Source organism: Oncorhynchus nerka, linkage group LG7, assembly GCF_034236695.1.
Source record: "Oncorhynchus nerka isolate Pitt River linkage group LG7, Oner_Uvic_2.0, whole genome shotgun sequence".
Taxonomy (NCBI): Eukaryota; Metazoa; Chordata; class Actinopteri; order Salmoniformes; family Salmonidae; genus Oncorhynchus; species Oncorhynchus nerka.
In genome coordinates, this window is record NC_088402.1 from 9,634,097 (window position 1) to 9,706,185 (window position 72,089).

Consider the following 72,089-nt stretch of genomic DNA (forward strand, 5'->3'; position numbering starts at 1 on the left):
TTTAACACCTGTGTATCTAATGGAGAATCAGCACTATATATAGATATCAGTCAAAAAATATCCGTTTTTTTCGTCATCATTCCCACAATATGCATGTATCCATTCCACACGCTCATATTCCTTGTTTTCCAATGTCATTCTACAACATTTGATCCGATGGAATGTTTTTTTCATGCTGCCTTTCCTTGCTATCATGAGCCATGTATATGTTTAAGAAGATTCCATTAACCACTAAAACAGATATCGAAATGTACTGACCAAGGTTGGCTACCAATAATTAATGCCCGTGTGTGGGTGAGTGTACGTATCTTAGCAAGATTTGTTGAATCACAACTCGGATAGTTCGATTTGTTAATCAGGTGCAAGTAATAAAATATTTTAACTGATATATCTATGCAACCCCAGCCTCGCTATTTAGTTTTGTGGCAGTTTGATTTGACGAGAACTTAACTGGGAATGTGTTATCCCCTCCCGTCCTCAACACACTGTCCTGGGGTGTATTCACTAAGAACCAAACGTTAGGAAACAGGATGTAACCGGGAGGGAACTACCTGAATTCATCCAATAAGAAACGTGTTTTCGGTTGTAAAATGGTTTGCGAAGGTATACACTAATGAATACACACCACCAGACACTCAGTTGATCTTAACCACAGATCTAGGATCAGATTACTCTAGTCCATTCCTAACCCTGACCATTGGGAAGGTGAAACAACTGACCCTGTATCAGTGGTTAGTGGCAATGTCTACCTTCTACATAAACCGTGTAGTGTTCGAGTTGCCATGGTTATGACTCTGGTGCCGGGCGGTGTGTCACCCATACTGTTTTAAAAAAGGAAGACATTTTCTGTTCTGAACACTTGTTGAACGGGGAGTTTTTTTTTATTTTCACTATCAAGAGTTATGTCGGAGGAAGAATAGGTACGATTATTTCAATGAAAGTGTATGCATAAATTGTCTTTCTGTCGTGTACACTTGCTGTGTCTTCCATGTTTCAGATTGTAGCATTGGTCCGGGTCGGGTTCCGGGGGCTGCAGTTTGAGGAATGCAATATTTTTATTTTATCTTATTTCTTTCATAATCACACAGTTTATCGTAATCACAAGACAACCCGTATTTCTTTTGTCTCCTAAGACTGACTCACTGTATCTTGATCCTCACTGGTTTTAGAGATTCAACCATGTTGATCAATAACCAAATATTGTTTCTATTTTCCTATACTTTTGTCTTGTCCTGTCTACTTAATTACTTGCTTATTTAAAATATGTATCTGTTACGTGATTTTCGTTTTATTTTTGACCCCCAGTCGAAAGCTGCAATTTAGCTCTCCGGGATTTTGATTTAGGGTTGAGAATTATTTAACATATTTGCTGCAATTACTGAGACATTTCACCATTGACTTTGAATAACTTTACACTTCACTTGGCTAACACTGTACAACTTTTTCCAAAGACCTGTCCTGTGAATATTGTGAAGGTTTATCACATGCCATTATTCATTTATTCTAGGTTACTTTTACTCAGCGCAAAATGCGCCTTTTAGAACGTTCATGCGGTCACTGGTTTCACCGGAAGTACCAACATTAATTTCCCGCTTTCTCCCTGGTGCCTAGCAACACAAGTCCTTGTCTTTTCTTGTTTTTGGGAGAAATAACGATTACAACGGATAAAGCGACAAGGGTAAAGCTTTTGGCGATGGTGAGTATATCAGATTTTAACTTTTTTTTTAAAATATATTTTTATTTCATTAGCCACTCATCAAAGTGCTAAAGTTAGCTAGGATTTTCTGTACAATGTCAGTGTTTTATGCTAAACAGCTAGCCGCCGAGATAAGTAGTTCCTGCTACCATAACAGTGTGACGTAGTTAAGGTATGTAGCATAATGCTCAGCTGTCTCCCTGGAAAACACTTTAAATAACTACTGTGACACCTCTTAACTATTTGTCACAATGATGAAACTAGATATCCCTAATGCTGTTTATTGTTCTTCACATTTCTAGCTAAAACGGGCCCCTATGTTTGATAACCATGTATACTGAACACAAGATATAAACGGCAACAATTTCAATGATTTTTACTGAGCTATGCACACTAACAGGGATGTAAACACACTTGTGCACAACATTTTATAGAAATAACATGTTTGTGTGTGTATGGAATATTTCGGGGATCCTTTATTTCAGCTCATGTTACATGGGACCAACACTTTACATTTACGTTTATATTTTTCTTCAGTGTGGTTTGCCAGTGAATCCCATATGATGGCGCAGTTATTCCATTACCTTACAAGATGTTAAGTTTAGTTTTTTGACACTATGGGCACATAAAGGTATTGGAAATGAACTAATCATAAGCGATGGCCACCTTAAACACACTGTCATTTTGTTATTTCATAGTTTGGTAGTTACTTATCAGCTTATCAGAAGTAAATTAAATTGCTAAAATGTACTTTAAGTACAAATGTAATTTCAAGTTCCTTATATTAAGCAAACCAGACAACACAATTGTCTTTTTTATTTATTGACAGATATCCAGAGGCACACCAATGCTCAGACATAATTTACAAACGAAGCATTTGTGTTTAGTGAGTCCACCAGATCAGAGGCAGTAGGGATGACCAGGGATGTTCTGTTTAGTGAGTCCAGATCAGAGGCAGTAGGGATGACCATGGATGTTCTTTGTTTAGTGAGTCTACCAGATCAGAGGCAGTAGGGATGACCAGGGATGTTCTCTGTTTAGCGAGTCCTCCACATCAGAGGCAGTAGGGATGACCAGGGATGTTCTCTGTTTAGTGAGTCCTCCAGATCAGAGGCAGTAGAGATGACCAGGGATGTTCTCTTGATAAGTGTGTGAATTGCACCATTTTTCTGTCCAACTGTAACAAGTACTTTTCGGTGTCAGGAAAAATGTTTAATTTTCTTTGGGAATGTAGGGAAGTAAAAATAGCCAACAAATATAAATAGTAAATTAACCCCAAAAAACTACTAGAGTAAAAATACTTTGAAGTACTACTTAAGTACTTTACACCAGTGCTTGAGTACAGCTGCACTGGGGTCGGATAACAATTCTGTTTAGAGAAAGACACCGCGAAGCCGGCACGAGATATGGCTCAGAAAACGTACCTCATCCCAGGGATGATTCATGCGTTGTGCTCCGAGTTGTCCCATTATCCTAACTGTTACACTGAGAAGATTGAGCGACTGCTACAGCCAATAAGCCCTCAATCCTGACAAGTCTTCCAGTTCCTGCTGCTGAATAACATCCCCACAGCACATGCTGCCACCACCACCACGCTTCACTGTAGGGATGGTATTGGCCAGGTGATGAGCAGTGCCTGGTTTCCTCCAGATGTGACACTTGGCATACAGGCAAAATAATTAAATATTGGTTTCATCAGACCAGAGAATCTTGTATCTCATGGTCTGAGAGTCCTTTATGTGCCTTTTGGCAAACTCCAAGTGGGCTGTTATGTGCCTTTTACTGAAGAGTGGCTTCCATCTGACCACATTACCATAAAGGCCTGATTGGTGGAGTGCTGCAGAGATGGTTGTCCTTCTGGAAGGTTCTCCCATCTCCACAGAGGAACTCTGGAGTTCTGTCAGAGTGACCATAGGGTTCTTGGTCAACTCCCTGACCAAGGCCCGTTTTCTATTTGAGAATGATGGAAGTCACTGTGTTCTTATGGACCTTCATTGCTGCAGAAATGTTTTGGTACCCTTCCTCAGATCTGTGCCTCGACACAATCCTGTCTTGGAGGTCTATGGACAGTTCCTTCGTGGCTTGGTTTTGGCTTGGTTTTTGCTCTGACATCCACTGTCAACTGTGGGACCTTATGTAGACAGGTGTGTGCCTTTCCAATGTCCAATCAATTGAATTTACCACAGGTGGACTCCAAGTTGTAGAAACATCTCAAGGATGATCAATGGAAACAGGATGAACCTGAACTCAATTTTGAGTCTCATAGCAAAGGGTCTAAATACTTATATATATATATATTTTTTTTTTTACCTTATTTACATATCTAACACCCTGTTTACGCTTTGTCATTATGGGTTGTTGTCTAGAATCAGGGGGAAAATATTTGTTTAATCCGTTTTAGAATAAGGATGTACCGTAAAAACTGGAACAAGTAAAGGGGTCTTAATGCACTGTATGTGATGTTTATAGGGGTAGGTCATCTGGGGTTACAGGGGTAGGTCACCTGGGGTTAAGGTCCTATGTTGGGGTTATAGGGGGTAGGTCACCTGGGGTTACAGGGGGTAGGTCACCTGGGGTTACAGGGGGTAGGTCACCTGGGGTTAAGGTCCTATGTTGGGGTTACAGGGGGTAGGTCATCTGGGGTTACAGGGGTAGGTCACCTGGGGTTAAGGTCCTATGTTGGGGTTACAGGGGGTAGGTCATCTGGGGTTACAGGGGTAGGTCACCTGGGGTTAAGGTCCTATGTTGGGGTTACAGGGGGTAGGTCACCTGGGGTTAAGGTCCTATGTTGGGGTTACAGGGGGTAGGTCATCTGGGTTTACAGGGGGTAGGTCACCTGGGGTTAAGGTCCTATGTTGGGGTTATAGGGGGTAGGTCACCTGGGGTTACAGGGGGTAGGTCACCTGGGGTTACAGGGGGTAGGTCACCTGGGGTTACAGGGGGTAGGTCACCTGGGGTTACAGGGGGTAGGGGGACACCAAGAACGTGCTGACAGGGTCAGCAAACATCAGCTGTAGACTATGGGACATCAGGGTCAGCAGACATCAGCTGTAGGCTATGGGACATCAGGGTCAGCAGACATCAGCCGTAGACTATGGGACATTAGGGTCAGCAGACATCAGCCGTAGACTATGGGACATCAGGGTCAGCAGACATCAGCCGTAGACTATGGGACATCAGGGTCAGCAGACATCAGCCGTAGACTATGGGACATCAGGGTCAGCAGACATCAGCCGTAGACTGGGACATCAGGGTCAGCAGACATCAGCTGTAGACTATGGGACATCAGGGTCAGCAGACATCAGCCGTAGACTATGGGACATCAGGGTCAGCAGACATCAGCCGTAGACTATGGGACATCAGGGTCAGCAGACATCCGCCGTAGACTATGGGACATCAGGGTCAGCAGACATCAGCCGTAGACTATGGGACATCAGGGTCAGCAGACATCAGCCGTAGACTATGGGACATCAGGGTCAGCAGACATCAGCCGTAGACTATGGGACATCAGGGTCAGCAGACATCAGCCGTAGACTATGGGACATCAGGGTCAGCAGACGTCAGCCGTAGGCTATGGGACATCAGGGTCAGCAGACGTCAGCCGTAGGCTATGGGACATCAGGGTCAGCAGACGTCAGCCGTAGACTATGGGACATCAGGGTCAGCAGACATCAGCCGTAGACTATGGGACATCAGGGTCAGCAGACATCAGCCGTAGACTATGGGACATCAGGGTCAGCAGACATCAGCCGTAGACTATGGGACATCAGGGTCAGCAGACATCAGCCGTAGGCTATGGGACATCAGGGTCAGCAGACATCAGCCGTAGACTATGGGACATCAGGGTCAGCAGACATCCGCCGTAGACTATGGGACTGTGAGACGAGTGTGAGTGAGAAAACAAGATGGAGAAGATAGACTTTAGTTACGTTGATGTGTGTGTTTTGTGTTTACTCGTCTACGTGTGTTGAATGTGTGAGACTGAGGTTAGGTGAACAACTTCCTGGTGTGTGTGTGGTATAATGCCCACTCCCCTCTCGCTCTCTCCCCTCTCTCGCTCTCTCCCCTCTCGCTCTCTCAGGTAAACAGCCATGTTGAACACCAGCTCGGCTGTGAGGACCTGTGGCCTTGACTTCAGTGGCAACATCATCATGTTCTCTACAGACAAGCAGATGGGCTACCAGTGTTTCCTCAACTACTTTGACCTCCGCGACCCCCAACAGATCGGTAAGTACTGTACACTTCTGATTGGTCTAAAAATAAAAAAACGTTGGTCTGTTACTGTATCCAACCATGTGGATCTCTCTGACATGCTGACCACACCAGATACCATTCAGGACACGCAGGTTGAAATATCAAAACCAACTATATTAATTCGGGGACAGATCAAAAAGCATTAAACATTCATGGCAATTTAACTAGCTAGCTTGCTGTAGCTTGCTGGTTGCTAGCTAATTCATCCTGGGATATAAACATTGGGTTGTTATTTTACTTGAAATGCACAAGGTCCTCTACTCCGACCAATTAATCCACAGATAAAATGGTAAACAGAGTCTGTTTCTAGTAATCTCTCCTCCTTCAGGCTTCTTCTTCTGTGGACTTTATATGGCGGATGGAAACCAACTGTAATGTGCGTTACCACCACCAACTGGACTGGAGTGTTGACCTCAGTTAATCTTTCAATCACCCAGGTGCTCCTAAAAAAAACAATGAGATGAGAGAGGCGACCTTTCTCAATAGCAAGGCTATGCTCACATAGTCAAGGATTTCCTTAAGTTTGGTTCAGTCTGGTCAGGTATTCTGCCACTGTGTGCTCTCTGTTTTAGGGCAAAATAGCGTTCTAGTTTGCTGTGAAAACCCAGCAGGCCCTGGACCTCGTGGGGTATGAGTTGAGTACCCCTGCCCAAGGCCCTTCCCTTAACCGTATTGGTTTCACAACTGAAGGGACGGGATAGAAACTGCTGTTTGCAGATGAAGTTGAAAGCAACTGTTCCTTCTAATGGGCTTTCTGGAGCTTCGGCTGTACTGTTTATTCCTTCAGATCAGAATGTATCTGGTTTCACAGCCATCAGTTGTCTGAGGTTTCTCCCCTCACGCCCTCTCTCCCTCTACCTCACGCCCTCTCTCCCTCTACCTCACGCCCTCTCTCCCTCTACCTCACGCCCTCTCTCCCTCTACCTCACGCCCTCTCTCTCTCTACCTCACGCCCTCTCTCCCTCTACCTCACGCCCTCTCTCCCTCTACCTCACGCCCTCTCTCCCTCTACCTCACGCCCTCTCTCCCTCTACCCCACTCCCACGCCCTCTCTCCCTCTACCTCACGCCCTCTCTCCCTCTACCTCACGCCCTCTCTCCCTCTACCTCACGCCCTCCTCCCTCTCTACATTTACATTTACATTTAAGTCATTTAGCACCTCACGCCCTCTCTCCCTCTACCTCACGCCCTCTCTCCCTCTACCTCACGCCCTCTCTCCCTCTACCTCACGCCCTCTCTCCCTCTACCCCACTCCCACACCCTCTCTCCCTCTACCCCACTCCCACGCCCTCTCTCCCTCTACCCCACTCCCACGCCCTCTCTCCCTCTACCCCACTCCCACGCCCTCTCTCCCTCTACCCCACTCCCACGCCCTCTCTCCCTCTACCTCACGCCCTCTCTCCCTCTACCTCACGCCCTCTCTCCCTCTACCCCACTCCCACGCCCTCTCTCCCTCTCTACCTCACCCCCACACCCTCTCCCTCACGCCCCTCTCTCCTCTACCTCACGCCCCACACCCTCTACCTCACCCCCACACCCTCACGCCCTCTCTCCCTCTACCTCATGCCCTCTCTCCCCTACCTCATGCCCTCTCTCCCTCTACCTCACGCCATCTCTCCCGCTACCCCACTCCCTCTCTACCTCACCCCTCACGCCCTCTCTACCCCACTCCCACTCCGTCTCCCTCTACCCCACTCCCCTCTACCTCACCCCCTCTCCCTCACGCCCTCTCTACCCCACTCCCTGTCTCCCCTCTACCCCACTCCCACTCCGTCTCCCTCTACCCCACTCCCCTACCTCACCCCCTCACGCCCTCTCTACCCCACTCCCTGTCTCCCTCTACCCCACTCCCTCTCTCTACCTCACGCCCTCTCTACCCCACTCCCACTCCGTCTCCCTCTACCCCACTCCCCCTCTACCTCACGCCCTCTCTACCCCACTCCCTGTCTCCCTCTACCCCACTCCCAATCCGTCTCCCTCTACCCCACTCCCCCTCTACCTCACCCCCTCTCCCTCACGCCCTCTCTACCCCACTCCCTGTCTCCCTCTACCCCACTCCCTCTCTACCTCACCCTCTCTCTCTACCTGTCTCCCACGCCCAGAGAGCAGAGGTTCTGGGTTGGGGACTAGATATGCTCTGAATCAGGAAGTGATACTCCCTCTCTACCCCACTCCCTCTACCCCACGCCCTCTCTCCCTCTACCTCACGCCCTCTCTCCCTCTACCTCACGCCCTCTCTCCCTCTACCTCACGCCCTCTCTCCCTCTACCTCACGCCCTCCTCTCCCTCTACCTCACGCCCTCTCCCCTCTACCCCACTCCCACACCTCTCTCCCTCTACCCCACTCCCACGCCCTCTCTCTACCCCACTCCCTCTCTCTACCCCACTCCCTCTCTCCCTCTACCCCACCCCTCTCTCCCTCTACCCCACTCCCACGCCCTCTCTCCCTCTACCTCACGCCCTCTCTCCCTCTACCTCACGCCTCTCTCCCTCTACCTCAAGCCCTCTCTCCCTCTACCCCACTCCCTCTCTCCCTCTACCCCACTCCCTCTCTCCCTCTACCTCACCCCCACACCCTCTCCCTCACGCCCTCTCTCCCTCTACCCCACGCCCACACCCTCTACCTCACCCCCACACCTCTACCTCACCCCCCACACCCTCACGCCCTCTCTCCCTCTATCTCATGCCCTCTCTCCCTCTACCTCATGCCCTCTCTCCCTCTACCTCACGCCATCTCTCCCGCTACCCCACTCCCTCTCTACCTCACCCCCTCACGCCCTCTCTACCCCACTCCCACTCCGTCTCCCTCTACCCCACCCCCTCTACCTCACCCCCTCTCCTCACGCCTCTCTACCCCACTCCCTGTCTCCCTCTACCCCACTCCCACTCAGTCTCCCTCTACCCCACTCCCCTCTCACCTCACCCCCTCTCCCTCACGCCCTCTCTACCCCACTCCCTGTCTCCCTCTACCCCACTCCCTCTACCTCACGCCCTCTCTACCCCACTCCCACCCGTCTCCCTCTACCCCACTCCCTCTCTACCTCACGCCCTCTCTACCCCACCAAATCCGTCTCCCTCTACCCCACTCCCCTCTACCTCACCCCTCTCCCTCACACCCTCTCTACCCCACTCCTGTCTCCCTCTACCCCACTCCCACTCCGTCTCCCTCTACCCCACTCCCCCTCTACCTCACCCCCTCTCCCTCACGCCCTCTACCCCACTCCCTGTCTCCCTCTACCCCACTCCCTCTCTACCTCACCCTCTCTCTCTCCCTGTCTCCCACGCCCAGAGAGCAGAGGTTCTGGGTTGGGGACTAGATATGCTCTGAATCAGGAAGTGATACTCCCTCTCTACCCCACTCCCTCTCCCTCTACCCCACGCCCAGAGAGCAGAGGTTCTGGGTTGGGGACTAGATATGCTCTGAATCAGGAAGTGATACTCGCTCTCTACCCCACTCCCCCTCTCCCTGTCTCCCACGCCCAGAGAGCAGAGGTTCTGGGTTGGGGACTAGATATGCTCTGAATCAGGAAGTGATACTCGCTCTCTACCCCACTCCCCCTCTCCCTGTCTCCCTCTACCCCACTCCCTCTCTACCTCACCCTCTCTCTCTCCCTGTCTCCCACGCCCAGAGAGCAGAGGTTCTGGGTTGGGGACTAGATATGCTCTGAATCAGGAAGTGATTCTCCCTCTCTACCCCACTCCCTGTCTCCCTCTACCCCACTCCCTCTCTACCTCACCCTCTCTCTCTCCCTGTCTCCCACGCCCAGAGAGCAGAGGTTCTGGGTTGGGGACTAGATATGCTCTGAATCAGGAAGTGATACTCCCTCTCTACCCCACTCCCCCTCTCCCTCTACCCCTCTCCCTCTACCCCACGCCCAGAGAGCAGAGGTTCTGGGTTGGGGACTAGATATGCTCTGAATCAGGAAGTGATACTCCCCCACGCCCAGAGAGCAGAGGTTCTGGGTTGGGGACTAGATATGCTCTGAATCAGGAAGTGATACTCCCCCACGCCCAGAGAGCAGAGGTTCTGGGTTGGGGACTAGATATGCTCTGAATCAGGAAGTGATACTCCCTCTACCTCACTAGATATGCTCTGAATCAGGAAGTGATACTCCCTCTACCTCACTAGATATGCTCTGAATCAGGAAGTGATACTCCCTCTACCCCACTCCCAGAGAGCAGAGGTTCTGGGTTGGGGACTAGATATGCTCTGAATCAGGAAGTGATACTCCCTCTACCCCACTCCCAGAGAGCAGAGGTTCTGGGTTGGGGACTAGATATGCTCTGAATCAGGAAGTGATACTCCCTCTCTACCTCCCTCTCCCCCTCTCCCTGTCTCCCACGCCCAGAGAGCAGAGGTTCTGGGTTGGGGACTAGATATGCTCTGAATCAGGAAGTGATACTCCCTCTACCCCTCTCCCTGTCTCCCACGCCCAGAGAGCAGAGGTTCTGGGTTGGGGACTAGATATGCTCTGAATCAGGAAGTGATACTCCCGCTACCCCTCTCCCTCTACCCCACGCCCAGAGAGCAGAGGTTCTGGGTTGGGGACTAGATATGCTCTGAATCAGGAAGTGATACTCGCTCTCTACCCCACTCCCTCTCCCTCTACCCCACGCCCAGAGAGCAGAGGTTCTGGGTTGGGGACTAGATATGCTCTGAATCAGGAAGTGATACTCCCTCTCTACCCCTCTCCCTCTACCCCACGCCCAGAGAGCAGAGGTTCTGGGTTGGGGACTAGATATGCTCTGAATCAGGAAGTGATACTCCCTCTCTACCCCACTCCCTCTCCCTCTACCCCACGCCCAGAGAGCAGAGGTTCTGGGTTGGGGACTAGATATGCTCTGAATCAGGAAGTGATACTCCCTCTACCTCACTAGATATGCTCTGAATCAGGAAGTGATACTCCCTCTACCTCACTAGATATGCTCTGAATCAGGAAGTGATACTCCCTCTACCTCACTAGATATGCTCTGAATCAGGAAGTGATACTCCCTCTACCTCACTAGATATGCTCTGAATCAGGAAGTGATACTCCCTCTACCCCACTAGATATGCTCTGAATCAGGAAGTGATACTCCCTCTACCTCACTAGATATGCTCTGAATCAGGAAGTGATACTCCCTCTACCCCACGCCCAGAGAGCAGAGGTTCTGGGTTGGGGACTAGATATGCTCTGAATCAGGAAGTGATACTCCCTCTCTCCCTCTACCTCACTAGATATGCTCTGAATCAGGAAGTGATACTCCCTCTACCTCACTAGATATGCTCTGAATCAGGAAGTGATACTCCCTCTACCCCACTAGATATGCTCTGAATCAGGAAGTGATACTCCTCTACCTCACTAGATATGCTCTGAATCAGGAAGTGATACTCCCTCTACCTCACTAGATATGCTCTGAATCAGGAAGTGATACTCCTCTACCTCACTAGATATGCTCTGAATCAGGAAGTGATACTCCTCTACCTCACTAGATATGCTCTGAATCAGGAAGTGATACTCCCTCTACCTCACTAGATATGCTCTGAATCAGGAAGTGATACTCCCTCTACCTCACTAGATATGCTCTGAATCAGGAAGTGATACTCCCTCTACCTCACTAGATATGCTCTGAATCAGGAAGTGATACTCCTCTACCTCACTAGATATGCTCTGAATCAGGAAGTGATACTCCTCTACCTCACTAGATATGCTCTGAATCAGGAAGTGATACTCCCTCTACCTCACTAGATATGCTCTGAATCAGGAAGTGATACTCCCTCTACCTCACTAGATATGCTCTGAATCAGGAAGTGATACTCCCTCTACCCCACTAGATATGCTCTGAATCAGGAAGTGATACTCCCTCTACCTCACTAGATATGCTCTGAATCAGGAAGTGATACTCCCTCTACCCCACTAGATATGCTCTGAATCAGGAAGTGATACTCCCTCTACCTCACTAGATATGCTCTGAATCAGGAAGTGATACTCCCTCTACCTCACTAGATATGCTCTGAATCAGGAAGTGATACTCCCTCTACCTCACTAGATATGCTCTGAATCAGGAAGTGATACTCCCTCTACCTCACTAGATATGCTCTGAATCAGGAAGTGATACTCCCTCTACCTCACTAGATATGCTCTGAATCAGGAAGTGATACTCCCTCTACCTCACTAGATATGCTCTGAATCAGGAAGTGATACTCCTCTACCTCACTAGATATGCTCTGAATCAGGAAGTGATACTCCCTCTACCTCACTAGATATGCTCTGAATCAGGAAGTGATACTCCCTCTACCTCACTAGATATGCTCTGAATCAGGAAGTGATACTCCCTCTACCTCACTAGATATGCTCTGAATCAGGAAGTGATACTCCCTCTACCTCACTAGATATGCTCTGAATCAGGAAGTGATACTCCCTCTACCTCACTAGATATGCTCTGAATCAGGAAGTGATACTCCCTCTACCTCACTAGATATGCTCTGAATCAGGAAGTGATACTCCCCTCTACCTCACTAGATATGCTCTGAATCAGGAAGTGATACTCCCTCTACCTCACTAGATATGCTCTGAATCAGGAAGTGATACTCCCTCTACCCCACTAGATATGCTCTGAATCAGGAAGTGATACTCCCTCTACCTCACTAGATATGCTCTGAATCAGGAAGTGATACTCCCTCTACCTCACTAGATATGCTCTGAATCAGGAAGTGATACTCCCTCTACCTCACTAGATATGCTCTGAATCAGGAAGTGATACTCCCTCTACCTCACTAGATATGCTCTGAATCAGGAAGTGATACTCCCTCTACCTCACTAGATATGCTCTGAATCAGGAAGTGATACTCCCTCTACCCCACTAGATATGCTCTGAATCAGGAAGTGATACTCCCTCTACCTCACTAGATATGCTCTGAATCAGGAAGTGATACTCCCTCTACCTCACTAGATATGCTCTGAATCAGGAAGTGATACTCCCTCTACCTCACTAGATATGCTCTGAATCAGGAAGTGATACTCCCTCTACCTCACTAGATATGCTCTGAATCAGGAAGTGATACTCCCTCTACCTCACTAGATATGCTCTGAATCAGGAAGTGATACTCCCTCTACCTCACTAGATATGCTCTGAATCAGGAAGTGATACTCCCTCTACCTCACTAGATATGCTCTGAATCAGGAAGTGATACTCCTCTACCCCACTAGATATGCTCTGAATCAGGAAGTGATACTCCCTCTACCCCACTAGATATGCTCTGAATCAGGAAGTGATACTCCCTCTACCCCACTAGATATGCTCTGAATCAGGAAGTGATACTCCCTCTACCCCACTAGATATGCTCTGAATCAGGAAGTGATACTCCCTCTACCCCACTAGATATGCTCTGAATCAGGAAGTGATACTCCCTCTACCCCACTAGATATGCTCTGAATCAGGAAGTGATACTCCCTCTACCTCACTAGATATGCTCTGAATCAGGAAGTGATACTCCCTCAGCAGTGTGACGTCCATTAAACAACGACGTAGAAGAGTTGTCTTTTTAATACTTAATGGTGAGTTTGTATGTGATCCTTCTCACTGTAGACAACTAAAACACAGTGTTTCTGTTTTATTAACTCGACCTCTCTCGTCTTCAGCTGTTCCAGTGGAGGAGAAGACGGTTACACTTTGACCCCCAGCTGGAGGCGTAAACTTTGACCCCCAGCTGGAGGCGTAAACAGAAGACCAGCAGCAATACATCCCTGTATCAACATCAAGTCTAACTTATCAGCTATACTCAAGAAGACTTCTACAGATGGAGATGTTTACGGAATTGTTTAAAATAGTTGGGAGGAAAGGAAGCCACAGAATAATTTGGTCATCAACAAATAGCCCAGTTCCTTTGTTTCTCACCATTCCAGAGTATTTAAACTGATTCTCCTAAATAAATGGAAATTGAGCTGCTACATGATTTGTCTGTATTATGCACAATAATCTGGCACAAATCAGACCTTCTGATTTAGTTCATTTTTAATGACTACCAAACAGTGAAAATGGTCACTAACCAGATTTCCATACCAGTGAAGTACAGGCCTGATGGTCAACTTCCCAGAGGTCGACTAAAACAGACGGGATATTTTACGTTGTGGACCTCCCACTAGGACTCAGGCTACAGGTTACGTTCAAGAGGTTTGATATATGGCTAAGGGCTGTCCTTAACCATGGTATATTGGGGGTTGGCTAAGGGCTGTCCTTAACCATAGTATATTGGGGGTTTGATATGGCTAAGGGCTGTCCTTAACCATGGTATATTGGGGGTTTGATATGGCTAAGGGCTGTCCTTAACCATGGTATATTGGGGGTTTGATATGGCTAAGGGCTGTCCTTAACCATGGTATATTGGAGGTTTGATATGGCTAAGGGCTGTCCTTAACCATGGTATATTGGGGGTTTGATATGGCTAAGGGCTGTCCTTAACCTTGGTATCCAATTTGTAAGTCGCTCTGGATAAGAGCGTCTGCTAAATGACTTAAATGTAAATGTAAATATTGGGGGTTTGATATGGCTAAGGGCTGTCCTTAACCATAGTATATTGGGGGTTTGATATGGCTAAGGGCTGTCCTTAACCATAGTATATTGGGGGTTGGCTAAGGGCTGTCCTTAACCATGGTATATTGGGGGTTTGATATGGCTAAGGGCTGTCCTTAACCATAGTATATTGGGGGTTGGCTAAGGGCTGTCCTTAACCATGGTATATTGGGGGTTTGATATGGCTAAGGGCTGTCCTTAACCATGGTATATTGGGGGTTTGATATGGCTAAGGGCTGTCCTTAACCATGGTATATTGGGGGTTGGCTAAGGGCTGTCCTTAACCATGGTATATTGGGGGTTTGATATGGCTAAGGGCTGTCCTTAAACCATGGTATATTGGGGTTTGATATGGCTAAGGGCTGTCCTTAACCATGGTATATTGGGGTTTGATATGGCTAAGGGCTGTCCTTAACCATAGTATATTGGGGGTTTGATATGGCTAAGGGCTGTCCTTAACCATGGTATATTGGGGGTTTGATATGGCTAAGGGCTGTCCTTAACCATGGTATATTGGGGGTTTGATATGGCTAAGGGCTGTCCTTAACCATGGTATATTGGGGGTTTGATATGGCTAAGGGCTGTCCTTAACCATGGTATATTGGGGGGTTTGATATGGCTAAGGGCTGTCCTTAACCATGGTATATTGGGGGTTTGATATGGCTAAGGGCTGTCCTTAACCATGGTATATATATCAAACCCCCAGAGTTGCCTTATCGTTAATGTAAACTGGGTACCAACGTAATTAGAGCCGTACAAATAAAATGGTGGGCTGTTAGCCAATCAGGATTCAGGGCTCGAACCACCCAGTTTATAATAGGAATGTCATTGAGGTGGGAGGAGTCGCTATATATTGTGACAGAACGATCAGTAGTTAAATAATGGCATGCCACTCATCACAGCTTTTTATCTGTAACATCAGTTTTATACTTGCATGGAAATGAGCTGCCAAGTTGTCTAGATAAACCAAATGATTTTATCATTTTCAAAGATCATGTTATTTAAAACACAAAAAGTACAAAGTCGATGAGAAATGTATTTTTTTTTCCTATATTAAAAACAAGTTATATGCACATTTCACAACTGAACACCCAAAACAAGCACCATATCTGTTAACCTTTACAGTAGAAAATACCAGGGGTTTAAAACGTGAGCCGGTTCCCAACGGTGTAGGCTGAAGTGGCCTCTACATGCTGATCTTGGGGTTTTTCCTTGATGGGGAAGCTGGATTGTTCCAGGGGTCATAAGTCAGGAGAATTACTTTCTAGACTGTTTTTTTTTTTTTTTGCAAACAGAATTTGACTAAAACATTGCATTACGATCACATCTTATGTGGGAATACTTGGTGTTTTTACAGTCTTTATGTCCAACAATGAATACAAATACGACAAATTCAGCCTGTCAGTTGGTGAAGCCCTGCCCTCTGTGTGACCTAATAAAGACAAGTCAACATTTTGTTAATTTTAGAAATATAAAACGAGGAAGCCAGCATGGAGCGTATCGTCAGAAACTAACCCTGGGAGAAGAGGAAGCCAGCATGGAGCGTACAGTCAGAAACTAACCCTGGGAGAAGAGGAAGCCAGCATGGAGCATATAGTCAAACTAACCCTGGGAGAAGAGGAAGCCAGCATGGAGCATATAGTCAAACTAACCCTGGGAGAAGAGGAAGCCAGCATGGAGCATATAGTCAAACTAGCCCTGGGAGAAGAGGAAGCCAGCATGGAGCGTACAGTCAGAAACTAACCCTGGGAGAAGAGGAAGCCAGCATGGAGCATATAGTCAAACTAACCCTGGGAGAAGAGGAAGCCAGCATGGAGCATATAGTCAAACTAGCCCTGGGAGAAGAGGAAGCCAGCATGGAGCGTACAGTCAGAAACTAACCCTGGGAGAAGAGGAAGCCAGCATGGAGCGTACAGTCAGAAACTAACCCTGGGAGAAGAGGAAGCCAGCATGGAGCGTACAGTCAGAAACTAACCCTGGGAGAAGAGGAAGCCAGCATGGAGCATATAGTCAAACTAACCCTGGGAGAAGAGGAAGCCAGCATGGAGCGTACAGTCAGAAACTAACCCTGGGAGAAGAGGAAGCCAGCATGGAGCGTACAGTCAGAAACTAACCCTGGGAGAAGAGGAAGCCAGCATGGAGCGTACAGTCAGAAACTAACCCTGGGAGAAGAGGAAGCCAGCATGGAGCATCAGTCAGAAACTAACCCTGGGAGAAGAGGAAGCCAGCATGGAGCATCAGTCAGAAACTAACCCTGGGAGAAGAGGAAGCCAGCATGGAGCATCAGTCAGAAACTAACCCTGGGAGAAGAGGAAGCCAGCATGGAGCGTACAGTCAAACTAACCCTGGGAGAAGAGGAAGCCAGCATGGAGCATCAGTCAGAAACTAACCCTGGGAGAAGAGGAAGCCAGCATGGAGCGTACAGTTAGAAACTAACCCTGGGAGAAGCCAGCATGGAGCGTACAGTCAGAAACTAACCCTGGGAGAAGAGGAAGCCAGCATGGAGCGTACAGTCAGAAACTAACCCTGGGAGAAGAGGAAGCCAGCATGGAGCATATAGTCAAACTAACCCTGGGAGAAGCCAACATGGAGAGGAAGTCAGAAACTAACCCTGGGAGAAGCCAACATGGAGAGGAAGTCAGAAACTAACCCTGGGAGAAGCCAACATGGAGCATATAGTCAGAAACTAACCCTGGGAGAAGCCAACATGGAGAGGAAGTCAGAAACTAACCCTGGGAGAAGCCAACATGGAGCATATAGTCAGAAACTAACCCTGGGAGAAGCCAACATGGAGAGGAAGTCAGAAACTAACCCTGGGAGAAGCCAACATGGAGCATATAGTCAGAAACTAACCCTGGGAGAAGCCAACATGGAGCATATAGTCAGAAACTAACCCTGGGAGAAGCCAACATGGAGCATATAGTCAGAAACTAACCCTGGGAGAAGCCAACATGGAGCATATAGTCAGAAACTAACCCTGGGAGAAGCCAACATGGAGCATATAGTCAGAAACTAACCCTGGGAGAAGCCAACATGGAGAGTACAGTCAGAAACTAACCCTGGGAGAAGCCAACATGGAGAGGAAGTCAGAAACTAACCCTGGGAGAAGCCAACATGGAGCATATAGTCAGAAACTAACCCTGGGAGAAGCCAACATGGAGAGGAAGTCAGAAACTAACCCTGGGAGAAGCCAACATGGAGAGGAAGTCAGAAACTAACCCTGGGAGAAGCCAACATGGAGAGGAAGTCAGAAACTAACCCTGGGAGAAGCCAACATGGAGCATATAGTCAGAAACTAACCCTGGGAGAAGCCAACATGGAGCATATAGTCAGAAACTAACCCTGGGAGAAGCCAACATGGAGCATATAGTCAGAAACTAACCCTGGGAGAAGCCAACATGGAGCATATAGTCAGAAACTAACCCTGGGAGAAGCCAACATGGAGCATATAGTCAGAAACTAACCCTGGGAGAAGTAAAACACAACATATGTTGTAAAAAAATAAATAAATCTATGATTTAAAATAACTTCGAGCTGGTGACTATTGTTCAACGGGGAATGTTTGCAGTGGATTCCTTTTCAACTCTTCATCTGGACTGATCTGAGAACTGTGAAAGCAGTATGGCCTCAGTCTTATCAGGGGGATTTGCTTTCACCAAGTTACCTCGGGTCAGTGAAGAGAGCGGAAATAAGGTAGGAATTCAATCCAAGCCCTGTTAGAGCAGCGCACTAGACGGCCGACAACACAGTAAAGGCATTTCCCCCTGACGTTAACCGTCTGTACAACATCAGCTCAAGCTGACATGATGACTCCTTGCTGTCCCCAGTCCACCTGGCCGTGCTGCTGCTCCAGTTTCAACTGTTCTGCCTGCAATTTATTATTATTTGACCATGCGAACATCTTGGCCATGTTCTGTTATAATCTCCACCCGATACAGCCAGAAGAGGACTGGCCACCCCACATAGCCTGGTTTCATCCTAGGTTTTGGCCTTTCTAGGGAGTTTTTCTTAGCCATCGTGCTTCTACACCTGCATTGCTTGCTGTTTGGGGTTTTAGGCTGGGTTTTCTGTACAGCACTGATGTACGAAGGGCTATATAAATACATTTGATTTGAAGTGACCTTACGTCTGTTATAGAGCAGTGTGCACGACAGCACACCTTGGATTGAATCCCAACCAGCCTTTTCTAGACTATTGAAATGGGACCCTACTGCTTCAGATCCTCAGGCTCCATAACTAAACACATGGTAGAAACAACAACATTTAAATAGGTGGTAGAGACATGAGTATTTCAACACTGACACAGGCTAAAACATTTAACTGTTTGAGGAAATACTAAAACTGTGTTGAGAGAATAAATTTACAGTCCATTTCGATTGATTAGATTCACAACTGGAAGCTCCTGTTTATCTGCTGCTCCCCACTTCAGGACGTCTTCGTTTCCTCTGTTGGCCTGGAGGTGAAATGAACAAACGCTAGTTGACTGGGCTTAGACCGGATCAGTTACATTTAAAGTCGAGTGTTGTGTTGTGGTTACGAGACTCACTCTGTTGTGTCCATCTTCTCCTCTGTCTCTTTCTCCTCTTTCACATCTGAGGAAAACAGAACATGTCAGTGTGGTGTCATGTCCAGCGTCCCGGGGCCAGTCATCATGTCCAGCGTCCCGGGGCCAGTCAGTGTGTTGTCATGTTCAGCGTCCCGGGGCCAGTCAGTGTGGTGTCATGTCCAGCGTCCCGGGGCCAGTCATCATGTCCAGCGTCCCGGGGCCAGTCAGTGTGTTGTCATGTCCAGCGTCCCGGGGCCAGTCAGTGTGGTGTCATGTCCAGCGTCCCGGGGCCAGTCATCATGTCCAGCGTCCCGGGGCCAGTCAGTGTGTCGTCATGTCCAGGGCCAGTCAGTGTGTCGTCATGTCCCGGGCCAGTCAGTGTGTCGTCATGTCCCGGGGCCAGTCAGTGTGTCGTCATGTCCCGGGGCCAGTCAGTGTGTCGTCATGTCCCGGGGCCAGTCAGTGTGTCGTCATGTCCCGGGGCCAGTCAGTGTGTCGTCATGTCCCGGGGCCAGTCAGTGTGTCGTCATGTCCCGGGGCCAGTCAGTGTGTCGTCATATCCAGGGCCAGTCAGTGTGTCGTCATGTCCCGGGGCCAGTCAGTGTGTCGTCATGTCCAGCGTCCCGGGGCCAGTCAGTGTGTCGTCATGTCCAGGGCCAGTCAGTGTGTCGTCATGTCCAGCGTCCCGGGGCCAGTCAGCGTGTCGTCATGTCCCGGGGCCAGTCAGTGTGTCGTCATGTCCAGCGTCCCGGGGCCAGTCAGCGTGTCGTCATGTCCAGGGCCAGTCAGTGTGTCGTCATGTCCAGCGTCCCGGGGCCAGTCAGCGTGTCGTCATGTCCAGGGCCAGTCAGTGTGTTGTCATGTCCAGCGTCCCGGGGCCAGTCAGTGTGTTGTCATGTCCAGGGCCAGTCAGTGTGTCGTCATGTCCAGCGTCCCGGGGCCAGTCAGTGTGTTAGTCGTTTACCTTTCTTCTCCTCCGCCTCCTTCTCTTTCTCCTCCTCAGTCTTGACTCGTTTGGTCTTCTTGTGGTTGGCAGCGTTCCTCCTTCCCCCTCCTCCCTGTCCCTCATCCTCAGAGTCAGAGAACTCCTCTTCACAGGCTATCCTCTTATCATGGGCCCGAACTATACAGGAACACACACGCAGTTCAATAAGAGATGGATAACACGCGGTGAGACAGTACTCTTGTTGGAGGAGCTAGTGTGTGTGTGTGTGTGTGTGTGTGTGTACTTACTGGAGATGCGTTTGTCAGGGCTCTCGTCCTCCTCATCTCCAGAGTCCGGGTGTGGAGCGTCTTCTGGGATGGCCTGCATCTGAACCCCCGGGGCGTGGGGCAGCATGCGCAGGTTCTCAAACAACCTCTGTCTGGGGAGGGAGAGAGATGCTTAGTATGTATTATAGAACACCTACTCATTCAAGGGTTTTTCTTTATTTTTTTACTATCTACATTGTAGAATTATTTGACCTATTTAACTAGGCAAGTCAGTTAAGAACAAATTCTTATTTTCAATGACGGCCTAGGAACAGTGGGTTAACTGCCTGTTCAGGGGCAGAACGACAGATTTGTACCTTGTCAGCTGGGGGTTTGAACTTGCAACCTTCCGGTTACTAGTCCAACGCTCTAACCACTAGGCTACGCTGCCGCCCCTACACTCTAACCAAAAGGCTACGCTGCCGTCCCTACACTCTAACTAGGCTACCCTGCCGCCTCTACACTCTAACCACTAGGCTAACCTGCCGTCCCTACACTCTAACCACTAGGCTACCCTGCCGACCCTACACTCTAACCACTAGGCTACCCTGCCGACCCTACACTCTAACCACTAGGGTACATGCCATCCCTACACTCTAACCACTAGGCTACGCTGCCACCCCTACACTCTAACCACTAGGCTACGCTGCCACCCCTACACTCTAACCACTAGGCTACGCTGCCGTCCCTACACTCTAACTAGGCTACCCTGCCGCCTCTACACTCTAACCACTAGGCTACCCTGCCGACCCTACACTCTAACCACTAGGCTACCCTGCCGACCCTACACTCTAACCACTAGGGTACATGCCATCCCTACACTCTAACCACTAGGCTACGCTGCCACCCCTACACTCTAACCACTAGGCTACCTGCCACCCCTACACTCTAACCACTAGGGTACCCTGCCACCCCTACACTCTAACCACTAGGCTACCTGCCGTCCCTACACTCTAACCACTAGGCTACCCTGCCGACCCTACACTCTAACCACTAGGGTACATGCCGTCCCTACACTCTAACCACTAGGCTACCCTGCCGCCTCTACACTCTAACCACTAGGCTATCCTGCCACCCCTACACTCTAACCACTAGGCTACCCTGCCGTCCCTACACTCTAACCACTAGGCTACCCTGCCTCCCCCTCTAACCACTAGGGTACCTGCCGTCCCTACACTCTAACCACTAGGCTACCCTGCCGCCCCCCTCTAACCACTAGGGTACCTGCCGTCCCTACACTCTAACCACTAGGCTACCTGCCGTCCCTACACTCTAACCACTAGGCTACCTGCCGTCCCTACACTCTAACCACTAGGCTACCTGCAGTCCCTACACTCTAACCACTAGGCTACCTGCCGTCCCTACACTCTAACCACTAGGCTACCCTGCCTCCCCCCTCTAACCACTAGGGTACATGCCGTCCCTACACTCTAACCACTAGGCTACCTGCCGTCCCTACACTCTAACCACTAGGCTACCCTGCCTCCCCCCTCTAACCACTAGGCTACCTGCCGTCCCTACACTCTAACCACTAGGCTACCCTGCCGCCCCCCTCTAACCACTAGGGTACCTGCCGTCCCTACACTCTAACCACTAGGCTACCTGCCGTCCCTACACTCTAACCACTAGGCTACCTGCCGTCCCTACACTCTAACCACTAGGGTACCCTGCCACCCCTACACTCTAACCACTAGGCTACCTGCAGTCCCTACACTCTAACCACTAGGCTACCTGCCGTCCCTACACTCTAACCACTAGGCTACCCTGCCTCCCCCCTCTAACCACTAGGGTACATGCCGTCCCTACACTCTAACCACTAGGCTACCTGCCGTCCCTACACTCTAACCACTAGGCTACCCTGCCTCCCCCCTCTAACCACTAGGCTACCTGCCGTCCCTACACTCTAACCACTAGGCTACCCTGCCTCCCCCCTCTAACCACTAGGCTACCTGCCGTCCCTACACTCTAACCACTAGGCTACCCTGCCTCCCCTCTAACCACTAGGGTACCTGCCGTCCCTACACTCTAACCACTAGGCTACCCTGCCACCCCCCTCTAACCACTAGGGTACCTGCCGTCCCTACACTCTAACCACTAGGCTACCTGCCGTCCCTACACTCTAACCACTAGGCTACCTGCCGTCCCTACACTCTAACCACTAGGCTACCCTGCCTCCCCCTCTAACCACTAGGGTACCTGCCGTCCCTACACTCTAGGCTACCTGCCGTCCCTACACTCTAACCACTAGGCTACCCTGCCGCCCCCCTCTAACCACTAGGCTACCTGCCTCCCCCTCTAACCACTAGGCTACCTGCCGTCCCTACACTCTAACCACTAGGCTACCCTGCCGCCCCCCTCTAACCACTAGGCTACCCGCCGTCCCTACACTCTAACCACTAGGCTACCCTGCCTCCCCCCTCTAACCACTAGGGTACCTGCCGTCCCTACACTCTAACCACTAGGCTACCCTGCCTCCCCCCTCTAACCACTAGGGTACCTGCCGTCCCTACACTCTAACCACTAGGCTACCCTGCCTCCCCGGCATGTGTGTAGTAGACACCATAAAGCCCGGCACCACATTTTCCCCAACAGAAACCCCGCTGTGCGAGAGCGCAGTCTGTCTGTAACTCACTTGATCTTCTCCAGGTAATCATTGGTGTTCTGGTTGGTCATGTTAGACGGGCTGATGTGGAGCTTGAAGTCAGGACCAAAGTATTCAAAGTAGTCGTTGTAAGGAAGCTCTGATTGGACGAGAGACCGAGAATTCATTATAAAGTCAAAAGTGAAGCAGCGAGAATGAGATCTTACGCTGATGCGTAATGGTAGACCGAGATGTGTGTGTGTGTGTGTACCGTTAGGTATAGTGTGTGTGTGTGTGTACCGTTAGGTATAGTGTGTGTGTGTGTGTACCGTTAGGTATAGTGTGTGTGTGTGTGTGTACCGTTAGGTATAGTGTGTGTGTGTGTGTGTGTGTGTGTGTACCGTTAGGTATAGTGTGTGTGTGTGTACCGTTAGGTATAGTGTGTGTGTGTGTGTGTGTGTGTACCGTTAGGTATAGTGTGTGTGTGTGTACCGTTAGGTATAGTGTGTGTGTGTGTACCGTTAGGTATAGTGTGTGTGTGTGTACCGTTAGGTATAGTGTGTGTGTACCGTTAGGTATAGTGTGTGTGTACCGTTACGTATAGTGTGTGTGTGTGTGTACCGTTAGGTATAGTGTGTGTGTGTGTGTGTGTACCGTTAGGTATAGTGTGTGTGTGTGTGTACCGTTAGGTATAGTGTGTGTGTGTGTGTACCGTTAGGTATAGTGTGTGTGTGTATGTACCGTTAGGTATAGTGTGTGTGTGTGTGTGTGTGTGTACCGTTAGGTATAGTGTGTGTGTGTACCGTTAGGTATAGTGTGTGTGTGTACCGTTAGGTATAGTGTGTGTGTGTGTGTGTACCGTTAGGTATAGTGTGTGTGTACCGTTAGGTATAGTGTGTGTACCGTTAGGTATAGTGTGTGTGTACTGTCAGGTATAGTGTGTGTGTGTGTACCGTCAGGTATAGTGTGTGTGTGTACCGTTAGGTATAGTGTGTGTACCGTTAGGTATAGTGTGTGTGTACCGTTAGGTATAGTGTGTGTGTACCGTTAGGTATAGTGTGTGTACCGTTAGGTATAGTGTGTGTACCGTTAGGTATAGTGTGTGTGTGTGTGTGTGTGTGTGTGTGTGTGTGTGTGTGTGTGTGTGTGTACCGTTAGGTATAGTGTGTGTGTGTACCGTTAGGTATGATGCTGTCCAGAGCCACGGCGGTCTCGTAGGTCCAGCAGCGGGCCACGTTACGGATGGTATAACCTCCACCTCCCAACATCAACATAGGCAGGTTGAAACTCTTTATGTACTCAACACACTTAGCATGACCTGAAACACAGCGTCAGGGGTTCAACGTTCCAAAACTTTATTGTCCGTTTTTCTGGAATGGAAATGTCTTCACATGCATGTGGCGCAGGTCTGCCGAGAGAACGCCTGGCTGGCAGGCAGACCGACAGAACGGCAGGCTGGCAGGCAGGCAGACCGACCGAACGCCTGGCTGGCAGGCAGGCAGACTGGCTGGCAGGCTGGCTGGCAGGCAGGCAGACCGACCGCCTGGCTGGCAGGCAGACCGAACAGCAGGCAGGCAGGCAGACCGAACGGCTGGCAGGCAGGCAGACTGAACTCCTGGCAGGCAGGCCGAACGCCTGGCTGGCAGGCAGGCAGACCGAACTCCTGGCTGGCAGGCAGGCAGACCGGCTGGCAGGCAGGCAGGCAGGCAGGCAGGCAGGCAGACCGAACGCCCGGCTGGCAGGCAGGCAGGCAGACCGAAGGCCCGGCTGGCAGGCAGGCAGGCAGACCGAAGGCCCGGCTGGCAGGCAGGCAGGCAGACCGAAGGCCTGGCTGGCAGGCAGGCAGGCAGACCGAAGGCCTGGCTGGCAGGCAGGCAGGCAGGCAGACCGAAGGCCTGGCTGGCTGGCAGGCAGACCGACAGAACACCTGGCTGGCAGGCAGGCAGACCGAACGCCTGGCTGGCAGGCAGGCAGACCGGCAGACCGACAGAACGCCTGGCTGGCAGGCAGGCAGGCAGGCAGACCGACAGAACGCCTGGCTGGCAGGCAGGCAGGCAGACCGACAGAACGCCTGGCTGGCAGGCAGACCGACAGAACGCCTGGCTGGCAGGCAGGCAGGCAGACCGACAGAACGGCTGGCTGGCAGGCAGACCAACCGACAGAACGGCTGGCTGGCAGGCAGGCAGACCGAACGCCTGGCTGGCAGGCAGGCAGACCGACAGAACGCCTGGCTGGCAGGCAGACCGACAGAAAGCCTGGCTGGCAGGCAGACCGACAGAAAGCCTGGCTGGCAGGCAGACCGACAGAACGCCTGGCTGGCAGGCAGACCGACAGAACGCCTGGCTGGCAGGCAGACCGACCGAACGCCTGGCTGGCAGGCAGACCGACCGAACGCCTGGCTGGCAGGCCGACCGAACGCCTGGCAGGCAGGCAGACCGACCGAACGCCTGGCAGGCAGGCAGACCGACCGAACGCCTGGCAGGCAGGCAGACCGACCGAACGCCTGGCAGGCAGGCAGACCGACCGAACGCCTGGCTGGCAGGCAGGCAGACCGAACGCCTGGTTGGCAGGCAGGCAGACCGAACAGCAGGCAGGCAGGCAGACCGAACGGCTGGCAGGCAGGCAGACCGAACTCCTGGCAGGCAGGCCGAACGCCTGGCTGGCAGGCAGGCAGACCGAACTCCTGGCTGGCAGGCAGGCAGACCGGCTGGCAGGCAGGCAGGCAGGCAGACCGAACGCCCGGCTGGCAGGCAGGCAGGCAGACCGAACGCCCGGCTGGCAGGCAGGCAGGCAGACCGAAGGCCCGGCTGGCAGGCAGGCAGGCAGACCGAAGGCCCGGCTGGCAGGCAGGCAGGCAGACCGAAGGCCTGGCTGGCAGGCAGGCAGGCAGACCGAAGGCCTGGCTGGCAGGCAGGCAGGCAGGCAGACCGAAGGCCTGGCTGGCAGGCAGGCAGGCAGACCGAAGGCCTGGCTGGCTGGCAGGCAGACCGACAGAACACCTGGCTGGCAGGCAGGCAGGCAGACCGAACGCCTGGCTGGCAGGCAGGCAGGCAGACCGACAGAACGCCTGGCTGGCAGGCAGGCAGGCAGACCGACAGAACGCCTGGCTGGCAGGCAGGCAGGCAGACCGACAGAACGCCTGGCTGGCAGGCAGGCAGGCAGACCGACAGAACGCCTGGCTGGCAGGCAGACCGACAGAACGCCTGGCTGGCAGGCAGGCAGGCAGGCAGACCGACAGAACGGCTGGCTGGCAGGCAGACCGACCGACAGAACGGCTGGCTGGCAGGCAGGCAGACCGAACGCCTGGCTGGCAGGCAGGCAGACCGACAGAACGCCTGGCTGGCAGGCAGACCGACAGAAAGCCTGGCTGGCAGGCAGACCGACAGAAAGCCTGGCTGGCAGGCAGACCGACAGAAAGCCTGGCTGGCAGGCAGACCGACAGAACACCTGGCTGGCAGGCAGACCGACAGAACGCCTGGCTGGCAGGCAGACCGACCGAACGCCTGGCTGGCAGGCAGACCGACCGAACGCCTGGCTGGCAGGCCGACCGAACGCCTGGCAGGCAGGCAGACCGACCGAACGCCTGGCAGGCAGGCAGACCGACCGAACGCCTGGCTGGCAGGCAGACCGACCGAACGACAGAACGCCTGGCTGGCAGGCAGGCAGACCGACAGAAAGCCTGGCTGGCAGGCAGACCGACCGACAGAAAGCCTGGCTGGCAGGCAGACCGACCGAAAGCCTGGCTGGCAGGCAGACCGACCGACAGAAAGCCTGGCTGGCAGGCAGACCGACCGACAGAAAGCCTGGCTGGCAGGCAGACCGACCGACAGAAAGCCTGGCTGGCAGGCAGACCGACCGACAGAAAGCCTGGCTGGCAGGCAGACCGACCGACAGAAAGCCTGGCTGGCAGGCAGACCGACCGACAGAAAGCCTGGCTGGCAGGCAGACCGACCGACAGAAAGACTGGCTGGCAGGCAGACCGACCGACAGAAAGCCTGGCTGGCTGGCAGGCAGACCGACAGAAAGCCTGGCTGGCTGGCAGGCAGACCGACAGAACGCCTGGCTGGCAGGCAGGCAGACCGACAGAACGCCTGGCTGGCAGGCAGACCGACCGACAGAACGCCTGGCTGGCAGGCAGACCGACCGACAGAACGCCTGGCTGGCAGGCAGACCGACCGACAGAACGCCTGGCTGGCAGGCAGGCAGACCGACAGAAAGCCTGGCTGGCAGGCAGGCAGACCGACAGAAAGCCTGGCTGGCAGACAGGCAGACCGACAGAAAGCCTGGCTGGCAGGCAGGCAGACCGACAGAAAGCCTGGCTGGCAGGCAGGCAGACCGACAGAAAGCCTGGCTGGCAGGCAGGCAGACCGACAGAAAGCCTGGCTGGCAGGCAGGCAGACCGACAGAAAGCCTGGCTGGCAGGCAGGCAGACCGACAGAAAGCCTGGCTGGCAGGCAGGCAGACCGACAGAACGCCTGGCTGGCAGGCAGACCGACCGAACGCCTGGCAGACCGACAGAACACCTGGCTGGCAGGCAGACCGACCGAACGCCTGGCAGGCAGGCAGACCGACCGAACGCCTGGCTGGCAGGCAGACAGAACGCCTGGCTGGCAGGCAGGCAGGCAGACCGACAGAACGCCTGGCTGGCAGGCAGGCAGGCAGACCGACAGAACGGCTGGCTGGCTGGCAGGCAGACCGACAGAACGCCTGGCTGGCAGGCAGGCAGGCAGGCAGACCGACAGAACGGCTGGCTGGCAGGCAGACCGACCGACAGAACGGCTGGCTGGCAGGCAGGCAGACCGAACGCCTGGCTGGCAGGCAGGCAGACCGACAGAATGCCTGGCTGGCAGGCAGACCGACAGAAAGCCTGGCTGGCAGGCAGACCGACAGAAAGCCTGGCTGGCAGGCAGACCGACAGAAAGCCTGGCTGGCAGGCAGACCGACAGAACGCCTGGCTGGCAGGCAGACCGACAGAACGCCTGGCTGGCAGGCAGACCGACAGAACGCCTGGCTGGCAGGCAGACCGACAGAACGCCTGGCTGGCAGGCAGACCGACAGAACGCCTGGCTGGCAGGCAGACCGACCGAACGCCTGGCTGGCAGGCAGGCAGACAGAACGCCTGGCTGGCAGGCAGACCGACCGAACGACAGAACGCCTGGCTGGCAGGCAGGCAGACCGAACGCCTGGTTGGCAGGCAGGCAGACCGACAGAAAGCCTGGCTGGCAGGCAGACCGACCGACAGAAAGCCTGGCTGGCAGGCAGACCGACCGACAGAAAGCCTGGCTGGCAGGCAGACCGACCGACAGAAAGCCTGGCTGGCAGGCAGACCGACCGACAGAAAGCCTGGCTGGCAGACAGGCAGACCGACAGAAAGCCTGGCTGGCAGGCAGGCAGACCGACCGAACGCCTGGCTGGCAGGCAGGCAGACCGACAGAAAGCCTGGCTGGCAGGCAGGCAGACCGACAGAAAGCCTGGCTGGCAGGCAGGCAGACCGACAGAAAGCCTGGCTGGCAGGCAGGCAGACCGACAGAACGCCTGGCTGGCAGGCAGACCGACCGAACGCCTGGTTGGCAGGCAGGCAGACCGAACGCCTGGCTGGCAGGCAGACCGACAGAACGCCTGGCTGGCAGGCAGACCGACAGAACGCCTGGCTGGCAGGCAGACCGACAGAACGCCTGGCAGGCTGGCAGGCAGACCGACAGAACGCCTGGCAGGCTGGCAGGCAGACCGACAGAACGCCTGGCAGGCTGGCAGGCAGACCGACAGAACGCCTGGCTGGCAGGCAGACCGACAGAACGCCTGGCTGGCAGGCAGACCGACAGAAAGCCTGGCTGGCAGGCAGACCGACAGAAAGCCTGGCTGGCAGGCAGACCGACAGAAAGCCTGGCTGGCAGGCAGGCAGACCGACAGAACGCCTGGCTGGCTGGCAGGCAGGCAGACCGACAGAACGCCTGGCTGGCAGGCAGACCGACAGAACGCCTGGCAGGCAGACCGACAGAACGCCTGGCTGGCAGGCAGACCGACCGACAGAACGCCTGGCTGGCAGGCAGACCGACCGAACGCCTGGCTGGCAGGCAGACCGACCGACAGAACGCCTGGCTGGCAGGCAGACCGACCGAACGCCTGGCAGGCAGGCAGACCGACAGAACGCCTGGCTGGCAGGCAGACCGACCGAACGCCTGGCTGGCAGGCAGACCGACAGAACGCCTGGCAGGCAGGCAGACCGACAGAACGCCTGGCTGGCAGGCCGACAGAACGCCTGGCTGGCAGGCAGACCGACCGACCGACAGAACGCCTGGCAGGCAGGCAGACCGACAGAACGCCTGGCTGGCAGGCAGACCGACAGAACGCCTGGCTGGCAGGCAGACCGACAGAACGCCTGGCTGGCAGGCAGACCGACAGAACGCCTGGCTGGCAGGCAGACCGACCGAACGCCTGGCTGGCTGGCAGGCAGACCGACCGAACGCCTGGCTGGCTGGCAGGCAGACCGACCGAACGCCTGGCAGGCAGACCGACCGAACGGCTGGCAGGCAGACCGACCGAACACCTGGCAGGCAGGCAGAACGCCTGGCAGACAGACAGTATACTAAACAAGCCTACACATCAATACCAACACCGTTAGAGCAGGATCATTAAAACTACATTATTCCATACTCTTACTGTAACGCCACCTGAAAACACAAACTGTTGAGTAAAATGTGTGTTACCTTTGATGGTGAGGTTGAAACAGCCCAGTCTGTCTCCTGAGAGAGAGTCGGCTCCACACTGTAGCAAGACTGCACTGGGTTGGAACATCTCCATCACTTTAGCCATCACCTAGCAACACACACACACACATTGATTACAACAACAACAACGTTACCTTTTGTGTGTGTATGGAACCAAAACACTGAATGCCTTGCAGTGAAAAGCAGCAGGAGACTCACAGGTTTGAAGATGGCTTCGTAAGACTCATCGTCGATGCCGTCTCTGAGAGGGTAGTTAACAGCATAGTACTTCCCCTTCCCTGCTCCAATGTCCTACACACACACACACACCGTATTGTACATTCTGGAGTACAGAAACGACTCAAATATAGGCAGACAATACAACACTCTGAAGGGGGAAGTGTAACCACACACAGAGGAACACACTGAAATCTACTGTGCTTATTTCTGACCCCCCCCCAGCACACACACTCACCCTCAGGTCTCCGGTACCAGAGGACACACACACTCACCCTCAGGTCTCCGGTACCAGAGGACACACACACTCACCCTCAGGTCTCCGGTACCAGAGGACACACACACTCACCCTCAGGTCTCCGGTACCAGAGGACACACACACACACACACACACACACACACACACACACACACAGGTCTCCGGTACCAGAGGACACACACACACACACACACTCACCCTCAGGTCTCCGGTACCAGAGGACACACACACACACACACACACACACACACTCAGGTCTCCGGTACCAGAGGACACACACACACACTCAGGTCTCCGGTACCAGAGGACACACACACACACTCACCCTCAGGTCTCCGGTGCCAGGGAAGTATTCTCCATACTTGTGGAAGGAGGCCGTCATGACCCGGTCTGTGGTGAAGAAAGCCTCTTCCACTCCGTCTCCATGGTGAATGTCGATGTCTATGTACAACACCCTCTGGTGGTACCTGACAGGACAGACAACTCATTACACACCGATAGGTTCTGACCGCTAACCTTTACAATATGGTTAAATCATCAGGTGTCCTAGGGAAAGGAGAAGGGTCACGGTCAGGTTGTCTACACCAGAAGTGAATGGTTCACTGTAGGGGGAACGTCTACACCAGAAGAGAATGGTTCGCTGTAGGGGGAACGTCTACACCAGAAGAGAATGGTTCGCTGTAGGGGGAACGTCTACATCAGAAGAGAATGGTTCGCTGTAGGGGGAACGTCTACATCAGAAGAGAATGGTTCGCTGTAGGAGGAACGTCTACAGGTTGTCTACACCAGAAGAGAATGGTTCGCTGTAGGGGGAACGTCTACATCAGAAGTGAATGGTTCGCTGTAGGAGGAACGTCTACAGGTTGTCTACACCAGAAGAGAATGGTTCGCTGTAGGGGGAACGTCTACATCAGAAGTGAATGGTTCGCTGTAGGAGGAACGTCTACAGGTTGTCTACACCAGAAGAGAATGGTTCGCTGTAGGGGGAACGTCTACATCAGAAGTGAATGGTTCGCTGTAGGAGGAACGTCTACAGGTTGTCTACACCAGAAGAGAATGGTTCGCTGTAGGGGGAACGTCTACATCAGAAGAGAATGGTTCGCTGTAGGAGGAACGTCTACAGGTTGTCTACACCAGAAGAGAATGGTTCGCTGTAGGAGGAACGTCTACAGGTTGTCTACACCAGAAGAGAATGGTTCGCTGTAGGGGGAACGTCTACATCAGAAGAGAATGGTTCGCTGTAGGGGGAACGTCTACATCAGAAGAGAATGGTTCGCTGTAGGGGTAACGTCTACATCAGAAGTGAATGGTTCACTGTAGGGGGAACGTCTACACCAGAAGAGAATGGTTCGCTGTAGGGGGAACGTCTACAGGTTGTCTACACCACTTAATTTCCTGCCTAGCAACAGAGCTGTAGTGTTCAAAGGGAAGGAGACTGAGTAGTACACCAGAGGGAAGGAGTAGTACACCAGAGGGAAGGAGTAGTACACCAGAGGGAAGGAGACGGAGTAGTACACCAGAGGGAAGGAGACGGAGTAGTACACCAGAGGGAAGGAGACGGAGTAGTACACCAGAGGGAAGGAGACTGAGTAGTACACCAGAGGGAAGGAGAGGGAGTAGTACACCAGAGGGAAGGAGAGGGAGTAGTACACCAGAGGGAAGGAGACGGAGTAGTACACCAGAGGGAAGGAGACTGAGTAGTACACCAGAGGGAAGGAGACGGAGTAGTACACCAGAGGGAAGGAGACGGAGTAGTACACACTGCTGAGAACACGTCTTTGTCTGTTCAGTCGTCTGACAGACGCCAATAAACTCAGTTCATTTTTAGAACCGATAATTACAATATCTAGATGATGTTAATACCTGATAGATGAGTGGATTTAATTGTCTGTCCTGTGTTCCTCATCAGAGCCAGAAGACTATTCATTTCAACAACACACACACACACACCATGACCAGCTAAGGACACTTCAACATTCTGTGTCTTTCCCCAGAAGTGAAAGACGGAAGACAAGAAGACAGCCCAACGGGGGGCGGTCGGGTGAGGTGGCCCAACGGGTGAGGTGGCCCAACGGGGGGGTTCAGGTGGCCCAACGGGTGTGGTGGCCCAACCGGGGGGTTGAGGTGGCCCAACGGGTGAGGTGGCCCAACAGGGGGTTGAGGTGGCCCAACGGGTGAGGTGGCCCAACGAGGGGGTTCAGGTGGCCCAACGGGTGTGGTGGCCCAACGGGTGAGGTGGCCCAACAGGGGGGGGGGTTGAGGTGGCCCAACGGGTGAGGTGGCCCAACGAGGGGGGGTGAGGTGGCCACACAGGGCTCTTACTTGAGCAGTTCCAGGATGGCGAGGACGATGTCGTTGACGTAGCAGAACCCAGAGGCCTCAGACTTCTTGGCATGATGGAGTCCTCCGGCCCAGTTGATGGCGATGTCCGTCTGCTGCTTGTTCAGCTTCACTGCCCCCGCTACACACAGAGGGAGGACAGAGACAGTCGACAAGGAGAGAGAGGACAGAGACAGTCGACAAGGAGAGAGAGGACAGAGACAGTCGACAAGGAGAGAGAGGACAGAGACAGTCGATAAGGAGCGAGGACAGAGACGGTCGATAAGGAGCGAGGACAGAGACGGTCAATAAGGAGCGAGGACAGAGACAGTCAATAAGGAGCAAGGACAGAGAGTCAATAAGGAGCGAGAGAGAGGACAGAGACAGTCAATAAGGAGAGAGGACAGAGACAGTCAATAAGGAGAGAGGACAGAGACAGTCAATAAGGAGAGAGGACAGAGACAGTCAATAAGGAGCGAGAGAGGACAGAGAGTCAATAAGGAGCGAGGACAGAGACAGTCAATAAGGAGCGAGGACAGAGACAGTCAATAAGGAGCGAGGACAGAGACAGTCAATAAGGAGCGAGAGAGAGGACAGAGACAGTCAATAAGGAGCGAGGACAGAGACGGTCAATAAGGAGAGAGGACAGAGACGGTCAATAAGGAGCGAGGACAGAGACAGTCAATAAGGAGCGAGGACAGAGACAGTCAATAAGGAGCGAGAGAGAGGACAGAGACAGTCAATAAGGAGCGAGAGAGAGGACAGAGACAGTCAATAAGGAGCGAGAGAGAGGACAGAGACAGTCAATAAGGAGCGAGAGAGAGGACAGAGACAGTCAATAAGGAGCGAGTGGACAGAGACAGTCAATAAGGAGAGAGGACAGAGACAGTCAATAAGGAGCGAGAGAGGACAGAGACAGTCAATAAGGAGCGAGGACAGAGACAGTCAATAAGGAGCGAGGACAGAGACAGTCAATAAGGAGCGAGGACAGAGACAGTCAATAAGGAGCGAGGACAGAGACAGTCAATAAGGAGCGAGAGAGAGGACAGAGACAGTCAATAAGGAGCGAGAGAGAGGACAGAGACAGTCAATAAGGAGCGAGAGAGAGGACAGAGACAGTCAATAAGGAGCGAGAGAGAGGACAGAGACAGTCAATAAGGAGCGAGAGAGAGGACAGAGACAGTCAATAAGGAGCGAGAGAGAGGACAGAGACAGTCAATAAGGAGCGAGTGGACAGAGACAGTCAATAAGGAGCGAGAGGACAGAGACAGTCAATAAGGAGCGAGAGGACAGAGACAGTCAATAAGGAGCGAGAGGACAGAGACAGTCAATAAGGAGCGAGTGGACAGAGACAGTCAATAAGGAGCGAGAGGACAGAGACAGTCAATAAGGAGCGAGAGGACAGAGACAGTCAATAAGGAGCGAGTGGACAGAGACAGTCAATAAGGAGCGAGTGGACAGAGACAGTCAATAAGGAGCGAGGACAGAGACAGTCAATAAGGAGCGAGGACAGAGACAGTCAATAAAGAGCGAGGACAGAGACAGTCAATAAGGAGCGAGGACAGAGACAGTCAATAAGGAGCGAGGACAGAGACAGTCAATAAGGAGCGAGAGAGAGGACAGAGACAGTCAATAAGGAGCGAGAGAGAGGACAGAGACAGTCAATAAGGAGCGAGAGAGAGGACAGAGACAGTCAATAAGGAGCGAGAGAGAGGACAGAGACAGTCAATAAGGAGCGAGAGAGAGGACAGAGACAGTCAATAAGGAGCGAGAGAGAGGACAGAGACAGTCAATAAGGAGCGAGAGAGAGGACAGAGACAGTCAATAAGGAGCGAGTGGACAGAGACAGTCAATAAGGAGCGAGAGGACAGAGACAGTCAATAAGGAGCGAGAGGACAGAGACAGTCAATAAGGAGCGAGTGGACAGAGACAGTCAATAAGGAGCGAGTGGACAGAGACAGTCAATAAGGAGCGAGTGGACAGAGACAGTCAATAAGGAGCGAGTGGACAGAGACAGTCAATAAGGAGCGAGGACAGAGACAGTCAATAAGGAGCGAGTGGACAGAGACAGTCAATAAGGAGCGAGGACAGAGACAGTCAATAAAGAGCGAGGACAGAGACAGTCAATAAGGAGCGAGGACAGAGACAGTCAATAAGGAGCGAGAGGACAGAGGATAGGAGCGAGAGAGAGGACAGTCAATAAGGAGCGAGTGGACAGAGACAGTCAATAAGGAGCGAGAGGACAGAGACAGTCAATAAGGAGCGAGAGGACAGAGACAGTCAATAAGGAGCGAGTGGACAGAGACAGTCAATAAGGAGCGAGTGGACAGAGACAGTCAATAAGGAGCGAGTGGACAGAGACAGTCAATAAGGAGCGATTGGACAGAGACAGTCAATAAGGAGCGAGTGGACAGAGACAGTCAATAAGGAGCGAGTGGACGGAGACAGTCAATAAGGAGCGAGCGAGAGGACAGAGACAGGCAATAAGGAGCGAGAGAGAGGACAGTCAATAAGGAGCGAGAGAGAGGACAGTCAATAAGGAGCGAGCGAGAGGACAGAGACAGTCAATAAGGAGCGAGACAAACTGGAGATGAGACTTACCGACAGAGCCTCCCGTTGAGAGCTGACAGAACTCAAACAGGCCGTCAAACACTGGGCAGTCCTCTCCTACATTAACTGTTAAGAGAACAGCAAGGATAGAAGACATTCATTTGAGATGTGTGATTGAATCCTGCACATTTGTTCCAATGCATTAAAGCACTACCTAAACAGATGAGTGTGTGGAGTACAGTCTAAAGCCCATTACAGCACTACCTAAACAGATGTGTGGAGAACAGTCTGAAGCCCATTACAGCACTACCTAAACAGATGAGTGTGTGGAGTACAGTCTGAAGCCCATTAAAGCACTACCTAAACAGATGTGTGGAGAACAGTCTAAAGCCCATTAAAGCACTACCTAAACAGATGAGTGTGGAGTACAGTCTGAAGCCCATTAAAGCACTACCTAAACAGATGTGAGTGTGGAGTACAGTCTAAAGCCCATTAAAGCACTACCTAAACAGATGTGTGGAGAACAGTCTAAAGCCCATTAAAGCACTACCTAAACAGATGAGTGTGGAGTACAGTCTGAAGCCCATATGAAGATGTATGGCAAACAAGTTATTAAAACGTATGGCAAACTTTGGTTTTGGGGTGAACTATCCCTTTAAATAACACATAGGGCCGCCCCACCTAAACAATGCTAGGGGGAAAACACTGTCTGCTACTCACATCTCTGCATCTGTTTGCTGTGCTCTGACATGTTGTCTGGCCGGATGGAACGCAGGAACTTGATGTAATCGTCACTGTGGTACTTGGTCATCTCCTCTCCACTGGCCTTGTGGGGTCTCTAGGAGGTCAGAGGAAATCAAAAGGGCTGAAAAAAAGAAGGTGGAAAACACCACCATTTCCTGGTTGCTAAAAAATGGTCACCTAATTTCATCTGATATTATCAATAACCCAAAATATATGGAATGTCAGAAAACGTATTGTCCACAACTATCCATCTGGGTCTTTATAAGTCTGTAGGACTTTGGAACAGCTCAACTATACAGAAAGTTACTTTGGACCTGTAGTGTAGAAGTGTGTTGAAGAATTAGGAGTCCACTCGTATCAGCCTATCCCCGGCCCAACCCTAACTGCGCTGGGCCAATTGTGCTCCCAATCACCACCGGTTATGATACAGCCTGGAATCGAACCAGGGTCTGTAGTGATGCCTCTAGCACTGAGATGCAGTGCCTTAGACCGCTGCGTCATCCTCTATAGACCCATCTCTTGGCCACGTACTGAAAAGTAACGCTTTGGCTTATTTGATGTTTTAGGATTATTTTTTAATGTGTGCATCACTAATTAGGAAGTTTGTATATTTATTTTTTTAAGTGTATAAACCCCCTGTAGCTGCTGTGCTTACATATATCTCCATCTTCCTGTACAGTCCATAGTTGAGCAGGAGGTTGTGGGTCATTCGGATCCTGTGGGGTTTCATGGGATGACCCTGGCCATAGTAATAATTACCTACGTCGCCTGGGGAGAGGAAATATGACGTTTAGACAAACTACCGAAACAACATTTCCTTCCACCTAGCCCCCAGAGATAAGGTATGTAACTGTGTTCTTTAACATTTGTCATTTTAGCTTTATGCGTTTATCCAGAGCGACTTACAGGGTCAATAAAAGACACCGGACCGACTGTTCACCTGGTCGACTCTGGGATTCGAACGAGCAACCTTTCTATTACGGTCTCTCCCAGGCTCTTACCGGTCGATTTAAAATGCCGGCTTTTGTTCCAGGCTATAGCACTATCACGCCTGAATCACACATGCAAGCCTGGTAGCTACACAGCACGAAACACAAATTATAACAGTTATCAAATGGGCAGCCTCTGAAAAGTGATCTGAATCTACAGGCTCAACCCCCCTCACACACACACACACAGTGACCTATACAACACCGATAGCTACATGATAACCCCACTTTACTAAACAAATGGTGTAGATAAATATGAAGAGGCAATTTGTGATTCAAAGACACTCAATTCCTAACCATCTCTTCGTTATTAGGCTAGTTGTCGCAAATTTTTAAATAAGCATCAACTTGCTAGCAAGCTAGATATCGGCAATTTAGCTCATTTGGGGAAAAAATAATAAAAACGACCATTCAAGTTGCTTTGGCTAGCTCACCCCAAAAAAACGTATTCCTAACTAGGTTAACCAGGCTGACTAACTTAGCTAGCGAGCGAACCACTCTGCGGCTACAGTAACGTTAGCATGCTAGCAGCTAACTCACCTACGGCACTTCAACGTGGATCAACAGCAAAAATATACTTTTTTTATCGAGCACCAAATCCTTCGCCGATACAATCAATAATATTGCAGACAAGACACACACTAAGCTACATAACATTAAATCTTACCATCATAATAATAGCAAACTTTCTTCTTTGTTCCTCCTGCAGACGACAGCGCCATTTTACTGTAATTAACAGGGGCACCGTTCTTTGTGCCCCACACGGGATCATTTTTTACACCACGGTCTCGTCCAATCACCCGAAGGCGTTGTTTGTGAAGGATGTACACTAGTTTCTGTCTGTTCACTGGTCTGTGATGGCAAGTTATGTGCTTCTAACAAGTCGACAATATATATATGTTGAATAAATAAATCCTTATATAAATTCCTCATATTGCTGTATGATGAACGCCAATTTTTCCAACATACACTGCAAGACTAAGGATCTTGCACACAATCGATACATTCCTGTACAATGATCTTGCACAATATTGTTTCTCTCACATTGAGCTGTATATTGAAGTGCATCGGCAAAAAGGATGGATGTTGATGATTGTCTGCTACAGGAACCTTCATACGTCATTTTCAAAAGTCCAACTTTTAGCCACCAGATGGGTCCATTGTACTACAATAAGCTAGTCTGCTCAGCTTTGCACGTGTTTGTTGCTTATATTTCTAGAGTTTCAAACTATAGTCCTACCATCTCTGGCACTATACCTGTCTGAACAACAGCACACCTGTCTGCTACCCCACCCTTCTTAAAGGGGCAGTTCAGTATCTGTGCTGAAATCGTCCTGGCACACATAAATGGTCTGCTGTGTTTGTCAGGAACTCAGTCTGGGTCTCAGTCTGGGTCTCAGTCTGGGTCTCAGTCAGGAACTCAGTCTGGGTCTCAGTCAGGAACTCAGTCTGGGTCTCAGTCAGGGTCTCAGTCAGGAACTCAGTCTGGGTCTCAGTCAGGAACTCAGTCTGGGTCTCAGTCTGGGTCTCAGTCAGGGTCTCAGTCAGGAACTCAGTCTGGGTCTCAGTCTGGGTCTCAGTCAGGGTCTCAGTCAGGAACTCAGTCAGGAACTCAGTCTGGGTCTCAGTCTGGGTCTCAGTCAGGAACTCAGTCAGGAACTCAGTCTGGGTCTCAGTCAGGGTCTCAGTCAGGGTCTCAGTCAGGAACTCAGTCAGGAACTCAGTCTGGGTCTCAGTCAGGAACTCAGTCAGGAACTCAGTCTGGGTCTCAGTCTGGGTCTCAGTCAGGGTCTCAGTCAGGAACTCAGTCAGGAACTCAGTCTGGGTCTCAGTCAGGGTCTCAGTCAGGAACTCAGTCAGGAACTCAGTCTGGGTCTCAGTCTGGGTCTCAGTCAGGAACTCAGTCTGGGTCTCAGTCTGGGTCTCAGTCAGGAACTCAGTCTGGGTCTCAGTCTGGGTCTCAGTCTGGGTCTCAGTCTGGGTCTCAGTCTGGGTCTCAGTCTGGGTCTCAGTCAGGAACTCAGTCAGGAACTCAGTCTGGGTCTCTGTCAGGAACTCAGTCTGGGTCTCAGTCAGGAACTCAGTCTGGGTCTCAGTCTGGGTCTCAGTCTGGGTCTCAGTCAGGGTCTCAGTCAGGAACTCAGTCAGGAACTCAGTCAGGAACTCAGTCTGGGTCTCAGTCTGGGTCTCAGTCAGGGTCTCAGTCAGGAACTCAGTCAGGAACTCAGTCTGGGTCTCAGTCAGGGTCTCAGTCAGGAACTCAGTCTGGGTCTCAGTCTGGGTCTCAGTCTGGGTCTCAGTCTGGGTCTCAGTCTGGGTCTCAGTCAGGAACTCAGTCTGGGTCTCAGTCTGGGTCTCAGTCTGGGTCTCAGTCAGGAACTCAGTCTGGGTCTCAGTCTGGGTCTCAGTCTGGGTCTCAGTCTGGGTCTCAGTCTGGGTCTCTGTCTGGGTCTCAGTCAGGGTCTCAGTCTGGGTCTCAGTCTGGGTCTCAGTCTGGGTCTCAGTCAGGGTCTCAGTCAGGAACTCAGTCTGGGTCTCAGTCAGGAACTCAGTCTGGGTCTCAGTCTGGGTCTCAGTCTGGGTCTCAGTCTGGGTCTCAGTCAGGAACTCAGTCTGGGTCTCAGTCTGGGTCTCAGTCTGGGTCTCAGTCTGTGTTTCTATTGTTATGACAGTCACTCTGCTGTAAAATTGCACAGTTTATGTCTCTGCAACCATGTCAAAAATCAAAACTGTAATTGTATTCGCAGTAATTGTATACCAAATTGTATTCGGCACATTGGCCCAAATGCAACAGGTGTAGTAGACCTTACCATGAAATGCTTACTTATAAGCACTCAAACAACAATGCAGATTTAAAAATATTTTAAAAAGTCAAAATAAAAGATAAATAAAGACTAAACTAAAGTAAGAAAAAATAAATAACACAATAAAATAAGAATGACGAGGCTTTAGATTATACAAGAGGTACCAGTACAGAGTCAATGTGGAGGCTATATACAAGAGGTACCAGTACAGAGTCAATGTGGAGGCTATATACAAGAGGTACTAGTACAGAGTCAATGTGGAGGCTATATACAGGGGGTACCAGTACAGAGTCAATGTGGAGGCTATATACAAGAGGTACCAGTACAGAGTCAATGTGGAGGCTATATACAAGAGGTACCAGTACAGAGTCAATGTGGAGGCTATATACAAGAGGTACCAGTACAGAGTCAATGTGGAGGCTATATACAGGGGGTACCAGTACAGAGTCAATGTGGAGGCTATATACAAGAGGTACCAGTACAGAGTCAATGTGGAGGCTATATACAAGAGGTTCCAATACAGAGTCAGAATTTTTTTTCTCATTTTGTCTGTCATAGTTGAAGTGTACCTATGGTGAAAATGACAGGCCTCTCTCATCTTTTTAAGTGGGAGAACTTGCACAATTGGTGGCTGACCAAACACTTTTTTGCCCCACTGTATAGGGTATTCATTTACAGTGATCTCAGCTATGTTTTTGTTTTTCATTTCATGCATAGGCTCAAGTCTCCTACTCACCAGCTGTCTGTCTATGAAGAATAACAGGTCAATGCACCAACAACATAACTTCAGTCCCCTTGATCTAAGGTAAGATATCATAATAACAACTGGGACTACAGCAGACTGGAACTGGGACTACAGCAGACTGGAACTGGGACTACAGCAGACTGGAACTGGGACTACAGCAGACTGGAACTGGGACTACAGCAGACTGGAACTGGGACTACAGCAGACTGGAACTGGGACTGGGACTACAGCAGACTGGAACTGGGACTGGGACTACAGCAGACTGGAACTGGGACTACAGCAGACTAGAACTGGGACTACAGCAGACTAGAACTGGGACTACAGCAGACTGGAACTGGGACTACAGCAGACTGGAACTGGGACTACAGCAGACTGGAACTGGGACTAGAGCAGACTGGAACTGGGACTGGGACTACAGCAGACTAGAACTGGGACTACAGCAGACTGGAACTGGGACTACAGCAGACTGGAACTGGGACTACAGCAGACTGGAACTGGGACTACAGCAGACTAGAACTGGGACTACAGCAGACTGGAACTGGGACTGGGACTACAGCAGACTAGAACTGGGACTACAGCAGACTGGAACTGGGACTACAGCAGACTGGAACTGGGACTACAGCAGACTGGAACTGGGACTACAGCAGACTGGAACTGGGACTACAGCAGACTGGAACTGGGACTACAGCAGACTAGAACTGGGACTACAGCAGACTAGAACTGGGACTACAGCAGACTGGAACTGGGACTACAGCAGACTGGGACTACAGCAGACTGGGACTGGGACTACAGCAGACTGGAACTGGGACTACAGCAGACTGGAACTGGGACTACAGCAGACTGGAACTGGGACTACAGCAGACTGGAACTGGGACTAGAGCAGACTGGAACTGGGACTGGGACTACAGCAGACTAGAACTGGGACTACAACAGACTAGAACTGGGACTACAGCAGACTGGGACTGGGACTACAGCAGACTGGGACTGAGACTACAGCAGACTGGAACTGGGACTACAGCAGCCTGGAACTGGGACTACAGCAGACTAGAACTGGGACTACAGCAGACTAGAACTGGGACTACAGCAGACTGGAACTGGGACTACAGCAGACTGGAACTGGGACTGGGACTACAGCAGACTGGAACTGGGACTACAGCAGACTAGAACTGGGACTACAGCAGACTGGAACTGGGACTACAGCAGACTGGAACTGGGACTACAGCAGACTGGAACTGGGACTACAGCAGACTGGAACTGGGACTACAGCAGACTGGAACTGGGACTACAGCAGACTGGAACTGGAACTGGGACTACAGCAGACTAGAACTAGGACTACAGCAGACTAGAACTGGGACTACAGCAGACTGGAACTGGGACTACAGCAGACTGGAACTGGAACTGGGACTACAGCAGACTGGAACTGGGACTACAGCAGACTGGAACTGGGACTACAGCAGACTAGAACTGGGACTACAGCAGACTGGAACTGGGACTACAGCAGACTGGAACTGGGACTACAGCAGACTGGAACTGGGACTACAGCAGACTGGAACTGGGACTACAGCAGACTGGAACTGGGACTAGAGCAGACTGGAACTGGGACTACAGCAGACTGGAACTGGGACTACAGCAGACTAGAACTGGGACTACAGCAGACTAGAACTGGGACTACTACAGCAGACTGGAACTGGGACTACAGCAGACTAGAACTGGGACTACAGCAGACTGGAACTGGGACTGCAGCAGACTGGAACTGGGACTGCAGCAGACTAGAACTGGGACTACAGCAGACTGGAACTGGGACTACAGCAGACTGGAACTGGGACTACAGCAGACTGGAACTGGGACTACAGCAGACTAGTCTGTCTATGCTTTTATGTTTATGATTTTCTTTGTGGGGACCGTTTTGAATTTGGACAACAACAAAAAAATGTACAGAAATGGCAAATATTTGATCAGTGGAGTCAAGAAGGTGAGTGAGGATTCTCCTGTTCTACATTGTCTGTCTATGAAGGGTGACAAGTCAATGAACCAAGCCCTTAATTACCTACAGACCTGTTTTATTGGGCTATGCTGATCCTGGGAACGTGGCCTATGGTATCTGATTTGGACAGTGTAGCTCAGAGCAGTCAAGTCCTGTCTGACCTGCACTGCCTATTGCTGCGAGAGCCATGTCAGGCAACACTGTCCCAGCACTGCAGAAACATGTCTTGGCCCAGGTCACGGGACGGGGGACACAAAGGTCATGATGATGATGCAATAAAGTCTGAGAGTCCCAAACAGGTCAGTAGTAATATGCCATAATTACTGTGTGTGTGTCATGATTTGTCCTCAGGACAGGACTGAGGAGGAGAGGTAGCTTGTATGTAGAAAAAAAATAGAAAAAAAAGACAGAAATTAAAGTATATTTTGATTAGAAACTTTTCTGAACCAATCTGTGAGCTGGAGCAGGAGATCCCTGAACTGAAGAACATCTCTCAGCTAAAAAAAAACAGATTTGGACTAGGAGATCTCTGATGTCAAAGATTACATACGTAAGTGAGCTCAACAAAGGGAATGCTGTGCTAAAACAAGAAACAACGTTCAAGAAACAAAGGAGGGTGGGGCCTCCCGAGTGGCACAGTGTTATAAGGCACTGAGGCATCACTACAGACCCGGGTTCGATCCCAGGCTGTCTCATAACCGGTTGGCCCAGCACCGTCCAGGTTAGGGGAAGGTTTGGCCCGGGGGGGGGGGCTTTACTTGGTTCTTCGAGCTCTAGCGACTCCTTATGGCGGGCCGGGCGCCTGCAGGCTGACCTCTGCCGTCAGTTGAACGGTGTTTCCTCTGACAGATTGGGAAAAGGGGGATACCTGTCCTTGCCAGTGTCTTGTGGGACTCAGACACAACAATTTATCCTCCCTTACCAACCATTACAGTGTTTAATATTTCGTTTTAATATTTCTGTTTAAGACTTTTAAAGTTTCAGATGTTTCATCACTCTCATTCAACTGTCTTTTTTTATTAATTTAATCTTACAGTATCAATCGACCACAAGCACGCATTCGTATAAAGTGAGTGATGACAAACACAAGTGCAGTTGGCATTGAATATCCCATATTGGGGCGGCAGGGGTAGCCTAGTGGTTAGAGCGTTGGACTAGTAACCGGAAGGTTTCAAGTTCAAACCCCCGAGCTGTCGTTCTGCCCCTGAACAGGCAGTTAACCCACTGTTCCTAGGCCGTCATTGTAAATAAGAATTTGTTCTTAACTGACTTGCCTAGTTAAATAAAAATAAATTTTGCATAGTGTTGTTTTTTTTTTTAAGTTTCTGTGCCTCCTATTTTTTGACAATAGTCGACAACAAAGATGATGTGGAGAATAATCCATTGTCTATGTTTTGTATCACCCTGATCTGTTCCACCTGTCTTGTGCTTGTCTCCGCCCCCCCACCCCCCCCAACTGGTGTCTCCAATTGTCCCCCATTATCCCCTGTGTATTTATACCTGTGTTTTCTGTCTGTCTGTTGCCAGTTCGTCTTGTTTTGTCAGGTCTTACCAGTGTGTTTCCCCTATTCGTCTGCGCTCAAGTTTTTGTTTTCTAGTCTCCCGGTTCTGTCCTTTCTATCTGTCCTGAGCCTGAGCCTGCCTGCCGTTCTGTCCTTTCTATCTGTCCTGAGCCTGAGCCTGCCGTTCTGTCCTTTCTATCTGTCCTGAGCCTGCCTGCCGTTCTGTCCTTTCTATCTGTCCTGAGCCTGAGCCTGCCGTTCTGTCCTTTCTATCTGTCCTGAGCCTGCCTGCCGTTCTGACCTTTCTATCTGTCCTGAGCCTGCCTGCCGTTCTGACCTTTCTATCTGTCCTGAGCCTGCCTGCCGTTCTGTCCCTGATTGACTATGCCTTGGATTACGAACCTCCGTCTGCCCTCGACCTGCCCTCGACCTGCCCCTTTAATATAATCATTATTCTGAGAATAGAACTATCCACCTCCTGTGTCTACATCTGGGTCATACCCTGAGCCGTGATATGTTTGTTTAAAATGTGCATCTGATATGATTGATAAAATCGTACAGTTTTTGACAAATATACCGTTTTAATTCATTAGATAATGATACGGTTCAGTATGAAAACTCACTTCCTTGATAGTCCAAGTAAACTAGTACCTAATGACCTCATCCACAGTAGTAGGCTGCCTAACGACCTCATCCTCAGTGGGAGGCTAGTACCTAATGACCTCCTTCACAGTAGTAAGCTATCTAATGACCTCCTTCACAGTAGTAAGCTAGTACATAACGACTTCATCCACAGAAGTAGGCTAGTACTTAACGACCTCATCCACAGTAGTAGGCTCGTACATAACGACCTCATCCACAGTAGTAGGCTAGTACCTAACAACCTCAACCACAGTAGTAAGCTAGTACCTAACGACCTCATCCACAGTAGTAAGCTACCTAACGACTTCATCCACAGTAGTAAGCTACCTAACGACCTCATCCACAGTAGTAAGCTGCCTAACGACCTCATCCTCAGTAGTAGGCTAGTACCTAACGACCTCATCCACAGTAGTAAGCTACCTAATGACCTCATCCACAGTAGTAGGCTAGTACCTAACGACCTCATCCACAGTAGTAAGCTACCTAATGACCTCATCCACAGTACTAAGCTACCTAAAGACTTCATCCACAGTAGTAAGCTACCTAACGACTTCATCCACAGTAATAAGCTACCTAAAGACTTCATCTACCTAAAGACTTTATCCACAGTAATAAGCTACCTAAAGACTTCATCCACAGCAGTAAGCTACCTAAAGACTTAATCCACAGTAATAAGCTACCTAAAGACTTCATCCACAGTAATAAGCTACCTAAAGACTTCATCTACCTAAAGACTTCATCCACAGTAATAAGCTACCCAAAGACTTCATCCACAGTAATAAGCTACCTAAAGACTTCATCCACAGTAAAAAGCTGCGTAACGACCTCATTCACGTATTCACAAATTGTCAGTTCAGTGATTAGATTACTAGACTTTGAGTTCGACAAATGCCTCTGCAATCTGTGCAAAATGGCTGGAGCAACACAAATGTGGAGCTACATCTGTGTTTGAATAATTCATCATTGTTTGAAGGCTGGGATGACTAGAAATAACTCTGATCTCAACTCATCATATCACCATGTGAACTAGGTCAGTGGGCGTATCCCCAATGGCACCCTATTCCCCATAGGACTCTGGTCCAAATTAGTGCACTATATACAGTATAGTGAATAGGATGTCATTTGGGATACAAACCTACAACCAACCCAGATCAGGATCAACGATTTAGAGTTCAACAAACTCGATTGAATTAACTTTATTGAGGAAGAATACACGAGGAGAAGTTATTTCTTGTGTGATTTGAGGAGGTATATAAGTCCTAAGCAATGACGTCTTGTGAGATGCTGTCACTACAGGGGTTACAGAGGTCACGGGGATGATGTGGGCGCGCATGCAAGGATCATTGGCTGCTTTCCAATTCTCTACCATTTTCCAGAAGTGTGCACTTGTTCTGTTCACTACTTATTACACATCTAAAAGCATTGGATTGGTGGAGGAATGGGCTAGTGGGAGTTTTCCACACGTTGGGAAGAAAGAGAGACAAAAACAGGTACACAGGGAGAATCTCAATTGCATTTCCTTGACTCCTCACATCTCAAAACACATTGGAGGAGAAGGTCAGAGGGAAGTCCCTCTAACTATATTATCCAATATGTTTTTGAAAAGGAGATGAGGACGCGAGGAGTCAAGAAAAATATATTGAGATTGTGCCATAGCCCTAGAATGTAGCGTTATGGGGTGGATCTCAATACTCTGCAGTAGTCTCTCCTCTCCATCAGCACTTACCAATATTCCATCAGCACTTACCAATACTCCATCAGCACTTACCAATACTCCATCAGCACTTACCAATACTTACCGATTATGAACTATGAGAAGTCTAAAACGCATCAATGTGCTCTTACAAGAATCACATTCCTATCGGAAAATGTAATGTAACTCATTGATTCTTAGAATTGGAAAGCACATTGTACACTGAACAAAAATATAAACGCAACATGTGAAGTGTTGGTCCCATGTTTGAAGAGCTGAAATAAAATATCCCAGAAATGTTCCAGATGCTCAAAAAGCTTATTTCTCTCAAGTCTTCTGCACAAATGTGTTTACATCCCTGTTAGTGAGCATTTCTCCTTTGCCAAGATAATCCATCCACCTGACAGGTGTGGCATATCAAGAAACGGATTAAACAGCATGATTATTACACAGGTACACCTTGTGCTGGGGACAATAAAAGACCTCTCTAAAATGTGCAGTTTTGTCACACAACACAATGCTACAGATGTCAAAGTTTTGAGGGAGAGTGCAATTGGCATGCTGACTGCAGGAATGTCCACTGGAGCTCTTGCCAGATAATGTAATGTTCCATTCTCTACCATAAGCCGCCTCCAATGTAGTTTTAGAGAATTTGGCGGTACGTTCAACTGGCCTCTCACAACCGCAGTATGTATCGTGTTGTGTGGGCGAGCGCTTTGCTGATGTCAATGTTGTGAACAGAGTGCCCCATGGTGGAGGTGGGGTTATGATATGGGCAGGCATAAGCTACGGACAACGAACACAATTGCATTTTATCGATGGCAATTTGAATACAGTTATACCGTGACGATATCCTGAGGCCCCATTGTCGTGCCATTCATCCGCCGCCATCACCTTTCAGCATCATAATAATGTACTGCTTCACGTCTCAAGGATCTGAACACAATTCCTGGTAGCTGAAAATGTCCCAGTTTTTCCATGGCCTGCATACTCACCAGACATGTCAGCCATTGAGCATGTTTGGGATGCTCTGGATCGACGTGTCCGACAGCATGTTCCAGTTCCCGCCAATGTCTAACAACGTCACACAGCCATTGAAGAGGAGTGGGACAACCTTCCACAGGCCACAATCAACAGCCTGATCAACTCTATGAGAAGGAGATGTGTGGCGCTGCATGAGATACCGACTGGTTTCCTGATCCACACCCCTACCTTTTTCTGTGACCAACAGATGCATATCCGTATTCCCAGTCATGTGAAAATCCATAGATTAGGACCTAATGAATTTATTTCAATTGACTGATTTCCTCATATGAACTGTAAAGGCTTCGAAATGGTTGCATGCTGTTTATTGATTTTGTTCGGGTAAAAGAGGAATGTTTATGACCACAATAAACAGTAAATCCGGATTTTGTTTTCCACAGCCAGCGCGCTGTACTACTAAATCACCCTTCCCACCTAAAAATAACAATATCCATACAACAATGGGCAGGTATTGGTAACCAACATTTATTTACCATTTTCAACTTTACAATAAAACCATAAACATCTGTCAACATTAGCAAAATAAAGAACAGAATCAGTCCAACGTATTTACAGAGACCATCGAGCAAGAGTCCGGCTTACACACCACAGACAGATCAACAACTCTGCTTCGTTTTAAAACTGCAACAGTGAACATAGCAAGCTTAATTGTTCTTTTTTTATTTCTCTTATTTTTTATAGCCAAGATAAAAATCTAAACTTATTGATTTCTTCTTCTTTAAAACAAAACAAGACATAGCTTCTCTGAATCTTTAAAATGGTTCTCTATTGTAACACCACAAAATACTTCAAATTTTGGGTTAAAATATAGGAATGTATAAAGTTGGCGAGTCTTTTTTGTTAATTTTTTTATTTAATGTGGTGGTTGGTTGGTGTCTCGCTCGTTCGCGTTGATGCATCTTTTTGAGCTGGGTGTTTTGAGAAAGACACGTCAACTCAACTCCCATCCATAACTGTGTCTTCCACTCTCCCCGTTGTCCCACAGCAATCAGCACATAATACTAATGGGTTCAGATGTCTCGCTGTAACCAGGGAAGTGAACTAGTGGATCTAGTCTGTCATCTTGTTACCATGACAAAAGTGGCACGAAGGAGTCTCTCACATAAATGTGTATATATTTACATACACATATATCTATACATATGTATACATATACACATATATAAATATATATATATATAATTCAATTTTTTCTCTCTCTTGAAAAACAGTTCACAGTCCTTGTTGTGGGTAAAGATACAATCACTCTGCTTTCTGTTGGGAGGGAGCTGCTGCCGTGGGGGTCGAGCTGGTCTCCTCTGTTGGTTTGGTGGGCTCTGGGGCAGGAGCAGCCGCCTCCTTCACCTCCACCTTCACCTCCTCCTTAGGAGCCTCCTTCACCTCCTCAGCTTTAGCCTGCACCTCCTCTGCCTTCGGGGCTTCTGTAGCAGGAGCAGCAGCCTCCTCCTTCACCACCTCCTCTTTCTTCTCCTCCGAAGCCACAGCGGCTCCGTTCTCAGCTGGTTTCTCCTCAGCGGGAGCGGCCGCCTCCTCCTTCACCACCTCCTCTTTCTTGGTCTTCTTCAGTTTCAGGCCCTTGAAGTTGAATGATTTCTTCAGGGAGAACTTCTTCTTTTTCTTGGGGGTATCCTTGGTGGCGGCCTCACCTGCCGGTTTGGCGGCATCCTTGTCGGCGGCTGGCGCTGGCTCGATGGCGTCCCCTCCTGCGCCAGCCTCGGGCTCTTTGGCGGCGTCAGTGGAACCGTTGGTGGCGGCCGTCTCTGTGGCAGAGACGTCACCATTGGACTTGACATGGCCATTCTCCTAGGAGGAAAGGAGGGAAATTGAAGGAACTAAAATTAGAGGATCGTTTAAAAAATATATATATATATATAATACAATTAAATTAATAAGAAAATGCAATTGACGTTAGATTTTTACACTGTGACTCAAACACAACCATCAACACATTTAGCTATATAACGATGATTTGTCGTGCTCATCAATTAACCACCGTGTCGCTCAAAAGCCGACGCCTTGTAGAACCACAAGAAAACGACAGGCGGCGACGGTGCAACATCACACACAGGAGGGGGGTATCTTTTCAATAAAGACCTGGCCCAGTCGATGAAAAGAACAATAAATTATATTTAAATTAAAAAAATCAATGAAACTGATGATGCATTGACAAAAAATGTACATTCATTTCACAAGATGAAGATGTGATTTATGTCGATTTTGCATTTGTCTATAAAATAACGTTTACAGTCACTGATCGAGACATGTCTAGACTCTCCGGGTCTTGAGGGGCTGCAACTTCATCCATCATGGATGGGCTTGCATAAATTCGGTGTGATTAGATTGATATCCACTGTTAAAACGCTGCTTTTGAATCCATAATTCACAAATTGTCTCTGATATTTTAAGCATGAGGGGGTAGCTTGTCTACGTGCGCCCTCGCCTTTCCAACCCCCCTCATGGCCACGGCTTTGGAACTGTAACCGAGCTAGTGAGGCTAACTAGAACCAAGGTTCGTTAACGGAGGCATATGCTCCCGGTCCAAACCCCGATTAACTACGTTATTTTAGATATTATATCACGGCTTTAGCAGCAAGCACGTTGGCAGTTCCATCCCCCCCGCGTCTCAATCTAGTGTTGGTAACTAGCTACCCGTCACTGGTGACCATGCGAGCCAGACTAAACCAAGATGCACATTTATCCCCTAATAATATAATCGAAACAGACCACCCTCGTTTTTAAAATTAAATAGCAACATTATACTACAGAAAAAGATTAGCTAAGCAATTTTTTAGTTAGTTGAGTAAAAAAGGTGTGTCGTCTGGTGGCCCAGGGATGAGAGCGTTTCATACCTGTCCGTTCGTTTTGACGGAAACCGTTTTCGCGACGGCAGCCGCGTCCGCGGCAGCAGTTTTCGCCTCCCCAACTACCTCTCCTTTGGACGCTTGGGAACCCATCGTTGTTCGGTGTTTTTAAATAAAATTTCAAAGGAAAAACATAAAAAGTGGTCTAAATTTAATCCAGCCCCGCGCAGTGTTATGGATCCAATGGAAAAATAAAAGGCGATCGTATAATTTTTGGGGGGAGGTCCTTTGAAGAAAAAAATAATAGCTAGTTTATTTTACTTTTCCTCGCACTTCAACCTGTCGCTCCCGTAGAAGGATACCCACTAGTTTCAACAGAGGTTGAACGCAGCGCTTGAATATAGACCAAGATACCACCAACGGGCGTGGTCACACGAGTCTATCCAATCATGTAGGCCTTTATGAGTTCTCTCCGCCCTCTTCAAAAGACGCTAAAACATTTTCTCCACAAACATCATATCCCAATGGTCTCTCTCTCTAACATCATATTACACTGGTCTCTCTCTCTCCAACATCATATTACACTGGTCTCTCTCTCTCCAACATCATATTACACTGGTCTCTCTCTCTCCAACATCATATTATAATGGTCTCTCTCTCTCCAACATCATATTACACTGGTCTCTCTCTCTCTCTCCAACATCATATTACACTGGTCTCTCTCTCTCTCTCCAACATCATATTATAATGGTCTCTCTCTCTCTCTAACATCATATTATAATGGTCTCTCTCTCTCTCTAACATCATATTACACTGGTCTCTCTCTCTCTCTCCAACATCATATTATAATGGTCTCTCTCTCTCTAACATCATATTATAATGGTCTCTCTCTCTCTCAAACATCATATTATAATGGTCTCTCTCTCTCTCTCCAACATCATATTATAATGGTCTCTCTCTCTCTAACATCATATTATAATGGTCTCTCTCTCTCTCTAACATCATATTATAATGGTCTCTCTCTCTCTCTAACATCATATTATAATGGTCTCTCTCTCTCCAACATCATATTATAATGGTCTCTCTCTCTCTCTAACATCATATTATAATGGTCTCTCTCTCTCTAACATCATATTATAATGGTCTCTCTCTCTAACATCATATTATAATGGTCTCTCTCTCCAACATCATATTATAATGGTCTCTCTCTCTCCAACATCATATTATAATGGTCTCTCTCTCTCCAACATCATATTACAATGGTCTCTCTCTCCAACATCATATTATAATGGTCTCTCTCTCTCTCCAACATCATATTACAATGGTCTCTCTCTCTCTCTAACATAATATTATAATGGTCTCTCTCTCTCTCCAACATCATATTATAATGGTCTCTCTCTCTCTAACATCATATTATAATGGTCTCTCTCTCTCTCTCCAACATCATATTATAATGGTCTCTCTCTCTCTCTCCAACATCATATTATAATGGTCTCTCTCTCTCCAACATCATATTATAATGGTCTCTCTCTCTCCAACATCATATTATAATGGTCTCTCTCTCTCTCTCTCCAACATCATATTATAATGGTCTCTCTCTCCAACATCATATTATAATGGTCTCTCTCTGCAAAATCATATTATAATGGTCTCTCTCTCCAACATCATATTATAATGGTCTCTCTCTCCAACATCATATTATAATGGTCTCTCTCTCCAACATCATATTACACTGGTCTCTCTCTCTCTCTCCAACATCATATTACACTGGTCTCTCTCTCTCTCTCCAACATCATATTATAATGGTCTCTCTCTCTCTCTAACATCATATTATAATGGTCTCTCTCTCTCTCTAACATCATATTACACTGGTCTCTCTCTCTCTCTCCAACATCATATTATAATGGTCTCTCTCTCTCTAACATCATATTATAATGGTCTCTCTCTCTCTCAAACATCATATTATAATGGTCTCTCTCTCTCTCTCCAACATCATATTATAATGGTCTCTCTCTCTCTAACATCATATTATAATGGTCTCTCTCTCTCTCTAACATCATATTATAATGGTCTCTCTCTCTCTCTAACATCATATTATAATGGTCTCTCTCTCTCCAACATCATATTATAATGGTCTCTCTCTCTCTCTAACATCATATTATAATGGTCTCTCTCTCTCTAACATCATATTATAATGGTCTCTCTCTCTAACATCATATTATAATGGTCTCTCTCTCCAACATCATATTATAATGGTCTCTCTCTCTCCAACATCATATTATAATGGTCTCTCTCTCTCCAACATCATATTACAATGGTCTCTCTCTCCAACATCATATTATAATGGTCTCTCTCTCTCTCCAACATCATATTACAATGGTCTCTCTCTCTCTCTAACATAATATTATAATGGTCTCTCTCTCTCTCCAACATCATATTATAATGGTCTCTCTCTCTCTAACATCATATTATAATGGTCTCTCTCTCTCTCTCCAACATCATATTATAATGGTCTCTCTCTCTCTCTCCAACATCATATTATAATGGTCTCTCTCTCTCCAACATCATATTATAATGGTCTCTCTCTCTCTCTCTCCAACATCATATTATAATGGTCTCTCTCTCCAACATCATATTATAATGGTCTCTCTCTGCAAAATCATATTATAATGGTCTCTCTCTCCAACATCATATTATAATGGTCTCTCTCTCCAACATCATATTATAATGGTCTCTCTCTCCAACATCATATTATAATGGTCTCTCTCTCTCTCTCTCCAACATCATATTATAATGGTCTCTCTCTCTCTCTCTCTCCAACATCATATTGTAATGGTCTCTCTCTCCAACATCATATTATAATGGTCTCTCTCTCCAACATCATATTATAATGGTCTCTCTCTCTCTCTCTCTCTCAACATCATATTATAATGGTCTCTCTCTCTCTCTCTCTCCAACATCATATTATAATGGTCTCTCTCTCTCTCCAACATCATATTATAATGGTCTCTCTCTCTCCAACATCATATTAAAATGGTCTCTCTCTCCAACATCATATTATAATGGTCTCTCTCTCTCTCTCTCTCTAACATCATATTATAATGGTCTCTCTCTCCAACATCATATTATAATGGTCTCTCTCTCTAACATCATATTATAATGGTCTCTCTCTCTCCAACATCATATTATAATGGTCTCTCTCTAACATCATATTATAATGGTCTCTCTCTCTCTCCAACATCATATTATAATGGTCTCTCTCTCTCTCTAACATCATATTATAATGGTCTCTCTCTCTCTCCAACATCATATTATAATGGTCTCTCTCTCTCTAACATCATATTACACTGGTCTCTCTCTCTCTCTAACATCATATTATAATAGTCTCTCTCTCTAACATCATATTATAATGGTCTCTCTCTCTCTCTCTCAACATCATATTATAATGGTCTCTCTCAACATCATATTATAATGGTCTCTCTCTCCAACATCATATTATAATGGTCTCTCTCTCCAACATCATATTATAATGGTCTCTCTCTCTCCAACATCATATTATAATGGTCTCTCTCTCCAACATCATATTATAATGGTCTCTCTCTCTCTCTCTCTCTCTAACATCATATTATAATGGTCTCTCTCTCTCTCTCTCTAACATCATATTATAATGGTCTCTCTCTCTAACATCATATTATAATGGTCTCTCTCTCTCTCTAACATCATATTATAATGGTCTCTCTCTCTCCAACATCATATTATAATGGTCTCTCTCTCTCTCAACATCATATTATAATGGTCTCTCTCTCCAACATCATATTATAATGGTCTCTCTCTCTCTCTCCAACATCATATTATAATGGTCTCTCTCTCTCCAACATCATATTATAATGGTCTCTCTCTCTCTCCAACATCATATTATAATGGTCTCTCTCTCTCCAACATCATATTATAATGGTCTCTCTCTCTCTCCAACATCATATTATAATGGTCTCTCTCTCCAACATCATATTATAATGGTCTCTCTCTCTCTCCAACATCATATTATAATGGTCTCTCTCTCTCAACATCATATTATAATGGTCTCTCTCTCTCCAACATCATATTATAATGGTCTCTCTCTCCAACATCATATTATAATGGTCTCTCTCTCTCTAACATCATATTATAATGGTCTCTCTCTCTCTCTCTCTCCAACATCATATTATAATGGTCTCTCTCTCTCTCTAACATCATATTATAATGGTCTCTCTCTCTCTCTCTCTCTCTAACATCATATTATAATGGTCTCTCTCTCTCAACATCATATTATAATGGTCTCTCTCTCTCATCATATTATAATGGTCTCTCTCTCTAACATCATATTATAATGGTCTCTCTCTCTCATCATTAACATCATATTATAATGGTCTCTCTCTCTCTCTAACATCATATTATAATGGTCTCTCTCTCTCTCTAACATCATATTATAATGGTCTCTCTCTCTCTCAACATCATATTATAATGGTCTCTCTCTCTCAACATCATATTATAATGGTCTCTCTCATATTATAATGGTCTCTCTCTCTCTCTAACATCATATTATAATGGTCTCTCTCTCTCTAACATCATATTATAATGGTCTCTCTCTCTCTAACATCATATTATAATGGTCTCTCTCTCTCTCATAACATCATATTATAATGGTCTCTCTCTCTCTCCAACATCATATTATAATGGTCTCTCTCTCCAACATCATATTATAATGGTCTCTCTCTCTCTCTCCAACATCATATTATAATGGTCTCTCTCTCTCTCAACATCATATTATAATGGTCTCTCTCTCTCTCAACATCATATTATAATGGTCTCTCTCTCTCAACATCATATTATAATGGTCTCTCTCTCTCTAACATCATATTATAATGGTCTCTCTCTCCAACATCATATTATAATGGTCTCTCTCTCTCCAACATCATATTATAATGGTCTCTCTCTCTCTAACATCATATTATAATGGTCTCTCTCTCTCCAACATCATATTATAATGGTCTCTCTCTCCAACATCATATTATAATGGTCTCTCTCTCTCTCTAACATCATATTATAATGGTCTCTCTCTCTCTCTCTCTCAACATCATATTATAATGGTCTCTCTCTCTCTCTAACATCATATTATAATGGTCTCTCTCTCTCTCTCTCTCTCTAACATCATATTATAATGGTCTCTCTCTCTCCAACATCATATTATAATGGTCTCTCTCTCTCATATTATAATGGTCTCTCTAACATCATATTATAATGGTCTCTCTCTCTCCAACATCATATTATAATGGTCTCTCTCTCTCTCCAACATCATATTATAATGGTCTCTCTCTCTCTCTAACATCATATTATAATGGTCTCTCTCTCTCTCTCCAACATCATATTATAATGGTCTCTCTCTCTCCAACATCATATTATAATGGTCTCTCTCTCCAACATCATATTATAATGGTCTCTCTCTCTCTCTAACATCATATTATAATGGTCTCTCTCTCTCTAACATCATATTATAATGGTCTCTCTCTCTAACATCATATTATAATGGTCTCTCTCTCTCTAACATCATATTATAATGGTCTCTCTCTCTCTAACATCATATTATAATGGTCTCTCTCTCTCTAACATCATATTATAATGGTCTCTCTCTCTAACATCATATTATAATGGTCTCTCTCTCTCTCTCTAACATCATATTATAATGGTCTCTCTCTCTAACATCATATTATAATGGTCTCTCTCTCTCTCCAACATCATATTATAATGGTCTCTCTCTCTCTCTAACATCATATTATAATGGTCTCTCTCTCTCTCCAACATCATATTATAATGGTCTCTCTCTCTCTAACATCATATTATAATGGTCTCTCTCTCTCTCTCTAACATCATATTATAATGGTCTCTCTCTCTCTCTAACATCATATTATAATGGTCTCTCTCTCTAACATCATATTATAATGGTCTCTCTCTCCAACATCATATTATAATGGTCTCTCTCTCTCCAACATCATATTATAATGGTCTCTCTCTCTCTCTAACATCATATTATAATGGTCTCTCTCTCTCCAACATCATATTATAATGGTCTCTCTCTCCAACATCATATTATAATGGTCTCTCTCTCCCTCTAACATCATATTATAATGGTCTCTCTCTCCAACATCATATTATAATGGTCTCTCTCTCTCTCTAACATCATATTATAATGGTCTCTCTCTCTCTCTCTCTCTAACATCATATTATAATGGTCTCTCTCTCTCTCTCCAACATCATATTATAATGGTCTCTCTCTCCAACATCATATTATAATGGTCTCTCTCTCTAACATCATATTATAATGGTCTCTCTCTCTCTCTCTCTCTCTAACATCATATTATAATGGTCTCTCTCTCCAACATCATATTATAATGGTCTCTCTCTCTCTCTCCAACATCATATTATAATGGTCTCTCTCTCTCTAACATCATATTATAATGGTCTCTCTCTCTCCAACATCATATTATAATGGTCTCTCTCTCTCCAACATCATATTATAATGGTCTCTCTCTCTCTCTCTCTCCAACATCATATTATAATGGTCTCTCTCTCCAACATCATATTATAATGGTCTCTCTCTCTCCAACATCATATTATAATGGTCTCTCTCTCTCCAACATCATATTATAATGGTCTCTCTCTCTCCAACATCATATTATAATGGTCTCTCTCTCTCTCTAACATCATATTATAATGGTCTCTCTCTCTCTCTAACATCATATTATAATGGTCTCTCTCTCTCTCTCCAACATCATATTATAATGGTCTCTCTCTCTCCAACATCATATTATAATGGTCTCTCTCTCTCTCTCTCTCTCTCTAACATCATATTATAATGGTCTCTCTCTCTAACATCATATTATAATGGTCTCTCTCTCTCTCTCTAACATCATATTATAATGGTCTCTCTCTCCAACATCATATTATAATGGTCTCTCTCTCTCCAACATCATATTATAATGGTCTCTCTCTCCAACATCATATTATAATGGTCTCTCTCTCTCTCCAACATCATATTATAATGGTCTCTCTCTCCAACATCATATTATAATGGTCTCTCTCTCTCTCTAACATCATATTATAATGGTCTCTCTCTCTAACATCATATTATAATGGTCTCTCTCTCTCTCTCTAACATCATATTATAATGGTCTCTCTCTCCAACATCATATTATAATGGTCTCTCTCTCTCCAACATCATATTATAATGGTCTCTCTCTCTAACATCATATTATAATGGTCTCTCTCTCCAACATCATATTATAATGGTCTCTCTCTCTCTAACATCATATTATAATGGTCTCTCTCTCTAACATCATATTATAATGGTCTCTCTCTCTCTCCAACATCATATTATAATGTTCTCTCTCTCTAACATCATATTATAATGGTCTCTCTCTCTCTCTCACTAACATCATATTATAATGGTCTCTCTCTCTCTCTCTCTCCAACATCATATTATAATGGTCTCTCTCTCCAACATCATATTATAATGGTCTCTCTCTCTAATATCACATTATAATGGTCTCTCTCTCTCTAACATCATATTATAATGGTCTCTCTCTCTAACATCATATTATAATGGTCTCTCTCTCTCTCTCCAACATCATATTATAATGGTCTCTCTCTCTCCAACATCATATTATAATGGTCTCTCTCTCTAACATCATATTATAATGGTCTCTCTCTCCAACATCATATTATAATGGTCTCTCTCTCTCTCCAACATCATATTATTATGGTCTCGCTCTCTCTCCAACATCATATTATAATGGTCTCTCTCTCTCTAACATCATATTATAATGGTCTCTCTCTCTCTCTCTCTCCAACATCATATTATAATGGTCTCTCTCTCTCTCTCTCTCCAACATCATATTATAATGGTCTCTCTCTCTCTCTCCAACATCATGTTATAATGGTCTCTCTCTCTCTCCAACATCATATTATAATGGTCTCTCTCTCTCTCCAACATCATATTATAATGGTCTCTCTCTCTCCAACATCATATTATAATGGTCTCTCTCTCCAACATCATATTATAATGGTCTCTCTCTCTAACATCATATTATAATGGTCTCTCTCTCTCCAACATCATATTATAATGGTCTCTCTCTAACATCATATTATAATGGTCTCTCTCTCTCTCCAACATCATATTATAATGGTCTCTCTCTCTATCTAACATCATATTATAATGGTCTCTCTCTCTCTCCAACATCATATTATAATGGTCTCTCTCTCTCTCTAACATCATATTACACTGGTCTCTCTCTCTCTCTAACATCATATTATAATAGTCTCTCTCTCTAACATCATATTATAATGGTCTCTCTCTCTCTCTCTCCAACATCATATTATAATGGTCTCTCTCTCAACATCATATTATAATGGTCTCTCTCTCCAACATCATATTATAATGGTCTCTCTCTCCAACATCATATTATAATGGTCTCTCTCTCTCCAACATCATATTATAATGGTCTCTCTCTCCAACATCATATTATAATGGTCTCTCTCTCTCTCTCTCTCTCTAACATCATATTATAATGGTCTCTCTCTCTCTCTCTCTAACATCATATTATAATGGTCTCTCTCTCTAACATCATATTATAATGGTCTCTCTCTCTCTCTAACATCATATTATAATGGTCTCTCTCTCCAACATCATATTATAATGGTCTCTCTCTCTCTCTCTCTCCAACATCATATTATAATGGTCTCTCTCTCTCTCTCTCTCCAACATCATATTGTAATGGTCTCTCTCTCCAACATCATATTATAATGGTCTCTCTCTCCAACATCATATTATAATGGTCTCTCTCTCTCTCTCTCTCCAACATCATATTATAATGGTCTCTCTCTCTCTCTCTCTCCAACATCATATTATAATGGTCTCTCTCTCTCTCCAACATCATATTATAATGGTCTCTCTCTCTCCAACATCATATTAAAATGGTCTCTCTCTCCAACATCATATTATAATGGTCTCTCTCTCTCTCTCTAACATCATATTATAATGGTCTCTCTCTCCAACATCATATTATAATGGTCTCTCTCTCTAACATCATATTATAATGGTCTCTCTCTCTCCAACATCATATTATAATGGTCTCTCTCTAACATCATATTATAATGGTCTCTCTCTCTCTCCAACATCATATTATAATGGTCTCTCTCTCTCTCTAACATCATATTATAATGGTCTCTCTCTCTCTCCAACATCATATTATAATGGTCTCTTTCTCTCTCTAACATCATATTACACTGGTCTCTCTCTCTCTCTAACATCATATTATAATAGTCTCTCTCTCTAACATCATATTATAATGGTCTCTCTCTCTCTCTCTCCAACATCATATTATAATGGTCTCTCTCTCCAACATCATATTATAATGGTCTCTCTCTCCAACATCATATTATAATGGTCTCTCTCTCCAACATCATATTATAATGGTCTCTCTCTCTCCAACATCATATTATAATGGTCTCTCTCTCCAACATCATATTATAATGGTCTCTCTCTCTCTCTCTCTCTCTAACATCATATTATAATGGTCTCTCTCTCTCTAACATCATATTATAATGGTCTCTCTCTCTAACATCATATTATAATGGTCTCTCTCTCTCTCTAACATCATATTATAATGGTCTCTCTCTCTCCAACATCATATTATAATGGTCTCTCTCTCTCTCTCCAACATCATATTATAATGGTCTCTCTCTCTCCAACATCATATTATAATGGTCTCTCTCTCTCTCTCTAACATCATATTATAATGGTCTCTCTCTCTCTCCAACATCATATTATAATGGTCTCTCTCTCTCTCCAACATCATATTATAATGGTCTCTCTCTCTCTCCAACATCATATTATAATGGTCTCTCTCTCTCTCCAACATCATATTATAATAGTCTCTCTCTCTCAACATCATATTATAATGGTCTCTCTCTCTCAACATCATATTATAATGGTCTCTCTCTCTCTCAACATCATATTATAATGGTCTCTCTCTCTCTCCAACATCATATTATAATGGTCTCTCTCTCTCCAACATCATATTATAATGGTCTCTCTCTCTCCAACATCATATTATAATGGTCTCTCTCTCTCTCCAACATCATATTATAATGGTCTCTCTCTCCAACATCATATTATAATGGTCTCTCTCTCTCTCTAACATCATATTATAATGGTCTCTCTCTCTCTCTCTCTCCAACATCATATTATAATGGTCTCTCTCTCTCTCTAACATCATATTATAATGGTCTCTCTCTCTCTCTCTCTCTCTAACATCATATTATAATGGTCTCTCTCTCTCCAACATCATATTATAATGGTCTCTCTCTCTAACATCATATTATAATGGTCTCTCTCTCTAACATCATATTATAATGGTCTCTCTCTCTCTAACATCATATTATAATGGTCTCTCTCTCTCTCCAACATCATATTATAATGGTCTCTCTCTCTCTCTAACATCATATTATAATGGTCTCTCTCTCTCTCTCTAACATCATATTATAATGGTCTCTCTCTCTCTCCAACATCATATTATAATGGTCTCTCTCTCCAACATCATATTATAATGGTCTCTCTCTCTCTCCAACATCATATTATAATGGTCTCTCTCTCTCTCTAACATCATATTATAATGGTCTCTCTCTCTAACATCATATTATAATGGTCTCTCTCTCTCTCTAACATCATATTATAATGGTCTCTCTCTCTCTAACATCATATTATAATGGTCTCTCTCTCTCTAACATCATATTATAATGGTCTCTCTCTCTAACATCATATTATAATGGTCTCTCTCTCTCTCTCTAACATCATATTATAATGGTCTCTCTCTCTAACATCATATTATAATGGTCTCTCTCTCTCCAACATCATATTATAATGGTCTCTCTCTCTAACATCATATTATAATGGTCTCTCTCTCTCTCCAACATCATATTATAATGGTCTCTCTCTCTCTCTAACATCATATTATAATGGTCTCTCTCTCTCTCTCTAACATCATATTATAATGGTCTCTCTCTCTCTCTAACATCATATTATAATGGTCTCTCTCTCTAACATCATATTATAATGGTCTCTCTCTCCAACATCATATTATAATGGTCTCTCTCTCTCAACATCATATTATAATGGTCTCTCTCTCTCTCTAACATCATATTATAATGGTCTCTCTCTCCAACATCATATTATAATGGTCTCTCTCTCTCTCTAACATCATATTATAATGGTCTCTCTCTCTCTCTCTCTCTAACATCATATTATAATGGTCTCTCTCTCTCTCTCCAACATCATATTATAATGGTCTCTCTCTCCAACATCATATTATAATGGTCTCTCTCTCTAACATCATATTATAATGGTCTCTCTCTCTCTCTCTCTCTCTAACATCATATTATAATGGTCTCTCTCTCTCCAACATCATATTATAATGGTCTCTCTCTCTCCAACATCATATTAAAATGGTCTCTCTCTCCAACATCATATTATAATGGTCTCTCTCTCTCTCTCTCTCTAACATCATATTATAATGGTCTCTCTCTCCAACATCATATTATAATGGTCTCTCTCTCTAACATCATATTATAATGGTCTCTCTCTCTCCAACATCATATTATAATGGTCTCTCTCTAACATCATATTATAATGGTCTCTCTCTCTCTCCAACATCATATTATAATGGTCTCTCTCTCTCTCTAACATCATATTATAATGGTCTCTCTCTCTCTCCAACATCATATTATAATGGTCTCTTTCTCTCTCTAACATCATATTACACTGGTCTCTCTCTCTCTCTAACATCATATTATAATAGTCTCTCTCTCTAACATCATATTATAATGGTCTCTCTCTCTCTCTCTCCAACATCATATTATAATGGTCTCTCTCTCCAACATCATATTATAATGGTCTCTCTCTCCAACATCATATTATAATGGTCTCTCTCTCTCCAACATCATATTATAATGGTCTCTCTCTCTCAACATCATATTATAATGGTCTCTCTCTCTCTCAACATCATATTATAATGGTCTCTCTCTCTCTAACATCATATTATAATGGTCTCTCTCTCTAACATCATATTATAATGGTCTCTCTCTCTCTCTAACATCATAACATCATATTATAATGGTCTCTCTCTCTAACATCATATTATAATGGTCTCTCTCTCTCATCTCTCTCTCTCTCTCTAACATCATATTATAATGGTCTCTCTCTCTCCAACATCATATTATAATGGTCTCTCTCTCTCTCAACATCATATTATAATGGTCTCTCTCTCTCCAACATCATATTATAATGGTCTCTCTCTCTCTCAACATCATATTATAATGGTCTCTCTCTCTCTCCAACATCATATTATAATGGTCTCTCTCTCTCAACATCATATTATAATGGTCTCTCTCTCTCTCTCCAACATCATATTATAATGGTCTCTCTCTCTCTCAACATCATATTATAATGGTCTCTCTCTCAACATCATATTATAATGGTCTCTCTCTCTCCAACATCATATTATAATGGTCTCTCTCTCTCTCCAACATCATATTATAATGGTCTCTCTCTCAACATCATATTATAATGGTCTCTCTCTCTCTCTAACATCATATTATAATGGTCTCTCTCTCTCTCAACATCATATTATAATGGTCTCTCTCTCTCTCTAACATCATATTATAATGGTCTCTCTCTCTCTCTCTCTAACATCATATTATAATGGTCTCTCTCTCTCAACATCATATTATAATGGTCTCTCTCTCTAACATCATATTATAATGGTCTCTCTCTCCAACATCATATTATAATGGTCTCTCTCTCTCTAACATCATATTATAATGGTCTCTCTCTCTCTCCAACATCATATTATAATGGTCTCTCTCTCTCTAACATCATATTATAATGGTCTCTCTCTCTCTCTCTCTAACATCATATTATAATGGTCTCTCTCTCTCTCCAACATCATATTATAATGGTCTCTCTCTCCAACATCATATTATAATGGTCTCTCTCTCTCTCTAACATCATATTATAATGGTCTCTCTCTCTCTCTAACATCATATTATAATGGTCTCTCTCTCTATCATATTATAATGGTCTCTCTCTCTCTAACATCATATTATAATGGTCTCTCTCTCTCTCCAACATCATATTATAATGGTCTCTCTCTCTCTAACATCATATTATAATGGTCTCTCTCTCTAACATCATATTATAATGGTCTCTCTCTCTCTCCAACATCATATTATAATGGTCTCTCTCTCTCTCTAACATCATATTATAATGGTCTCTCTCTCTCTCCAACATCATATTATAATGGTCTCTCTCTCTCTCTAACATCATATTATAATGGTCTCTCTCTCTCTCCAACATCATATTATAATGGTCTCTCTCTCTCTCTAACATCATATTATAATGGTCTCTCTCTCTAACATCATATTATAATGGTCTCTCTCTCTCATATTATAATGGTCTCTCTCTCTCAACATCATATTATAATGGTCTCTCTCTCTCTCTAACATCATATTATAATGGTCTCTCTCTCCAACATCATATTATAATGGTCTCTCTCTCTCATATTATAATGGTCAACATCATATTATAATGGTCTCTCTCTCTCTCTCTCTAACATCATATTATAATGGTCTCTCTCTCTCTAACATCATATTATAATGGTCTCTCTCTCTCTCTAACATCATATTATAATGGTCTCTCTCTCTCTCTCTCCAACATCATATTATAATGGTCTCTCTCTCTCCAACATCATATTATAATGGTCTCTCTCTCCAACATCATATTATAATGGTCTCTCTCTCTCTCTAACATCATATTATAATGGTCTCTCTCTCCAACATCATATTATAATGGTCTCTCTCTCTCAACATCATATTATAATGGTCTCTCTCTCTCTTCTCAACATCATATTATAATGGTCTCTCTCTCTCCAACATCATATTATAATGGTCTCTCTCTCCAACATCATATTATAATGGTCTCTCTCTCTCTCTCATAATATTATAATGGTCTCTCTCTCTCAACATCATATTATAATGGTCTCTCTCTCTCCAACATCATATTATAATGGTCTCTCTCTCTCAACATCATATTATAATGGTCTCTCTCTCTCTCATATTATAATGGTCTCTCTCTCTCTCTAACATCATATTATAATGGTCTCTCTCTCTCCAACATCATATTATAATGGTCTCTCTCTCAACATCATATTATAATGGTCTCTCTCCAACATCATATTATAATGGTCTCTCTCTCTCTCTAACATCATATTATAATGGTCTCTCTCTCTCTCAACATCATATTATAATGGTCTCTCTCTCTCTCTCTAACATCATATTATAATGGTCTCTCTCTCTCTCTAACATCATATTATAATGGTCTCTCTCTCTCTCAACATCATATTATAATGGTCTCTCTCTCCAACATCATATTATAATGGTCTCTCTCTCTCTCAACATCATATTATAATGGTCTCTCTCTCTCTCAACATCATATTATAATGGTCTCTCTCTCTCTCTAACATCATATTATAATGGTCTCTCTCTCTAACATCATATTATAATGGTCTCTCTCTCTCTAACATCATATTATAATGGTCTCTCTCTCTCTCAACATCATATTATAATGGTCTCTCTCTCTCAACATCATATTATAATGGTCTCTCTCTCTCTCTCCAACATCATATTATAATGGTCTCTCTCTCTCTCTAACATCATATTATAATGGTCTCTCTCTCCAACATCATATTATAATGGTCTCTCTCTCTCTCAACATCATATTATAATGGTCTCTCTCTCAACATCATATTATAATGGTCTCTCTCTCTCTAACATCATATTATAATGGTCTCTCTCTCTAACATCATATTATAATGGTCTCTCTCTCTCTCAACATCATATTATAATGGTCTCTCTCTCAACATCATATTATAATGGTCTCTCTCTCTCTCAACATCATATTATAATCATATTATAATGGTCTCTCTCTCTCTCCAACATCATATTATAATGGTCTCTCTCTCCAACATCATATTATAATGGTCTCTCTCTCTCTCTAACATCATATTATAATGGTCTCTCTCTCTAACATCATATTATAATGGTCTCTCTCTCTCTCTCTAACATCATATTATAATGGTCTCTCTCTCCAACATCATATTATAATGGTCTCTCTCTCTCATCATATTATAATGGTCTCTCTCTCTAACATCATATTATAATGGTCTCTCTCTCAACATCATATTATAATGGTCTCTCTCTAACATCATATTATAATGGTCTCTCTCTCTAACATCATATTATAATGGTCTCTCTCTCTCTCTAACATCATATTATAATGGTCTCTCTCTCTCTCTCTAACATCATATTATAATGGTCTCTCTCTCTCTCTCTCACATCATATTATAATGGTCTCTCTCTCTCTCAACATCATATTATAATGGTCTCTCTCTCTCTAACATCATATTATAATGGTCTCTCTCTCTCCAACATCATATTATAATGGTCTCTCTCTCTAACATCATATTATAATGGTCTCTCTCTCTCTCTAACATCATATTATAATGGTCTCTCTCTCAACATCATATTATAATGGTCTCTCTCTCTCTCCAACATCATATTATAATGGTCTCTCTCTCTCTCTCCAACATCATATTATAATGGTCTCTCTCTCTAACATCATATTATAATGGTCTCTCTCTCAACATCATATTATAATGGTCTCTCTCTCTCTCTCCAACATCATATTATAATGGTCTCTCTCTCTCAACATCATATTATAATGGTCTCTCTCTCTCCAACATCATATTATAATGGTCTCTCTCTCTCTCCAACATCATATTATAATGGTCTCTCTCTCTCTCTCAACATCATATTATAATGGTCTCTCTCTCTCTCCAACATCATATTATAATGGTCTCTCTCTCTCTCTCATATTATAATGGTCTCTCTCTCTCTCAACATCATATTATAATGGTCTCTCTCTCTCTCCAACATCATATTATAATGGTCTCTCTCTCTTACATCTCTCTCTCATCATATTATAATGGTCTCTCTCTCTCCAACATCATATTATAATGGTCTCTCTCTAACATCATATTATAATGGTCTCTCTCTCTCCAACATCATATTATAATGGTCTCTCTCTCTCTCCAACATCATATTATAATGGTCTCTCTCTCTCTCAACATCATATTATAATGGTCTCTCTCTCTCTCAACATCATATTATAATGGTCTCTCTCTCTCTCTAACATCATATTATAATGGTCTCTCTCTCTCCAACATCATATTATAATGGTCTCTCTCTCTCTCTCTCTCAACATCATATTATAATGGTCTCTCTCTCTCTCCTCCAACATCATATTATAATGGTCTCTCTCTCTCTCCTCTCTCTAACATCATATTATAATGGTCTCTCTCTCTCTCTCTAACATCATATTATAATGGTCTCTCTCTCTCTCCAACATCATATTATAATGGTCTCTCTCTCTCTCTCTCTCAACATCATATTATAATGGTCTCTCTCTCTCTCAACATCATATTATAATGGTCTCTCTCTCTCTCTCCAACATCATATTATAATGGTCTCTCTCTCTCCAACATCATATTATAATGGTCTCTCTCTCTCTCTCTAACATCATATTATAATGGTCTCTCTCTCTCTCCAACATCATATTATAATGGTCTCTCTCTCTCTCCAACATCATATTATAATGGTCTCTCTCTCTCTCCAACATCATATTATAATAGTCTCTCTCTCTCTCCAACATCATATTATAATGGTCTCTCTCTCTCCAACATCATATTATAATGGTCTCTCTCTCTCTCCAACATCATATTATAATGGTCTCTCTCTCTCTCCAACATCATATTATAATGGTCTCTCTCTCTCTCAACATCATATTATAATGGTCTCTCTCTCCAACATATTATATTATCATATTATAATGGTCTCTCTCTCAACATCATATTATAATGGTCTCTCTCTCTCAACATCATATTATAATGGTCTCTCTCTAACATCATATTATAATGGTCTCTCTCTCTCTCCAACATCATATTATAATGGTCTCTCTCTCAACATCATATTATAATGGTCTCTCTCTCTCTAACATCATATTATAATGGTCTCTCTCTCTCTCAACATCATATTATAATGGTCTCTCTCTCTCTCTAACATCATATTATAATGGTCTCTCTCTCTCTCTCTCTCTAACATCATATTATAATGGTCTCTCTCTCTCCAACATCATATTATAATGGTCTCTCTCTCTCATAACATCATATTATAATGGTCTCTCTCTCTCTAACATCATATTATAATGGTCTCTCTCTCTCTCCAACATCATATTATAATGGTCTCTCTCTCCAACATCATATTATAATGGTCTCTCTCTCTCTCAACATCATATTATAATGGTCTCTCTCTCTCTCTCATATTATAATGGTCTCTCTCTCTCTCCAACATCATATTATAATGGTCTCTCTCTCTCAACATCATATTATAATGGTCTCTCTCTCTCTCAACATCATATTATAATGGTCTCTCTCTCTCTCCAACATCATATTATAATGGTCTCTCTCTCTCTCTAACATCATATTATAATGGTCTCTCTCTCTCTAACATCATATTATAATGGTCTCTCTCTCTCTCAACATCATATTATAATGGTCTCTCTCTCTCCAACATCATATTATAATGGTCTCTCTCTCTCTCTCAACATCATATTATAATGGTCTCTCTCTCTCTCTCACATCATATTATAATGGTCTCTCTCTCTCAACATCATATTATAATGGTCTCTCTCTCTCTCTCCAACATCATATTATAATGGTCTCTCTCTCTCAACATCATATTATAATGGTCTCTCTCTCTCTCATATTATAATGGTCTCTCTCTCCAACATCATATTATAATGGTCTCTCTCTCTCAACATCATATTATAATGGTCTCTCTCTCTCCAACATCATATTATAATGGTCTCTCTCTCTCTCTCTCTCTCTAACATCATATTATAATGGTCTCTCTCTCTCAACATCATATTATAATGGTCTCTCTCTCTCTAACATCATATTATAATGGTCTCTCTCTCCAACATCATATTATAATGGTCTCTCTCTCTCTCAACATCATATTATAATGGTCTCTCTCTCCAACATCATATTATAATGGTCTCTCTCTCTCTCATATTATAATGGTCTCTCTCTCTAACATCATATTATAATGGTCTCTCTCTCTCTCTCAACATCATATTATAATGGTCTCTCTCTCTCTCAACATCATATTATAATGGTCTCTCTCTCTCTCTAACATCATATTATAATGGTCTCTCTCTCTCTAACATCATATTATAATGGTCTCTCTCTCTCTAACATCATATTATAATGGTCTCTCTCTCTAACATCATATTATAATGGTCTCTCTCTCTCTAACATCAACATCATATTATAATGGTCTCTCTCTCTCTCAACATCATATTATAATGGTCTCTCTCTCTCTAACATCATATTATAATGGTCTCTCTCTCAACATCATATTATAATGGTCTCTCTCTCTCTCCAACATCATATTATAATGGTCTCTCTCTCTCTCTAACATCATATTATAATGGTCTCTCTCTCTCTCTCAACATCATATTATAATGGTCTCTCTCTCTCTCAACATCATATTATAATGGTCTCTCTCTCTCTCAACATCATATTATAATGGTCTCTCTCTCTCTCAACATCATATTATAATGGTCTCTCTCTCTCAACATCATATTATAATGGTCTCTCTCTCTCTCAACATCATATTATAATGGTCTCTCTCTCTCCAACATCATATTATAATGGTCTCTCTCTCTCCAACATCATATTATAATGGTCTCTCTCTCTCTAACATCATATTATAATGGTCTCTCTCTCTCTCATATTATAATGGTCTCTCTCCAACATCATATTATAATGGTCTCTCTCTCTCTCTCTCTCCAACATCATATTATAATGGTCTCTCTCTCTCTCTAACATCATATTATAATGGTCTCTCATCTATTATAATGGTCCAACATCATATTATAATGGTCTCTCTCTCCAACATCATATTATAATGGTCTCTCTCTCTCTCCAACATCATATTATAATGGTCTCTCTCTCTCATAACATCATATTATAATGGTCTCTCTCTCTCTAACATCATATTATAATGGTCTCTCTCTCTCAACATCATATTATAATGGTCTCTCTCTCTCTAACATCATATTATAATGGTCTCTCTCTCTCTCTCTCAACATCATATTATAATGGTCTCTCTCTCTCTCTCTCTCAACATCATATTATAATGGTCTCTCTCTCTCTCTCAACATCATATTATAATGGTCTCTCTCTCTCTCCAACATCATATTATACTGGTCTCTCTCTCTCTCAACATCATATAATATCATATTATAATGGTCTCTCTCTAATTATATTATAATGGTCATCATATTATAATGGTCTCTCTCTCTCCAACATCATATTATAATGGTCTCTCTCTAACATCATATTATAATGGTCTCTCTCTCTCTCAACATCATATTATAATGGTCTCTCTCTCTCTCTCTAACATCATATTATAATGGTCTCTCTCTCAACATCATATTATAATGGTCTCTTCTCTCTCTAACATCATATTATACTGGTCTCTCTCTCTCTCTAACATCATATTATAATGGTCTCTCTCTCTAACATCATATTATAATGGTCTCTCTCTCTCTCTAACATCATATTATAATGGTCTCTCTCTCCAACATCATATTATAATGGTCTCTCTCTCAACATCATATTATAATGGTCTCTCTCTCTCAACATCATATTATAATGGTCTCTCTCTCCAACATCATATTATATTATAATGGTCTCTCTCTCTCTCTCTAACATCATATTATAATGGTCTCTCTCTCTCTCTAACATCATATTATAATGGTCTCTCTCTCTAACATCATATTATAATGGTCTCTCTCTCTCTCTAACATCATATTATAATGGTCTCTCTCTCTCCAACATCATATTATAATGGTCTCTCTCTCTCTCTCCAACATCATATTATAATGGTCTCTCTCTCTCCAACATCATATTATAATGGTCTCTCTCTCTCTCTCTAACATCATATTATAATGGTCTCTCTCTCTCCAACATCATATTATAATGGTCTCTCTCTCTCTCCAACATCATATTATAATGGTCTCTCTCTCTCTCCAACATCATATTATAATGGTCTCTCTCTCTCTCCAACATCATATTATAATGGTCTCTCTCTCTCTCAACATCATATTATAATGGTCTCTCTCTCTCCAACATCATATTATAATGGTCTCTCTCTCTCTCCAACATCATATTATAATGGTCTCTCTCTCCAACATCATATTATAATGGTCTCTCTCTCTCCAACATCATATTATAATGGTCTCTCTCTCCCTAACATCATATTATAATGGTCTCTCTCTCTCTCTCCAACATCATATTATAATGGTCTCTCTCTCTCCAACATCATATTATAATGGTCTCTCTCTCTCTCCAACATCATATTATAATGGTCTCTCTCTCCAACATCATATTATAATGGTCTCTCTCTCTCTAACATCATATTATAATGGTCTCTCTCTCTCTCTCTCTCCAACATCATATTATAATGGTCTCTCTCTCTCTAACATCATATTATAATGGTCTCTCTCTCTCTCTCTCTCTCTAACATCATATTATAATGGTCTCTCTCTCTCCAACATCATATTATAATGGTCTCTCTCTCTAACATCATATTATAATGGTCTCTCTCTCTAACATCATATTATAATGGTCTCTCTCTCTCTAACATCATATTATAATGGTCTCTCTCTCTCTCCAACATCATATTATAATGGTCTCTCTCTCTCTCTAACATCATATTATAATGGTCTCTCTCTCTCTCTCTCTAACATCATATTATAATGGTCTCTCTCTCTCTCCAACATCATATTATAATGGTCTCTCTCTCCAACATCATATTATAATGGTCTCTCTCTCTCTCCAACATCATATTATAATGGTCTCTCTCTCTCTCTAACATCATATTATAATGGTCTCTCTCTCTAACATCATATTATAATGGTCTCTCTCTCTCTCTAACATCATATTATAATGGTCTCTCTCTCTCTAACATCATATTATAATGGTCTCTCTCTCTCTAACATCATATTATAATGGTCTCTCTCTCTAACATCATATTATAATGGTCTCTCTCTCTCTCTCTAACATCATATTATAATGGTCTCTCTCTCTAACATCATATTATAATGGTCTCTCTCTCTCAACATCATATTATAATGGTCTCTCTCTCTAACATCATATTATAATGGTCTCTCTCTCTCTCAACATCATATTATAATGGTCTCTCTCTCTAACATCATATTATAATGGTCTCTCTCTCTCTCTCTAACATCATATTATAATGGTCTCTCTCTCTCTAACATCATATTATAATGGTCTCTCTCTCTAACATCATATTATAATGGTCTCTCTCTCCAACATCATATTATAATGGTCTCTCTCTCTCCTACATCATATTATAATGGTCTCTCTCTCTCTCTAACATCATATTATAATGGTCTCTCTCTCTCCAACATCATATTATAATGGTCTCTCTCTCAACATCATATTATAATGGTCTCTCTCTCTCTAACATCATATTATAATGGTCTCTCTCTCTCTAACATCATATTATAATGGTCTCTCTCTCCAACATCATATTATAATGGTCTCTCTCTCTCTCTCCAACATCATATTATAATGGTCTCTCTCTCTCTAACATCATATTATAATGGTCTCTCTCTCCAACATCATATTATAATGGTCTCTCTCTCTAACATCATATTATAATGGTCTCTCTCTCTCTCTCTCTCTCTAACATCATATTATAATGGTCTCTCTCTCCAACATCATATTATAATGGTCTCTCTCTCCAACATCATATTATAATGGTCTCTCTCTCTCCAACATCATATTATAATGGTCTCTCTCTCTCCAACATCATATTATAATGGTCTCTCTCTCTCAACATCATATTATAATGGTCTCTCTCTCTCTATTATAATGGTCTCTCTCTCAACAT

General features: G+C 45.4%; 2 protein-coding genes, 1 long non-coding RNA gene and 1 pseudogene across 3 annotated transcripts; 2 read left to right on the forward strand and 2 right to left on the reverse strand.

Annotated features, from left to right (window-relative positions):
* LOC115131238 (alpha-taxilin-like) overlaps positions 1 to 399 on the forward strand; it is a 35,229-nt pseudogene extending 34,830 nt beyond the window's left edge.
* Positions 400 to 13,131: 12,732 nt separating this feature from the next.
* LOC135572411 (uncharacterized) lies at positions 13,132 to 14,797 on the forward strand. The gene is made up of 3 exons (XR_010464257.1): positions 13,132 to 13,488; positions 13,573 to 14,104; positions 14,321 to 14,797. It is a non-coding gene; the product is annotated as an uncharacterized LOC135572411 (long non-coding RNA).
* A 722-nt stretch (positions 14,798 to 15,519) lies between these two features.
* On the reverse strand, positions 15,520 to 37,463 carry LOC115124655 (probable histone deacetylase 1-B). The gene is made up of 14 exons (XM_065020156.1): positions 37,354 to 37,463; positions 36,353 to 36,465; positions 35,674 to 35,791; positions 35,005 to 35,079; positions 32,407 to 32,545; positions 30,410 to 30,551; positions 29,808 to 29,900; positions 29,589 to 29,697; positions 24,059 to 24,199; positions 22,933 to 23,041; positions 20,283 to 20,413; positions 20,014 to 20,172; positions 19,050 to 19,095; positions 15,520 to 18,956 (listed from the first exon to the last, which is right to left on the reverse strand). Exons 1-14 carry the CDS (start codon positions 37,406 to 37,408, stop codon positions 18,929 to 18,931), a joined length of 1,458 nt encoding a protein of 485 aa, XP_064876228.1. The 5' UTR covers positions 37,409 to 37,463; the 3' UTR covers positions 15,520 to 18,928.
* Positions 37,464 to 47,543: 10,080 nt separating this feature from the next.
* Positions 47,544 to 50,289, reverse strand: LOC115124654 (MARCKS-related protein 1-B-like). Its single transcript, XM_029654086.1, has 2 exons — positions 49,950 to 50,289; positions 47,544 to 48,903 (listed from the first exon to the last, which is right to left on the reverse strand). Exons 1-2 carry the CDS (start codon positions 50,052 to 50,054, stop codon positions 48,343 to 48,345), a joined length of 666 nt encoding a protein of 221 aa, XP_029509946.1. The 5' UTR covers positions 50,055 to 50,289; the 3' UTR covers positions 47,544 to 48,342.
* Positions 50,290 to 72,089: the final 21,800 nt, after the last annotated feature.

What these genes read in the sequence shown, in the direction of transcription:
- LOC115124654 (XM_029654086.1), bottom strand. Translation starts at nt 50,054, where the DNA reads ATGGGTTCCCAAGCGTCCAAAGGAGAGGTAGTTGGGGAGGCGAAAACT. An exon ending in CCGTCAAAACGAACGGACAG is followed by an intron (nt 48,904 to 49,949) that starts GTATGAAACGCT and finishes CTTTCCTCCTAG; the next exon opens with GAGAATGGCCATGTCAAGTC.
- LOC115124655 (XM_065020156.1), bottom strand. Translation starts at nt 37,408, where the DNA reads ATGGCGCTGTCGTCTGCAGGAGGAACAAAGAAGAAAGTTTGCTATTAT. An exon ending in CAGCAAACAGATGCAGAGAT is followed by an intron (nt 35,080 to 35,673) that starts GTGAGTAGCAGA and finishes TTCTCTTAACAG; the next exon opens with TTAATGTAGGAGAGGACTGC. An exon ending in GAGAAGATGGACACAACAGA is followed by an intron (nt 18,957 to 19,049) that starts GTGAGTCTCGTA and finishes TTTCACCTCCAG; the next exon opens with GCCAACAGAGGAAACGAAGA.